This window comes from Berghia stephanieae, chromosome 4 (genome assembly GCF_034508935.2).
Source record: "Berghia stephanieae isolate SIO BIC M18660-M18661 chromosome 4, UCSD_Bste_1.3, whole genome shotgun sequence".
NCBI classification, from domain to species: Eukaryota; Metazoa; Mollusca; class Gastropoda; order Nudibranchia; family Aeolidiidae; genus Berghia; species Berghia stephanieae.
In genome coordinates this window covers 31,494,608-31,554,607 of record NC_088363.1, presented here as the reverse complement: position 1 = coordinate 31,554,607, position 60,000 = coordinate 31,494,608, and the positions used below count along the sequence as shown (strand labels likewise).

The window sequence follows — 60,000 nt, the reverse complement described above, 5'->3', positions numbered from 1 at the left end:
ATTGCCCCGGTACCGACCAGGTCACGTTCCAAAGGCGATAGCGTCCCGGGTTAGGTCCCCAGTCGGTGTCACATCGCTGATTATACCGATAACCGCTCACCTGCGGAAATCTGGGAGTCGTGATAATCAGTAATGAGGTTTTCGTACTGTAGATGCTGTGCGCTTGGCTAAGAAACTCACAACATTGACACCCGGAAATATAAAGGACCAACCCACAAAACTATGTGTAACCTTGAACGTTTATAGTCTGGTTAATACAGTTTAGTGAGAATTACTCATGAACATGGATAACAAAAAAAAAAAATAAATAAATAAAAAAAAATAAACCCCACAAAAAACAAAGATCTCAGTGAGGTCAACTTCGTTTTATCTCTAGAATCCAATAAAATTCGGTACTGGAGCTGTGGAAATGCTAGATAGAGATACTTTTTCTGTCGTTCTTTGAAAAAAAAAATATTTACAATATTGGCCAGAAAACTTGTCCTTCATGTATCGGTCGCTGGGACTTCATTAACAACTGTTGACGCGTATAAATACATATCTACTCATATTCGATACAATTTATTTATGAGGTCAAATTGCGGGATTTCCAATTCACCCAAAACATGGCGATTAACTGGAATGAACAAAATATTTTGAATCGAATAGTGTTTAACAGTCGTGACGTCACTCGTAAATGGTTCTAAACTATCGGAACAATGGATGGGGGACGACATTATCTCCATCACCGCCCTTATGAAATACTTCTCCGACGAGCATAAAAGTGTATCATGTTTTGACTTTTATACATTCTGATCACACGACATGTGAAAAAGATCTAGCCAGCATGAAGAATAATAAATGCCGATTTTCTTTGTTTAGAACCAAGCTGCTGGTTGCTGGGCGGACGTGACATCAGACTATCGAATCCTATTGCTTTCAATAAAAAAGAAAACAACAAAATAGGTGAACAGTCTTTTCAATTTTCGGCCCCCCATTTTTGGAACTCTCTCCCATCACACGTGAGATGCTCGGATTCGTTGACAACGTTCAAATCTCGCTTAAAGTTTTATCTTTTTACGTCATAATGTTGCAATATTATTTTCATATTTTGTTGTTGTTAAATTGAATTCGTATCACGTTTCCTTCACACTTGTCTCACTGTAATATGTTTTGTTTTATATCACTGTAAAGCGCTTAGAGCCTGTGACAACGGGGTAAAGCGCTATATAAATGCCATTTATTATTATTATTATTATTAAAAAACAAACAAAACAAAACTTGAGCGTGTACGTACATAGAACAATATCTACTAAGGAATTGTGCTGACTGAAAGCGCTTCAAAGAGGTCCCTGGCCGACAGCAGCAACACTTCAACACGAAAACAACGCATAACGCCTGTAAGGCGATAATATTGCAATTTGGTTTCCATAGATACAGCTGAGTACAGTGAGTGAATTTGATTAAAGAGCCTTTTCCAGAACTAAACTTTGCGATGCTCAAGAGGGGGACTCGAACCCAGGTCCGGAGGCGAGTATCAAACCAAAAGACCACAAAGCCGCGTAAAAAAGTTTTTTTAAAAAAAAGAAAAAAAAGTCAGGATAACAAAGCTACCAAATTCTTGACCACGAATGGAATATTTATGGGCCACAGTGTTTATGATTAAACCCCAGATCAAGGGACCGAAGCCTTTCTCCATATTTCCTCCAATAAACAAGACAGGGATTGAATCACCAATATTCCTGTACTCTGGAAAAACCCCACGTCTGAATATTTGGCCAGAAAACTCGTCCTTCAAATATCGATCGATTTATATGACCCTCATCTTGGCAAAAACTCTCAAACCTGGGACAACTACGTGAATGAAATCGAACTATCTCTGATCATTGTTATTGTTTTTATACCGCCATATCGGTGACTAATCACACGATTTTCTTGATCAGGTTATACACGTGTTTACTCATAGTTTTCTGTGTTGGTTCCATTAATCAAGCGGCAGAAACATTGGGTGTTTTACTTAGGAATATACCATCAACAATAAAACATGTGTATTTCGCTATGTTTACCAACTGCCATTGTTTACAGTATGACGACTGTCCGAGAGGCGTGGTTGTCTAGGCGTCTCTAACCTCTTATTGTCATGTTTATGGTTCAATCCTAGATCAAGGGAGTGAAAATCTTTGTCCGTATTTCCTACAATAAACAGGACTTGTAATAGAATTTATGGGCACAGTGTGGTGCAATGAATTTATACGCTTGTTATGCAACACGGAGCTATGGCCATCACTTTCATAATAAATATAGCTAGTCACTTTACTATAGTCCGAGGCGGAAAATGGTCACAGTGTGGTAGTTTTGGCAGCTTATAAAATTGACTTTTAAAAACAACAATACGACGGGCTGTCCAACACATTATTTTGGGTTGGTTTTTCTTGCGCTTGGCTAAGAAACTCGCATCATTGCCATCTGGAAATATAACGGACCAACACACAAAACTATGTGTAACCTTAAACGTTTATACTCTGGTTAATACAGGTTAGTGAGAATTACTCATAAACATGGATCATGGCAAAAAAACAAACAAACAAACATTATAACAAAGACCTGAGTGACGTCAACCTCGTTCTATCTAGGGATACTGATAGCTCAGTTGGTTGGGCACTCGCTTCACTGGCAAAGGGACGAGATCGATCACTGGTGGAAGTGAGATTTTTTTTTTCTGTCCACCCTGCAAGGTTTGCTGGATCTGTTAGACCTGGCGAAAGTAATTTGCGATAGACTAGCGTTCTACCCAAAGGGTAACAAGCAATTTCTATTTTCCGCTTCGCGCTATAGAAACCTGGATAAACTCTGCTCCATGGGCCCAATGGCTCTCTATTTATTTTCGTGAATCGCCCTTAAATGTAACCAATCGTGTCAAAATTGTTTTATTTACCTGATGCTTAGAAGTGAGTTATAAGCTTAGGCTTTCAAATTTGTTACGATAAATGCATACATACATTGTGGAGAGTGAGTTTTGCTTCTCATATTGATGCTAGGAGTTTAGGTAAAATACTCACAACATCCGTCAGTCAGATTGAAAATAACAATAACCTTTAACATTTATAATCTTATTGATATGAATTATTGAGAACTAATCACTATCTGGCTGTCTAAGTCTATTACTATTAACTAAGAGCTGAATGACGTCGACTTCGTTTCTTCTAAAAGACACGTCTTTGTATTCAATAGGTCAACCGATGGGATTGCTTGTTTCCTTGAGCTCTACTAACGACAACTCACTGGTCACTGCACAAACCTAAAAAATAATGTCTAAATATACATCCTAGTGGATCTCAGTGTCAGGCTATAGATAGTATGCGCTTGACTAAGAAGTTCATAACATTGCCATCCGGAAGTATAACGGACCAACACACAAAACTTTGTGTATCCATGAACGTTTGTTTATAGTCAGGTTAATACAGTTCAGTGAGCATTACTCATAAACGCGGATGGCAAAAAACAATAACAAAGACTTGAGTGACGTCTTCTTCGAACTATCTAGAGACAAAGGCGACAACTTGCAGTGATTTCCGCACAATAAGTCTGATGCCCCATGTAACTAAATTATTATTGAAGATCATCCTAGAAAGAATCAGGTCTACCATCGATAATGAAGTTGGCGATGTACAGTTTGGCTTTAGAAAAAATAATGGGACAAGAGAAGCAATTTTCTGTTTAAATAATATCACACAAAAATACCTTGACCATCAAAAAGAATCTATGCATGCTTTATCGATTACGCAAAAGCATTTGATAGGGTACAGCATGGAGAATTAATGACATGTCTGGAAAAGACAGGCATTGATGGCAAAAATATACGGCTAATCACAAATCTATATTGGCATCACAAAGCAGCCATCAGGATTCAGGGCGATCTGTCATCTTTCACGCTAATTAAAAGAGGAGTTCGTCAAGGATGTATCCTCTCCCCATATCTATTTAACCTGTACACAGAGTTTATCTTCCGTAAAACCGAGCACATTCCAGGTATTGTTATTGGAGGTAGGAGGATAAATAATCTGAGATATACAGATGATACAGTATTGTTGGCATCGAACGAGACAAATCTACAGATCCTTGCAAATCAAGTAAACCTGAACAGTACAGCAAAGGGTCTAGAGATGGATGTTCAAAAGACAAAGGTAATGGTCAGGTCAAAGAAGCCTGAAAAAATCGCAAAAGTCCAAATTAATAATCAAAACATCGAACAGGTAGATTCTTTTAAATATCTTGGACAGACAATGACAATCAACGGAAAGAATGAGCTGGAAGTGAAAAACAGGATTGCTATAGCTAAGTCGAGGTTCAGCCAACTGAATAACATTTTAACTTCGCAACAAACGCAGATGAAAACGAGAATACGAATACTCAAATGTTATGTCCACTCATCACTTCTCTACGGCTCAGAAACATGGGCCTTGAACAAACAAATAGAGAAAAGAATTGAGGCCTTTGAAATGTGGACTTTCCGTCGCCTTGGAAAAATCAGTTGGAAAGAAAAGAAAACAAATCAAGAAGTCTGTGACATCCTTGATATCAGACCAACCCTAATGAAAGTAATAAAACAAGAAAACTAAGGTATTTTGGACACCTAAGACGCCATCAAACTGTCAACAAGGACATTCTTGAGGGTAGAGTTGAGGGGAAAAGAGGAAGAGGCAGGCCAGCAAGAACTTGGATAGATGATGTGAGGACATGGACAGGATTGTCGGCAGCCGAATGCAGTCAGAAAGCCGTCAACAGGGAAGATTGGCGTGTCATTTCAAGTCGACCTCAACCCATGAGATGACACTGGAAGAAGAAGAAACGTTCATGGATACACACAGTTTTGTGTGTTGGTCCGTTATAGATAGTATGCGCTTGGCTAAGAAGCTCATAACATTGCCATCCGGAAGTATAACGGACCAACACATAAAACTGTGTGTATCCATGAACGTTTATAGTCGGGTTAATACAGTTCAGTGAGCATTACTCATAAACGCGGATGGCAAAAACAATAACAAAGACCTGATTGACGTCATCTTCGAACTATCTATACTTCCGGATGGCAATGTTATGAGCTTCTTAGCCAAGCGCAAACTATCTTATCTTTTGATAGAATACGCTTGGCCAAGGAGTTCACAACATTGCCATCCGGAAGTATAACGGACCAACACACAAAACTCTGTGTAACCATGAACTTTTATAGTCTGGTTAATACAGTTTAGTGAGAACAAATCACAAACGCAGATGGCAAAAACAATAACAAAGGCCTGAGTGACGTCATCTTCGTGCTATCTATAAGTTAACGATGGCTACGGTACGACTACCCGCCGCGCTGTGTGACTTTGAGCAAGTCACCTCTCAATAGCTTTTTTTTTTGGCGCTGCTCTGCGGCTGGGTTATTCCAGTCTTTCCTTGGAACAGATGCTAAACTTTAATAAATCCTTTGGGGATGGGTGAAGGAGATTTTTTTATATTTAAAGACTTTTTTCATTTATTTATTTATTTTTTTTTTTTGTCTTACATTTCCTGGCGCTAAAATGACCAAAATGTGTCGTTGGCAACCTTCAACTTCAACTGATCAGAATTCGGTCATATCGTAACGTGTTGGCGTGGCAAATGAGTTCACTGGTAGTTTCAGCTATTTTACTGCAAAAGAGGAGTGTTTACACCTCAGCAAATGTACAGAAAAAGCAACAGAACGAAATGCGCACTAATTGGACCAAATCCAAGCAACATACTCGTTGTTACCCCTTAAGGGCAAATTCGCCCCACTTGACAGCCCAATTATTATTATTATTATTATTATTATTATTATTATTATTATTATTATTATTACTATTCTAATTATTATTATCATTACTATTCTAATTATTATTATTATTATTATTATTATTATTATTATTATTATTATTATTATTATTATTATTATTATTATTATTATTTTTCACAAATGGACTCTCATATTATTTTAAAACGTGTGAGATAAAATCTTACCCTTGAAATAGTGACACACAATTTTGCATCTCCTTCCTTCAGAGTCCTTCAGAGCCATTCGGCCCATGGAACCGGAGTTTATCCCGGTTTCTATAGCGTGAAACGGACAAATGTAATTGCTTTCTACCCTTTAGATAGGACGCTAGTCTATCGCAAAGTAATTTCCGCCAGATCTAACAAACCCAGCTACCCATTTACTGCTGGATGGAGAGGGGGGTCGGAAAAAAAATCTTGATGCACCCGGGATCGATCTTGGTCCCTTTGCGTGTGAAGCGAATGCTTTATCAACTGAGCTATTGGGACCCTCTAAAATATGAAACGTGTGTTAATTTATGAACGTTGTTGGGTAGAAAAACTACATTTTCTTAACTTGCAAAAAAAAAAACCCCTCAGCATTATATGAGTTGAGTTAGGCATTGTGTGAAATACACAAAAGCAATGTAGAATGAATGAAGTTGACGTCACTCAGTTCTTTATTAGTGTGTTTAGTCCGCCATTTGATTGAATGATTCGTTCTCACTAATATCCCTCTAACAAGCTGTCGATGCCTTGCGTTTCGGTGAAATACTCACAACAGGGGGGCAGATCAGATGAGTATTTTATCTAAATGTATAACATCAAGGCTATTTAATATTTACGCTTTAGCGGCTTTATGGTCTTGTGTTATGACTATCGGCTTCTGGGCTTTGTTTTTGTTCTGTTCTGTTTGTTGTTTTGTTTTTTTTTGTTTGTTTTTTTTTTTGTTGTTTTTTTGTGTTTATGTTTTGTTTGGTTTTGGTTTTTGTTTGTTTGTTTGTTTGTTTTTTGTTGTTGTTGCTGCTTTCTTTGTTATAACGGCTTTAAGGCGTCATTTCTCGTCCTCTATGACACATGTTGCTGTTGGCTTGCGTCCCTTTGTAAAGCAAATTTGACCACATTTTATTCATATCGCTCTATATTATTATTCACGCTCACTTTTATTTTGAGGATTGGGTTTTGTTGATTTTCTTTCCATATCGTTGACCAAACATTCACCGATATTTTCACCAACACATCAAAGTGACCTAACTCTAATTTAGAATAACGTGTCGTAATCCCGTATCTATGCTTGTGTGTCAACCATAGGTCACTTTTTTGTACAGGCGACAGTTACAGTTCTTGATGGATGAGTAGCCTTAGGCGATGTCGTCATTTTATTGAAGGCAAAACAAAAACAAACAAAAAACGAATGACGTTATTTTTAAAAAATCATGAACACCAAATATACATTTAAAAAACGTTTTTATCTAGCCCTCAAAGTCTCAAAGCGCTTTACAAGGGGTTCCCAAGCCAACAGCAGCACTTAACATTAGGAAGAGACATGACGCCTGTTAGGCGATATTAAGCTGGGTTTTTTTTTTTCGAACAGAACAACGCTGTTAACGGCCTGATACTCATTTTACACCCGAGTACGGTGAGATAATATGATTGAAGAGCCTTTTCCAAGGGCTCAAATATGCGCCAAGTGAGGCTCGAACCCAGGACCTTCCGATCCGAAATCAAGTGTCATACAAGACCACATAGCTGCACAATATCAAATTGATGACTTTTTAAATAGTCGTATAACGTCCCGAAAAAACAATTGAACACCGAGTTGGCAGATAAGCTCCGTGTGAACTCAACTAATAAACTCAAATGACATTATTTGTGCGGCTATGTAGTCGAGTGGTATGACACTCGTTTTCGGGTCGGAAGGTCCTGGGTTCGAGCCTCGCTCGGCGCATAGTTGAGTCTACTCACATTCTCTCACCGTACTCAGGTTTTTTTAAAGGTGGGTGGGTGTGGGGATCCATTGTATATTTTAAAATCTATTATTTTGCTAGAAGGCGGGCAATAGCAATTTTCATCTCACGGACCCGCAAGCACTTTCTGAGTCTGGTTTAGGTATTAAAAAATAGAATCTATCTGGCAAAAGGCTGGGGCTGGCAATTTTTGTCTCACGGACCAGCAAGCAATTTTTCTGTGACTAGTCAACCCCCCCAAAAAAAAAAACAAAAAAAACAAAACAAAACAAAAAAAAAAAAACAAAAAAAACAACAACAACAACAAAACTTTGTATCTGGCAATTCTAACCCAATCTTTTACTTTTCTTTCTCACTTCACTCCTCGTTTCGTTTCCTCATCAACGTCCATCGTCCCGTAACCCTCCTTGTGATCGATCGCCTGGTCATCTGGTTGTGAAGTGATTCATAATGTCGTCCTGACCTTGATGTGACCAATCGTCTCAAAATGGTATTACGTTAGAATGAATCGAATGTTGATAACTGGATCTTTTAAGTTTTAATTACTGAGCTATCGGGGACCGCAATGATGATTTACAATCCTTTTTGACGCGGATTGACAAAACACTTTTTTAAAAAAACATATTGGCTGGATTTTGTTTTACTTCATATATGACCCGGGGATCCCAATAACTCAGTTGGTAGGACACTCACTTCACACGCCGAGATTGATCCTGAATGCAGTCGAGATCATTGTCTGACCCCCATGTGATTGGGTAGTTGGGTCCTGGCAGAACGCGCGCTGAGATATACTTACGTCCTGTTCAAAGGGTAGCAAGCAATTTCACGCGAGAGAAACCGATATAGATGCTGCGCGCTTGGCTAAGAAACTCACAACATTTCCATCCAGAAATATAATGGACCAACACATGGGAACTATGTGTAACCTTGAACGTTTATAGTCTGGTTAATACAGTTTAGTGAAAATTACTCAAAAACATGGATGACAAAAAAAAACAATAACAAAGACCTCAGTGACGTCAACTTCGTTCTATCTACAAACTCCTGCTCCATGGATCTTGTTGCTCTGGGGGATTATTTAACTTAATCCCCATTTACTCATAAAAGACTTTATCTAAGTTTCACATTTCCCATCCTAATATCAGTGTGCGGCTATGTGGTCTAGTGGGTTGACAATCGCTTTCGGATCGGAAGGTTCTGAGTTCGAGCCTAGCTCGGCGCATAGTTGAGTCCTTGGAAAATGCTCTATATTCACATTCTCTCGCCCTACTCAGGTGTAAAATGACTACCTGGCCATTAACAGCGTTGTCTCTGTCGGAAAAAAATCGTAATATCGCCTAACAGGCATCATGTCTCGTTCTACATGTTATATGTTGCTGTTGGTTAAGGGCTCCTTGTATAGCGCTTTGAGCACATTTGGTGGTATTGCGCTATACAAAAGCTCAAGTTTAATTAGTTTAGCATCTAAATCACATCGATTTAATACCGCTTTGAGCCGGCGGGTCACCTATTAAGAAATATCAATCCTCTGTGTAACGATGATCGGCGGATCAAACCTCTTAAGTTTCGATTTTCACGATCGGCGGATCAAACCTCTTAAGTTTCGATTTTCACGATCGGCGGATCAAACCTCTGAAGTTTTGATTTTCACGATCGGCGGATCAAACCTCTTAAGTTTCGATTTTCACGATCGGCGGATCAAACCTCTGAAGTTTCGATTTTCACGATCGGCGGATCAAACCTCTGAATCCTCGATTTTCACGATCGGCGGAGCATACCTCAGCGCACCATATAATTTTATTTTAATTTGGGCTGATCAGGTCTTAATTTGATCGTCAGCCAGGGGAGGTGTGACCAACACTGAAGCGATTGTCCTGACAAAATACAATGTGAGTGTCGTTAATTTTATACAATTATACACAACTTTCCTTCGCAAGGAATAAATAACACTTCTCAATCCTTACAAGTATGTAGTCTGACATCAACTATCACTTTCAATAAGTTTGAATGACTCCGAGATGCTCATGAAGTTCTGAAATTGGAACCAAATGTTAAGTCACTTTTCATAAAGGCAGTCAGGCCTGTCTCACCGTACTTGGGTGTAGAATGAGTACCTGGTTGATAATAGCATTGTATTTTTATAATATGTGCAGTATATATATATATATATATATATATATATATATATATATATATATATATATATATATATACACATTGAAAATGAAAGTTGATGTCAGACCACAGAAGGATTGAGAAGTGTTATTTATTCCTTGTGAAGGTGGCTTTTAAAGTCAACCTTAGCGACCTCAATTATCTCCTAAGACTTACGAATTTTTATGTTTTTAAGTAGGCTGGTTTGGGTAGGATAATTTTCCAATGACTCACATTTCCGCCGCCCAGAGTGAGACTTGAGTCAAAGACCAATAGATAGTGTGCGCTTGGCTAAGAAGCTCACAACATTGCCATCTGGAAGTATAACGGACCAACACACAAAACTATGTGTAACCTTAAACGTTTATAGTCTGGTTATTACAGTTTAGTGAGAATTACTTATAAACGTGGATGGCAAAAAACAATAACAAAGACCTGAGTGACGTCAACTTCGTTCTGTCTATATACATACAGGTCCAAAGCAGGATCTGAGTCAAAGACCACAATAAAAATACATGTCCAAAGACGAGAGTAAAATTGGGTAAAAATCTCAAACCTAAATTACCGCGGAGTTTTAATTTTCTTCATCTAAATCTCTTGTGTTAGTAATTCAATTTTGGTGATTATATTTTACAGTGAAGGACAAAATCAGTCGGATAGTGAAAAGATTTGAACTGAGATATTGCCAAGTTTAGTTAGAAGGTGAATTTTTAAAAATCGAAAATGAGTTCTTGTCATAAATGATTAAACAACCCTTTTTGTACATCTTCGGGAAATCATCATCATCTAGTCAGCTGATCCTGCGTAGGACGTTGCTTCCCGAACTTTCTTGCGAAACAGATTACGGTTTTCCGCCAGTCTACTTGCTTGAGTTGCTGTCATTCCCAGCCATTCACATATATCTTGTTCCCAGCTTCTTGTTGGTCTACCTCTTCCTCTCTTGCCGTCTACCCTTGTCTGCAGAATGTGCTTTTCTAATGATTCGTGGCGAGTCGTGTGGCCAAAATAGTTTAGTTTCAATTTCTTTACAGTTTGAAGAAGAATTGGTGATTTTATTCCGATCCTTCTCAGGACTTCTTTGTTTGTTTGTTTTTCAGTCCATGATATTCTGAGTATTTTTCTGTAGCATGCCATTTCAAAAGCTGTGATCTTTGTGCTCTCTGCTTTGCTGATAGTCCATGCTTCGCATCCATATGTTGCAGTTGGGAAAACAACACTTTTGAGGATTTTGATTTTGTTTGAATGCACTGCCCTTTCCAGATATTATTCATCTTTTCTAGCTTTGATCTTGCCATTGCTAGTCTCCTCCTGATCTCTGGGGCCGATTTCCCGTTGTACTCAATCCTGGCTCCAAGATATTCAAAATTCTTTACTCTTTCTATTTCTTCTCCATTGATTTTTATGATGGCATCTGTTTTGCATTTGTCAGTATTCATGATTTTGGTCTTCTTTATATTCAGCTTAAGGCCTTTGGTCTCGCTATGTTCCTTTACAGATGTTATTAGATTCTCTAGTCCCCCCGGTGTTGTGGACAATAGTGCAGTGTCGTCTGCGTACCTCAGATCTTTTATGGGTAGACCTTGCATTTTAGGTTCGTTGTAATTACTGCTCCTGACATCGTTTTCCACATCTCGCATTATACCTTCAGTGTAAATGCTAAACAAATGGGGTGATAGAATACATCCCTGTCTTACTCCTTTTGTAACTTTGAACCATTCTGTTGTTCCGCTTTCTAGTTGTACCGCTGATTGTTGGTTCTCATAGAGGGATCTTATCAGGTTTCTAATTCTAGGATCAAAGTTCATCTCCAGGAGAGTTTCCCATAGTTTCTCATGATTAACACAATCAAAAGCTTTCGAATTGTCTATAAAACAAGTGTGGAGGCCAGAATTTACTTCTCGATGCTTCTGAATAATTTGACGCAAATTGAATATGTGGTCTCTTGTCCCTCTGTTTTTTCTAAAACCTGCCTGGGTGTTACTGACTTCCTCTTCCAGTTTATGTTCAATCCTGTTCATGATAATTTTTAGAAGGATTTTGCTTGCATGACTGATGAGTGATATTGTTCGGGAAATAGCAAAGCTTAATTTCACTTCTAAATATGTTTACAGCTAGTCAAGTTGAAAAGGTATGATATTTGAGAAAAGTTGCTGGATACCTTTCCCATACATCTGACCATAACCATGAAAAATCAACTGATTTACTTCAAATAAAGATTAAAATGCTCTGAGGAGCATGTTCTTTCAGAAACTGCAAAAAAAAAAAAAAAAGAGAAAAATTAAAAAAAAATGCAAATCCAAAATTTTCACCTTCCGACTGATTATGACATGAATTGACACATTTTATTCGGGTCTCTTCCTTTTGTACTGATTTTAATTAAGTTCTTATTTGAACAACGCCCACATCACGAAGTTCAACAGAGAGTGTATGTCTTACTCTCCAATATCAAACACTCCAGATCTTTCAAAAATACGAATTATATTTGACCTTTGCAAAATATAATTTTGTCTTTGCTGATATTATCTTATCTGTCGTACACTTATTTTTTAAAAAAATCCAACACATTTTGAAAATTTTTGCCAGAAAATAGTCCTTTAAATATTGATCGATAAAAGTGACCATCATCTTTTCAGAATCTCTCGAACCTGTGGCTTCAAAGAAGTCCCAGGTTTTCAGATTGTTTGGTAAGGTGAGATAAATAACAATGTGAAATTGAATGTAAGCTTCAATTTAATGTACGAAAACCGATAAAATAGACATTTCGGGTGTCCCCTTTATCAACAAAACAGGATGAATGAAACGCTACAGACGAATGAGATAATGTGGTAGTGGCGTTGTTAAGATGAATAATCAAAAACAATATCCGTCTTTTTATCTATCTATCTATCTATCTATCTATCTATATATCTATCTATCAATCAATCAATCTATCTATCTATCTATCTATCTATCTATCTATCTATCTATCTATCTATCTATATATCTATCTATCTATCTCTCTCTCTCTCTCTGCCAATCTACATACCTATCTATCTGTCTATTCACACACACACACACACACACACACACATATCTATCTATCTATCTATCTATCTATTTACCTATCTGCTAGACATTTCTATCTATCTATATATTTATTTATCTATCTATCTGTCCATATCTATAATTCATCAAAGATGATCATCTACATTATCTTCACAATCATCATCGTCATCACCATCATTCACAACTTCAAACGAATTATGACATATATAGGAACGTTTTCCAGTATGTGGATGTTGAAATCAGTCTGCACACGACCCGAGTATCAATGTGTAATCATTGTAATCCAATCACAGCCTCTCTCTCTCTCTCTCTCTCTCTCTCTCTCTCTCTCTCTCTCTCTCTCTTTCTTTCTTTCTTTATTTCTTTCTTTCTTTCTTTCTTGATCTCTTGGTCTTTAGTAGCTGGTTTACCTTGGCATAACAAAGTTTTGAGATGGTGGATTACATGTCACCATTTACCGCCCTTATTATTTACTCATCACCAAGGATTAATCCTTATAGAACTTTTATGTAAGCTTGTTTCACACGGAACAAAGTACAAAACGTAACGAATAACCTTCATCCTTGAAACTTTTACCCTTGATATTTTAAGCCAAAGTTACAGAGGGCGTTGTCTGGCTTTCTTTTATATTATTTCCTTCTTACAAAATGCTATTATGCTCTGACAAAATACATTATTCTCATTTTTTTTGGCTAGAAATTATTTCATTTTCTTTAAATATGATCGACTAAATGCGATTTCTCCCTTAAAAACGACGTGCACATATTTACAGGTCTGATAACAGAGGACAATTTTGAGCTTCATTATGTTGGTTCTATGATCAAAAATGAAAAGAAAGTGTTTTGTGAGAGTGTGGCTAATTTTCTATCGTACTCCCCCATTTTTTCCATCACTCACCTTACGAAATACATATTATCTGCTAACAATATACACCCCTATTTCATCATAAATGTAACCTTCTACCGTTAGGCGTGGAAAAAGGCCCAAACCAGTCACATCTGGAAAATGGAAAGTTACTCACTAAGCCAACAATAAATATGCCGTACTCTGACAAAAATACGTTTTTACAATTTTGGCCAGAAAACTTGTCCTTCAGATATCGATCAATTAAAATGACGCTCGTCTTGTAAATAACTCTCAAAAATTGAGACTTCATGGAATCTTCAGGTTTGAGAGTTTTTGACAAGTCGAAGGTCATTTTAATCGATGGATAAAATTAATTTGGAGGACAAGGTTTCTGTCCAAAATTTTAAATACATGTTTGTTTAGAGGACTGCAGAAATCTATTATTGTGGATAACCAAATAACTATTAATAACTGGGAAAAATTTCCTCCATCTTTTGCATCTCTCGTATCACTGTCCTTCCCTCCTCCACCTCTTTCTCTTCTCCTCCCTTCTCCCTCTTACTCTTTCTTATTCTTATAATATCACCATGCCAACTGTTTATTGTTATTGCTATTACGTATTAATAAAACACAGTAAGATAGTATATTTACCGTCCCCTCCCCCTTGAAAAAACTCAAACATTTTCCCCCCTCCACCCCCCCCTTCTCTCTCTCTCATTACATCCTTTCCTATTTCTCCTCCTCCTCCTCTTCTCTTCTTCTCTTTCTTTCCTCTTTTGCACGCTCTCTCTTCTTGCCCCCCCCCCCCCCACCCCTTCCCCGTCCTCCTTCTTTCTCTTTGTTTCTCCTTTCTCTCTCTTCCCCCTCCCTCTCCTCTCTCTCACTTGCACGGCCTTCTGTAAAACGCCCCAACACCCCCCCCCCCTTCTCTCTCTCTCTCTCTCTCTCTCTCTCTCTCTCTCTCTCTCTCCTCTCTCGCATATCGCACCCCCCCTCTTTATCTCTAGCATTTCTTATTATCCTTGCACACTCGTCTCTCATTTTCCTTCTCCTCCTCCTCCTTGGCTCTCTCTCTCTCTCTCTCTCTCTCTCTCTCTCTCTCTCTCTTTCTCCTCCTCTTCCTCTCCCCCTCTCCCCCTCTCCCTCCCTTACCCTGTCACGTGTGAGTGATACAATAATACCTACGTGCACAGTCTATTATTGAAACGCCCCAAATACTTCGAGCGGTTACCTATCTATGTCGACATCCAGCCAGTCAGCATTGGGCCTCCACCGTAGATTTATACACAAGAGGTTGAAAGGCGGGCGTTTTTTTTTTTTTGTACACAACTGAACATCATAAATTCCTCTTTTAAGTCAAGATAGTTGAGATGCTAAAGTTGTGTCTGTGCGATACATTTCTTTTTCCCTTCTTCTTCTTATAAGAAAAATGGCCGCTCTTACGTCGACGAATAATATACCAAAGGTAGCGTTCAAATGACAAAATAATGTTTAATGAACATCTTGTATTCTAAATCTATGAGCTCTATCAAATCCAACGAGATCGGTCCTACGATCGTCTCAAACCCAATCGTCTCTGCTCAGGGAAGGTGTGGAGCGAATCGAGTGGATAGTGTGTGGTTTTCAATATTATTTAAAAGCAAAAAAAAACTTGGATTTTTAACTTTATCTTCAACAATTGTAGAAAAAAAAAAACAACAAAAAAACATTGTGATAAGCTTTTGAAGTTTGTTTCGTTAGTGTTGATGTCTGCAAGGTGAGCGTTCTCTCTTTGATATATAACAATAATGATGATGGTGATGGTGGTGGTGATGATGATGAGGATGATGATGATGATGATGATGATGATGATGATGATGATGGTGATGATGATGATCATGATGATGATAATGATGATGATGATGGTTGTGGTGGTGGTGGTGTATTTATAATTATTATTATTATCATCATCATCATCATCATCATCATCGTCGTCGTCGTCATTATTATATATTATTATTATTATTATTATTATTATTATATTATTATTATTATTATTATTATTATTATTATTATTATTATTTTATTATTATTATTATTATTATATTATTATTATTATTATTATTATTATTATTATTATTATTATTATTATTATTATTATTATTATTATTATTATTATTATTATTATTATATTTATTATTATTATTATTATTATTATTATTATTATTATATTATTATTATTATTATTATTATTATTATTATATTATTATCATTATTACTATTATTATTATTATTGTTATCATTATTATGATGATAATGATGATGATGATTATTATTATTATTATTATATTATTATTATTATTATTATTATTATTATTATTATTATTATTATTATTATTATTATATTATTATTATTATTATTATTATATTATTATTATTATTATTATTATCATTATATATTATTATTATCATTCTTCCTCTTCTTCTTCTTTTTCTTCTTCTTCTTCTTCTTCTTCTTCTTCTTCTTCTTCTTCTTCTTCTTCTTCTTTTTTATATTATTATTATATTATTATTATTATTATTATTATTATTATTATAATCATTATTATTAGTAGTATCATCATCATCATCATCATCAATCATCATCATCATTATCGCCATTGTTACACATACGTAAAGGCTAATGATCCAATATAGTGGCTTTATTTAACTTTTTTTTTTTAATGCAACTCACATATTCGATACAATTTCAAATAAAAATACTGTCCAGAAAAAATAATTATGCAGTCAAGGGTGGTGAGTACCAACGTTAAAATGTGCAGCTCATAGTGAAGTCGAATAGAACACCGTTTTCATGATAAACATTCTATTTTATCCCCTATTGAAACCATTCCCACAATTCGTTCTGATCAACTCCTCCTACTGATTTTGACATCCCACATAAATATTCAAAACCAAACGCTCTTGAGAACTTCTGCCTTGGCATTATGTTATTGCGCCGCGGAGTATTGCGCTCCAGTGTGGGGGTAAAAGCAAGAACGTTGAGGAGGTAGATGTGAAACGTCACAAGTCGATGCACACAGTGTCAGGAACGCTGGCAACAACGCCTAGAGAACAGGTCCCGATAATGGCAGCAATCCAACCCCCCGATGTCTGGAGGGATACGATTACAAAGAGCTGGCTTAATAAGATCAAAGAGAGAGGGAATGGGGATACCGCTCTCAAGCGCATAATGGACGGTGCCCCAGTTTCGAGCCGAAATAAATCCTGGCAAGCTTGTACGCAAATTCCCTGACTGCGACATGGATCGGTTTGGACGAATTCAATCCCTCGCGGGGGCGGGGGACATACACTCCTCAAAAATAGGTGAGAAGTTGCCAGGCTTCTCCACCAGTAAGAGTAGACACTGGGTGGTAGCGAATCGGCTTCGGTCGAGAACCTGCCTAACGGCAAAATCGCAACATCAGTACTTTCCACCTGTCCAACATGTACCCGATGTGGGAACGAACCCGAAACTGCAGAGCATCTAGTTGAACGGTGTGTTGTGACGGAGCTTCCGGGCGGGTTTGCGACGGTGCACTAATGCGGTGAAGAATGTGCGGGATTGGGTCTATCGTCATAACATAGTAGTGTGAGCACCATTAGAAGTAGCTGCTGCATCGTAGGTAGGTCTTTGGTTCCCGTCTAGTTCAGCACGGCGTAAAGTTGACTCCTTGGAAACGGCTCTTTACTCACATCCTTTCATCTTACTCAGATGTAAAATGAGTACCTGACCGGAAACAGCATTGTCTTTGTGTCATGTCTCATCCTATATTATGTTAAGTGTTGCTGTTGTTTTGGAAGCCCTTTGTATAGCGCATCGAGCACGTTTTGTGAATATTGCTCTAAACAGAAGCTCATATCAGAGAATTTATTGTTTACGCAACCCCTCTGACATACTTTGATATTTATTGTGCCAAGCTGTTCATTATTTGAATGCACCACTGCTGGCCATGTAAAAATGAGGCCCATGTCCGTGGGATTGGAGGCCGTTCGATGTTTATTTTCCCCGCCTTGGAATGTTTGGAAGAAACAATGGCTGTCTTTAATCTTGTTAAACAATGTTTTAAAGGTTAAAGAGAAATAGAGAAAACGTGCCAAGTTAATGATATGTCGAACTTGTGGTTGACTGTCTCAGTTTAATGAAGAAATCGAGACGCTTTTTTGGTGAAGAATTCATTAGCTAACGTGCTGCGTTAAAACTTTTCTATAAACATTTCGTTTGCCTGTCCTTTTATGATTTTTTCCCCTTTTTTTTGTTTGTGTTTGTTTGTCTATTGGTTTGTTGTTTTTTGTTTATCTTCTTTTTTATTATTTCCTTGGGTGTTTTTAAAAAAATACTACCGTTCTCCTAATAACACGGACTTATGTTTTGAAACGTTCTCTTCTCTGAGTGTCTTTCTTGGTAAGGGTCAAAGGTAGTCTGAGACCTTAAGTACCTTACCTTGACGTATTTCTATATGTCTTACATTTTTTAATCTAAGATGTCTGTGGCTTTCAAGTCTGACTGATCTGTGTGTCATGTACCATCATTTCTGAGTTGCTAATGTGATCTAGAATAGTACTGCCGTACTCTAAAATGCGTTTTTAGAATGGAAATTGCCGTTTAATTCTAGTTTGAATGTAAAGAGCATCCACCGCCCGCTGCCTAATTTAAAAAATCAAAATTTTAAAGGAATCATACATAAAGAAAAACGACTTGCATCTAAAATAATATATATATAAAATAAGAAAACATGAACATTTATATAACGCATTCAACAATTAAACATGGCCAATGCGCTTCACAATGTTCCATTCTATAAAAGACAAATATGAATAAGTGCGAGTTTTATTTTGGTTTCAACCTCCCCCCTCCGCCCATCTATTCTCGTTGCCCTGAATAACATTCCATGTGTTTGGTATAAATTTCCAGATACTTGCACATCGTTTAACCCGATATTATTCCAGTTTGATGTTGAAGGTTACACAATATTATGTGTTATTCAATTCCATCATCGACGTTTTGTATTCCTTCCAGAAAGCCTTAGTTACGTTCATTGACTAATATATTGCTGATTTTTTCCCCAATACTAAGAGATTAATTTTTAAAAATTTTAATATGAAAAGAAGACTTTGATTGAAGGCCTCTCAATAACCTTGATTGATGTTAACACAGATGTTACAGGACAACCAACCTCTGTGTATTGGGTTAATATGGCGGACGTGGCGACAGATGCACTATCGTTGTTTCTATTACTACTCCTGCTCCTGCTGCTGCTGCTGCTACTACTACTACTACTACTTCTTCTACCACTACTACTACTACTACTACTACTACTACTACTACTACTACTACTACTACTACTACTACTACTACTACTACTACTACTACTACTACTACTACTACTACTACTACTACTACTACTATTGCTACTGCTACTACTACTACTACTACTACTACTACTACTACTACTACTACTACTACTACTACTACTACTACTACTACTACAAAGACGACGACGACGACGACGAATACAACAGCTTTTGCCCCTTTAATAAATATGCACATATTATAATGAAACAATAGAATGTCCCCATAAGAAAATTCAAGTCACAAAGACAGGACAGTCAGGACTGGTAAAATCATCTTGATCAATATTTCGCCTTTTCCAATCTCTTTCAACATAACCTTTAAGTTCCAATTGGTGGTTCCGTTGTTACCTCTTGTTGCTATGCCTGGCATGGAAAGCGACTGACATTGATATTTCTCTGCCGTCCACCAGGTTTTTAAAAATAATGTATGTATGTATGTTTTTATTGTTTACGTTGTTGGCTGAGGAAGGTGAGCCGAAAACGTTCCGTGTTTGGTAAATTGCCCTTTTTTTTTTTGGAAGCTGTTATATTCAATTTTTGTTTATTACTTTATATTACAAAAACTGATCACTCTTTATGATGTAGATAATTTTGAGCACATTTCGCAATGTGACCAAATTCTCCAGCTCATGTAAACGTACAATAGGTCGAACTAATTTGACGTCATTCAGCTCTTTTTTATTGTTTTAGGCCATCCATTTTTGTTGTTGAATAGCTCTAACTAAATTCTATCAATCAAGACTAAAACGTTCAAGGTTGCAAATAGATTTGTGTGTTGGTACGTTATATCCGGCTGGAGAATGTTGTATGTTTCTTTGGTTAAGTGTACAGCATCAATAACGTTGTTTTAAAGAACACAGTAGTATGCAATGTTAACTAAATAGCACATACTGTGTTCTTAAAAAAAAAAACGGCTCAGAATACACTGGCAACCGCTCACTGTTTACAAATTTTGGAGCCCACGCTGGCCACGTGGCGTTATTACAAGAGCTAACGCGAAAATGTTTAGACCAAACTCAATAGGAATTACAGCCTGAAAAGATAACATTCCACGATCATAGCCTAACTTACAGGTGAGAACGGTATGCTTGGCGGATACGTCCAATTATTCTCTCAATTACCTGATCTGAAGAGTTTTCCTTACGCATTTTAAAGTGATTAATAAATCATTCTCAAAGTTAAATAGCTTTACATTAATTGAAAAAAAAACGTGTACTTATACACATGTCTGATGACTCGGATTGTTTCAAGAACAAAAAAAAACAAAAACACGGAATAGTTTGAATTACAATACAAAAATTGCAGGAACTACAAATGCTTTAAACAATGCCATAGATAGGGAACTGCACTCTTTAAAATATGATTTTGATTGCTAAAGACATTTTGTTAAGATGGTTAATATGTCTGTGTCATCATGATCGATGAAATGTTTTCTTTCTGTTTTATTTTCTTTTTCTTAATAATTTAGATTTTTCTCCATTTCTAATCATATAATTTCATGCATCTTTTTCTCATTCAACATTATGCTTCCGACTCATGTTTGTTAACATGTCGATTTGATGTATCTTTACAGGGTGTTTAAAGTCCAATTGGTCTATTTAATCGTTAATTGTTATGTTAATTGGTGTAATGGAAGTGGTCTCAAAACAAGGCAAATATAGTCCAATACAACAATGAAATAAATAACATTATTCCACCTCTCTCCCGAAATAGTAACGCGTAATGATATCAAGTTTACAATAATAATTTCTAGCTTTGCCTGGCATTGTTTTATATAAACTTTTTCAAATCTTTATCTTACACCAGTGCCTGCTCCCTACTTTGTGACTTTGTGGCAAAGAAGTTACTTTCCAGTCGCCCAGGCCAACCCGACCTATTACCGCTTTGAAAGGGTGAGAGATAAATAATCTCTCCAAAATGCATAAATGCGTTTTATCAGTGTAGGACAGAGGTAGATAGATGTGAGATATTCGTGTAAGATGTAATTATTCTAGTCTATCGCATTCATCGCCATGAACAATTTAATTACTGACCACACTCAACCTAGCTTAACTTATCGCAATGTACTTAGGCGTGACTAAACATAGACCCAGCTAACATGACCAGAGTTAGTTATGGATATCGTACTGGGCATGACCGTGACTGTAAACATCGCCTCGCCCATTCAAATCGTTCCCAGAGAGAGACCCAACGACCCAAGTCCCCGCAGATCAGTCTAGCAAACTCTGAAAAATGTCTCGGTTGCTTCATGAGTTTAAAATTGATATAATAAAATTGTGAAATATTATTTAGGGCATTTCCAAGGATTTACGATGTTCAATTCGCTTTACATTGTTTCATTTTCCCCCAACTACATTCAATCCTTTACATCTCCATACCCCCCCCCCAAGTAAGCCATACTACTACTACTACTACTACTACTACACTACTACTACTATACTATAATACTATACTAATACTACTACTATAATAATAATAATAATAATAATAATAATAATAATAATAATAATATATAAATATAATAATAATAATAATAATAATAATAATAATAATAATAATATAATAATAATAATAATAATAATAATAATAATAATAATAATAATAATAATAATAATAATAATAATAATAATAATAATAATAATAATAATAATAATAATAATAATAATAATAATAATAATATAATAATAAAATAATAATAAATAAAATAATATAATAATAATAATAATAATAAAATAAATAATAATACTTATTGTCCATAAATATGGCAATTTGTCATTTAGTTACACTTGTTATATCGGTATATGATAACTATAACATTGAACAGATTTTTCACTCCTACTTATTCTCTCTCTCTCTCTCTATCTCTCTCTCTCTCTCTCTCTCTCTCTCTCCATATCCCTCTCTCTCTCTCACACACACACACACACACTCACACACACACTCACACTCTCTCTCTCTCTCTCTCTCTCTCTCTCTCTCTCTCTCTCTCTCTCTCTCACACACACACAGTTTTTTGTTATTGGCTGAAGAAAGGATTTGCAGATCTGCCTACTTTAAGAAAAAATTCGTAGAATTACGAAATTTTGGCTTCGAGTTCAGAACTTCATGAACTTAATGACACTGAAAGTTGATGTCAGACTATATAATCTTAAGTGTTTTGCTATTAAATCAATGTGAGGGTAAATTGTTGATTTTTAAAGTTAAATGTAGCAACTTCAATTTCTATTCCCTAAAAATTACGAATTTTTAGATTTTCAGGTAGGCAAATTGAGCCGAAACGTTACGTGTTTGGTATTTTTTCTTGTTTTTTTTTCTTTTTCGAAACCGGGTTTCATTACTAGGCATATAGATAGTATGCGCTTGGCTAAGAAGCTCATAACATTGCCATCCGGAAGTATAACGGACCAACACACAAAACTCTGTGTATCCATGAACGTTTATAGGCGGGTTAATACAGTTCAGTGAGCATTACTCATAAACGCGGATGGCAAAAAACAATAACAAAGACCTGAGTGACGTCATCTTAGAACTATCTATAATGTGAATGACTACATCTTAACTTAATCCCTGAATAACAACAGCAACAAACAACAACAATGACTGAGTGAGTGAGTGACGAGACGTGCGGTTGGGGGTGTGGTTGGGATTTTAGTGGCTGATTTTCGATAATCGATCATCGGCTTGAAATATTAGTGACACCAGCCCACGTTTTAATCGTTTCGTGTTCACTCGGCGTTTATAATCGAACACACATTCGTACTTCGTCGTAAATTATAATAGTAATGATATTAATATCACGATTACTAAAAGTTTTGAATCCGTTGGGTGAAAGCGTTTGTTGTCCAGTGCAGTTCCTTGATCATTGACGGAGTGATAAATACACGGATTCACTCACATTATGGGACAACAGGTATCCAACTGGGTTGGCATCGAGTTTTCTAAGTATTTTGTTGTGTGATTTGTGAGTTTTATTCACTCGGAGATATAATAAAACCCTTTATAATCGGACGGAGACAACGATATAATTATAGAGACCGGAAACTTCTGGAATGGCAATAGGGTTTTTTTTTAATAGCAGGCGATGCGTATCCGTCAACAGGGTTGTCTCTGTCGGAATAAAAATGTAATATTATCGCCTAACAGGCGTCATGTCTTGTTCTACATGTTACGTGTCAGGGACAACTTGTAAATCGCTTTGAGCACTTTAGTGGATATTGCGCTATATAAAAGCTCAAGTACATGTTTCTATGTATATATATATTTAGGTCGTGTCAAGTCAGTACGAATCTTCTCACTCATAATGTTTATATGTAATGCAATTGAAATTTGCAAGGGGTTTTCGTAGCTTTCTATATTCATTAAATTCTCTCAGACTTTCAACTTTTGGTGCATCTGTACGATTGATATAGCGGGAATAAATGGTGTGTATTATATTTAAACACATACCATCAAAACACAAACGCCTTGTTTACCGACTTGACATTGAACATCCACATACGGAAGGAGCTCCTCAGTTTCATGTCTCTATATCTTCATTTTAGTCTCCGGCTTTATTCTATTGTACACTGAATATTAAAATAAGAACAGACCAACTCAATTCGTATATATAGATAGTTCGAAGATGACGTCATTCAGGTCTTTGTTATTGTTTTTTGCCATCCGCGTTTATGAGTAATTCTCACTGAACTGTATTAACCCGACTATAAACGTTTATGGATACACACTATCTATAGATAGAATGCGCTTGGCCAAGGAGTTCACAACATTGCCATCCGGGAGTATAACGGACCAACACACAAACTCTGTGTAACCATGAACGTTTATAGTCTGGTTAATACAGTTTAGTGAGAACAACTCACAAACGCGGATGGCAAAAACAATAACAACGGCCTGAGTGACGTCATCTGCATACTATCTATAGTCAAGTTAATACAGTTTAGTCAGAAGTCCTCATAAACGCGGATGGAAAAAAACAATAACAAAGTGTTACGTCAACTTCGAACTGTCTATAGCTTTAATCAGAAAATGCTTCTTTCAAATATAGATCGATTAAAATGGTCCTATCTAGTCATAATCTCCCACATTTGGGATTTCACTGAAGACTTCATTGAAGTCTGAGAGTTTGTTTTTTGTTTGTTTGATATTTTTGTTTGTTTGTTTTTGTTTTGTTTTGTTTTTTTTTTGTTGTTTTTTTTGTTTGAGGGTAATCTTAATCGATCGATATTTGGACACGTTTTCTGACCAAAATATTAATACGTATTTTTATTTTAGACTGATACCCTAGAAAGAACGAAATTGACGTCACTCAGCTCTTTGGTATTGCTTTTAGCCAGCCATTTTAATGATGATTATTATTATTATTCACGAACTGCTATCAATCAGACGATAAACGTTCGAGGTTACACATGGTTTTGTGTGTGTCGGTACGCTTTTTTTATCCGGCTGGCGGATATTGTGAGCACGTTACCCAAACACAACACATCAATGCTGCCATTGTTTTGTTTTTTTTTAAAACACAGTATATGCAATGTTAACCAAATAGCACGTACTGTGTTCTTTAATAAAACGGCAGAATGTGTGTCCGAGGTTTGAGGGTGTGTCACAAATCCAGCGTTCTGATTTGTAAAAAAAAATGATAATATTATACTTACTGGTTAAATGTAACAACGATTGTAAGTACTTATATTATTTATAACAGTGAATCACGGATAAATGAGTTTAATCTTATTTCCATCTATTTCACTTTTTTGATTACTCACAGTTGAAAATAGGCTACACACAACACAGCGAGGTGTGTGAGCACAGACGACGCATTAAATAAACTCACCTCCATAATATTATATTTATTGTGTATGGTAACAGTAAGTAGACAATATACTGCTACTAACAACGTATCTAATTAAATACAGCAGTTTGTTCTGTGTAGAAGTGTTTATAAAAATTAATTCTACACACTTAACCAGGGTTGCCAGATTATTTTTCAACAAAATGCCAGGGAAGACTCAAAAAATGCCAAAACACTCAAAAAAATGCCAAAGTCTGTTGACTCCCACCCCCACTAAGAAAACTACTCACTTTTGATAGACAATTTATTATCATATCCTGGTGGCTTGCGTGTTTTCTTTTCTTTTTCTTTTTTTTTTTGAATCATACTAAATTTCCTGTTGGGTAATTATTTACCTACTGACTACTAAGTGGAGTGCTAAACCATTACACCACGGTTGGATTTTAAGAATGAAAAAGAAATGTGAAGATGTTTGTTTTTACGCGTTTAGAAATAATTAAGAAAAGGTGTCATTTGAAGTATAATATACAAGAAAAAAAAATGCCAAATGAAAATGCCAAATGCCAAATGATTTTTCGAATGCCAAACGGTTTAAAAAATGCCAGATTTTTGGAATCTGGCATTTAAAATGCCAAACTGGCAACCCTGCATTTAACCAGCAATTGATTTGTGTGCACACTCTATGGTATCATAATGTGCATAGATAGTTTTGCTGCGAGTAAACTGGCATACAAGGTGATTTTACATTCCTTGTTGGATACACGTGTGTTATTTTAGAGATACATTACGATTGTGACTGATTTGGTTGAAAGGAATTCTATATACGAGTTATGTTTATACAGGATTCCGTGAGCAACAAATGTCCCCCACCACCACTATCACCAACTGCTCCCCTCCTCCTTCTCCTCTTCCTCGCCGTCCTCTTCCTCCAACAACAACAATAACAACACCAACAATAACAACAGCAATATCCCCAAATCCACCAGCATCAGCGACAACAACAACAATAACAACAAAAACAACCACAATAACATCAACAACAGCAGCAGAAACCACAAAAACAACAACAACAACAACAATAGTAACATCGCTAAATCCAACAACTTGTCTTAAATGTCTTTAACAATGGACTACTCTCTTATTTCGGTCATACACTTTATTTTTATTCCAACTTGTCTGAAGAATTAAACCTGAGAACATTTATAGAACAGAAAACAATCCTTCTTTGAAAAGAAATGAGAATGGGGAGGGGGTGTGCCTTAGTTGGAGATAGGCGGCAGCGTGGCTCAGCGGTACGGTCTTTCCGTCGTACCCGAAAGTACCGAGTTCGATCACCCGCCGCTGCGCTTTGCGGCCTTAAGCAAGTCACCTCGCCCTAGCTAAATTTGCGGCACTGCTCTGCGGCTAACGCCTGGGATATTCCAGTCTTTCCTTGGAATATACCCTTGAGACAAAATTGCCTTATGGGATGAATAAATGGAATTTTAATATGTATTTTTTTATTTATTTACCTTTTACTTGTCACAAATATGTGCTTCCATAATCAGATAATACGGTTACCTATTCATAATAATTCTATTATTGTATCCGTCGCGATCAACGTGACCCTAATAGTGATGTAACACTGTTGTTTGAGACTAGGTGGACATATTTGCATGTCTGGTAACCGAATGCAGTAATCATGGGCTTGATCTAAAATTGTTGTAATGGGCCTAATTGTTTTGGGCTCATTGTTAATTATGAAAATACTCTCAAACCAACGCAAAATATTGTCCATAAAAACAACAACGTTAAATCAAGCCCATATTATTTGCGTTTGGACGTCGGACCTGCAAATGTGCGAATGTCCGTCACAGCTACGGCCCATGCCGTCAAAAAATGTTTATTTTGATTTATTTATTAATTTATTTATCAATTTGTTTTACTTATTGCATGCTTTATTAATTGATTGCTTTATTTATTTATTTATTTATTTATTTATTTATTTATTTATTTATTTATGTATTTAGCTTATTCATCTATTTATATATTTTCAAATTGAAAAAAAAATCAGCGTTTATATATTTCTCAAGGCGTTCAAATAATTTTAGGATAAATGATCTAAGTCGACGTGTACACCTATATGCAGGTCTGATATCCGAACCCACTTATGGATCTTATTTAACTTTGTTGTAATGAACAATATTTTGCGTCATTTCTTAAGATTTTCATTACAAAAATGAGCCCCTAAGGACTTGGGTTATCTTGACTTGCCTGATCTGTCCATATGAAAACATTCCAAATTTCAATGCGTGTGCTGTGTTGAGTGTTGATATAAGTTTTCAATTTTATGTTTATGTCTTTTTAAATATCATATTTTAATGCTTCATAGCCCTATCGATATTGTTATACGTTCACATCTGTAGTATATCATCTGTCCTGTGCGTTTGTGTGTGTGTGTGTGTGCGCGCGCGTGTGTGTGTGTGTCGTGTGTGTTAAGTCAAAGGCACGTAGGCTTGGAGCGTGTGAACACACACTATAAAATTACCTGCGCATTTTATTATTACCTGTGAGGCAACACCTTGCCTCATCGTCTGAACTTTCTCTTTATTTTATTTGTCATACTTTCTGCAACAGGTAATACTCATGAGCAATCACACACAAACATATGGACACACACTCACACGTAAACACAGAGGCACATGTAAACATGTTCTCACGCACAACTCCACCTCTCTCTCTCTCTCTCTCTCTCTCTCTCTCTCTCTCTCTCTCTCTCTCTCTCGTTCTTTATTTTCTTTCTCCCCCCCCCCTCCTCTCTCTCTCTCTCTCTCTCTCTCTCTCTCTCTCTGCCTGTCTCTCTTTCTTACACACATACACGCAGACAACGCACACACACACGTGCGCACACACATGCACACACATACACACACACACACAGAGAGAGAGAGAGAGAGAGAGAGAGAGAGAGAGAGAGAGAGAGAGAGTGGCCATTCAAGTCGATCCATCATCTCACATTGAACAGAGAACAGACCCATTCTGTCATATATTGACAAAACATTTTCTATTCAATTTACCCATAAATTTTCTACTTCAAATTCTATCACGGAATAGAGAGGACCATCGACTTGTGAACGATTCTTAATTTCCTTTTGAAGTCTCAAGTTTTAGAATTTGTTAACAAGTTGAGGACACTCATAATTCATGGATATTTTAAGTTGAAAAAAAAAAGTAAATGTTAGCTCAGATGAAATTAAATCGTTTTGTTATTTTAATGTCCTCTCAAACAACGTAACGGAACAGTTCGTGTTTCGAAAGGTTGGCTAGCAAAAACAGGTCGGCTATTTTAACCCTATAATGTTGAGGTCGCACTATTGCATCTCTTACAAAACTATTTCTCCCCTTAATTTTTTAAAAATCAAGTATTCAACGAATGAAATTGACGTCACTCAGCCTCATTATGTGCGGCTATGTGATCTAGTGGTATCACTCGCTTTCGGATAGGAAGGTCCTGGGTTCGTGCCTCGCTCGGCGCATAGTTCAGTCCTTGGAAAAAGCTCTTTACAGACATTGTCTCACCGTACTCAGGTGTAAAATGAATATCTGGCCGTTAACAGCGTTGTAGTCTGTCAGAAAAAAATTGCAATATTGTCTACATGTTACGTGTTGCTGTGGATCAGGCGCAGGGACCCCTTGTAAAGCGCGTTGAGCACGTTTGGTGGATATCGCGCTATATAAAAAGCTCAATTAAAAAAATTATATCATTGTGAGAGAACGCGAGTAAAGACCCCTTCCGAATGACTTTACTAATCCGCCGCTCAGAGCGTAGTTCGAATTCTGGACCTGTCGGTCCGGAACAGAGTGCCATACAACAAGACCGCATAGCAAGACCTCATAATATAGCAGCGAGACCACATTTATACTCGTACCGAGGTGATCTAAGTACCCAGTATACGTCGACTCGTTTACTGAGGGCTAACCCACACCGGAGACTGACTCATACGACCCGGCCCCAAGCACGTCGGGTGCTTGGTATGGGTAGGTCTAGCGGCTCTTCTCGTTACTCTTAGTATTTTGTCCGTGCCCGACGTCTTTATCCGGAAGATGGCAGAGGACGACAGTGCCGGGTCGTCGGAATCAGTCTCCGATGTGGGTTAGCCCTAAGGGATATGATCTCCCTCTTGTATCCGAGACTCTCGACACGTCTCGAAATCAGGAATGTTTGGCATGGCGAGGGTCATTTTAATCCGTTGACAATAATATATTATAAAGTATGCGTTTTCTCACCAAAGTAATTAACCAGTAGATTTTTGACCAATCAAAACACGGAATTTGTGACAAACCTTTACATATGCTCGGACAAACATGGTTGTTTATATACAATGACGTGAATGAAATCGACCTCTGATCATTGTTATTGTTTTTATACCGCCAAATGGGTGAATAGTTATCACACGATTTTCTCGATCAGATTTTAACGTTTAAGTTTAAACATAATTTTCTGTGATGGTTCTATTGATTAAGTGGTAGACAGTGGTTATTTTACTTGGACACAGACCATCGATAGTAAAACCTGTGTAGTTTGCCATGTTTACCAATCACTGCCATTGTTTACATTATGACGACTGTCCGAGAGGCATGGTTATCTAAGTGTCTATCGAAACGTGTTTCATCAGTGCATGGACGTACTGACTTGTTCATCAATTATTATCATAATATGTAGCAGCGAATGAAATTATGAGTTGCTTGATTGATTTTGATACCCTCTGATCTTGCCTCTTAGCTAAAATTTATTGTATGGTAGGGTTAAAGCAAGACCGTAGCCGGCTTACAGTGGTTTAATAGTCAGGATTGATGATTCTCCTTCCAACTTCCATCCCTCTCACTTTTCGTTCGTTCACCTGAGGCGCTATCGGTTCATTTCAATAATAATAACACATCATATTGATGAACTTAGCTCGGTAAAACTTTGTTTTGTTGGACAAATTACGATTGGAAAGAAAAAACAAATTCAATTTCCGTGTTTTTATATTTGTTTGCACTGGAGGAGAAATAGAAATTATGGTTTGTGTATTGTGGACTCCATGGAAAACAAACGAATGAGCGTTACAGTGAGTGAATTAGTTTATATCATGTGTTTGTTTACATTGAAGTATATCACGTGATATGGAGTGAACTGATTGATAAACGATAATGCGTGATTCACCGCCTCTAATCCGTATTATGTGGAGATGAACACGATTTCGAAATCGAATCTAAGTTAAAATGGTCACCATTTCAAAAGCTCAGACTATAATATTAGATTAAGAAACTACATCCACTCTTCTCAGCGGGACAAATTACTTCCAATAAATGATCATAATTTAGAGACCTAGAATTCAATTTTTCGTATCTGTTTAATCTTGAATTGACACGAAATCGAAACGATGGGTCACATTTAATAATTTTGATTAAAGTGCCTTGTGAATAGCAGCAGGTATCGTTCTGGCATCGCTGTGAATCAATATGTCGATATTTGTTTTTACAAGTATTAATTGATATAACATCGGTGTGAGATTTATTTTCACTAGGGCTTAACTGTTATGTTTCCGTTGAATACAGATTTTTCATCTCAGCAAAAACAACATCAGCAGTGATGAAAGAAATAACAAGAACAACTACAGAACAACAATGAATATTGTAATACACTACTGCTAGTAGTAGTAGTAGTTGTTGTTGTTGTAGTAGTAGTAGTAGTAGTAGTAGTAGTAGTAGTAGTAGAAGTAGTAGTAGTAGTAGTAGTAGTAGTAGTAGTTGTAGTAGTAGTAGTAATAATAATAGTATTGGTAGTAGTAGTTGTAGCAGCAGCAGCAGCAGTAGTAATATTAGTAGTAGTAGTAGTTGCAGCAGCAGCAGCAGTAGTAATATTAGTAGTAGTAGTAGCAGTAGTAGTAGTAGTAGTAGTAGTAGTAGTAGTAGTAGTAGTAGTAGTAGAAGTAGTAGTAGTAGTAGTAGTAGTAGTAGTAGTAGTAGTAGTAGTAGTAGTAGTAGTAGTTGTTGTTGTTGTTGTTGTTGTTGTAGCGTAGTATTTTTGTAGTACTACTGCTTCTGCTACAATAAACAATATCATATCATCACCATCATCATCAATAACATCAACAATAATTACTACAACAGCAACAACACCAACAACAACTACCACTGCTACTAGAACTACTACTACTACTACTACTACTACTACTACTACTACTACTACTACTACTACTACTACTACCACGACTACTACCACTACCACTACTTTTACTACTACTTATACAAACCACCACCGCCACCGCCACCAGTAATCAATTAACCCATTTACGACCCAAACCGACAAAATACGGCAATCGCAAGTCGCAAACACCACACACGACATACACAAAGTCATTGAAAAGGTGTGAAACACCATTAATTTAGCTGCGATTCTAAGTGTCTGGTGAAATCCAACCACACCAATTGTTTGCCTCTTTCTTCTATTGATAAAGATGTCCCTCAGAGAAGAGCAATAAGGTCCGTGGATCCGGAGTTGATCTTTTCCTATAGCTTCAAACGGAGAGAAAATCTTGTTTGCTACGCTTTGGGTAGGGCGTTTGTCAATATCAGAATACTTTCCGCTAGATTTTGCAGATTCAGCTTTCCAATAAAAGAAACTCTTTGACGGCACCCTGAGCCAGTACCATTGCTGCAGTGCTCTCTCTCTCTCTCTCTCTCTCTCTCTCTCTCTCTCTCTCTCTCACTCTCTCTCTATCTATCTATCTATCTATCTATCTGTCCTATCTCTCTCTCTCTCTCTCTCTCTCTCTCTCTCTCTCTCTCTCTCTATCTATCTATCTATCTATCTATCTATCTATCTATCTCTCCCTCTTGGTCTCCGGACCGCTTCCATTGATATCTACTAATAATAGTCAATCTCATTGTGTGTAACTGTTTATATAGTGCGGCATAAAATGTATCTATGTGCCCACTGCCCAAATCTTATTCGGGATGTTTCTTTTATTTATTTTAATGACTTTTTGAAGGGTCTACTAATAGATAAAAATCAATATATTATTTTCATACCTGGCGTTTCTGAATGATGTGTTCCATTGGAAGAAATTAGACTGTTTTAATTAAGGACAAGCTGACAATCTCATATGTATTATTTTCTCTAAACTTTGCAAAACAAAAATAATCAAATAAATAAATAAAAAATGGCCAAGCCAAATTTCGCTTCAGTACACATTATCAGTATTCCATGTCAACTATTTTCATTTTTGTTTTTAAGTGAATGATCTCCGATTAAAAGGGGTCTAATATGATGATAAACATGGCATCCAACTAACTTATTCAAATCTTCTAATAATGAAGGAATGGCCCACTTATTTTGAGGTTTTATATAGCGTAATATCCACTAACGTGCTCAAAGCGCTTTACAAAGGGTCCCTGACCGACAGTTAGCATTTAGAACGAGACTTGACCCCTTACTTACTTACTTACTTACTTAGGCCGCCCCTTGGGGCGCCCAACCTGAGCCACACGTCTTCGCCATTCTGTCCTGTCCTCCATTAGCGTACGCAGCTCCCGGGTGTTGTCCATTCCTGTGTCATCTAGCAGACATTCAATGTAGGTTTTATTCTGCCTGCCTCTGCTTCTGGTTCGCTCAGATGGTTCCCATAGAACAAGACTGCTTGCAAGACTCCTTGTGTCTCCAGCGGTGCCCCGCAAGTCCCAGTCTTCTCTTTTGAATCTTCGAGGTCACTGGGCGAAGGTCACTGTCGAGCTCTTCATTTGTTATGTGCTCTTTCCATCTTACATTGAGGGCCATCCGCAGCATACGGGTGTAGCAGCCGTCCAGTTGCTTCTCAAGGGCTTTAGTAAGAGTCAATGTCGCTGCTCCATATAGAAGCACTGACTCTACCGTTGCCAGGAACAGTCTCTTCTTTATTTCCCTCTGTAGATTTGAACTCCAGATTTTCCTGAGTTTGTGACAGGCACTCCAAGCCAATGCTTTTCTGACAGAAATATCAGAGGAACTGCTTTGGGTCCAACCTTCTAGATACTTGAAGTTGTCAACGTCCTTCAGCCATTCTCCATTCTTTGCCTGTATGCTAATTGGCCTTTCTTGGTTGTAGGTTTGGAATACTGTCTTCTTAGCATTACAGCATAGTCCTACTCGCTCAGTCTCAGTTTCGAGTCTGTTGAGGACTTCTTGTGCCTGGTCCATCTCCTCGTTCACTAGAGCTAGACCCCTGTTAGGTGATATTACATTTGATCCCCGACAGAGACAACGGTTTTAACGGCCGGGTACTCATTTTGCACCTGAGTACGGTGAGAGAATGTGAGTAATGAGCCTTTTCCAAGGACTCAACTAATCGTTGAGCGAGGCTCGAATCCAGGACCTTCCGATCCGAAAGCGGGTGTCATACCACAATACCTTATTATAGCAGCACTTATTGTCCTTCATACTGATTAATTGTAAAATAAAGGAATTGTCTACACATCCCTACTAAAGGATTAAGTTTGGTGATCGATATTATGGGTAAATGTGTGAAATCACCCGACATCGATATTATGTTTATAAGGTAATCCATATTCACACTCTAACACACATACACACGTGTTAGCACACACGTGTCCAAATCAGCATGCATAAGTATTATAGATAGTATGAAGATGACGTCAGTCAGGTCTTTTGTTATTGCTTTTTTGCAATCCGCGTTTATGAGAAATTCTCACTAAACTGCATTAACCAGAATATAAACGTTCAAGGTTACTCATAGTCTTGTGTATTGATCCGTTATACTTCCGGATGGTAATGTTGTGAGCTTCTTAGCCAAGCGCATACTATCTATAGATAGATCAAAGTTGACGTCACTCACCTGTTGACTGTTGTTTTTAGCCAGCCTTTTTTATGAGTAGTTCTCATTAAATTGTATCAATCAGACTATAAACGTTTATCGTCACACATACTTTTGTGTGTTGGTACGCAAGAGATAGTATGAGCTTGGCTAAGAAACTCACAACATTGCCATCCGGAAGTACAACGGAGCAACACAAAACTATTTATAACCTTGAACGTTAATAGTCTGGTTGATACAGTTCAGTGAGAATTACTCATAAAAGCGTATGACAAAAAGCAATATCAAAGACCTGAGTGACGTCAACTTCATACTATCTATAAAATCATTTATTTCCTTGAGCATTTCTAACAAAACTCACTTTTTACGTTTTACTGTCATAATTTGTAATCGTCTTCTTTTGTGACATAATGTTTTGGTCAGTATCAGGCCTTTAGTTTACGAAGGCCACGAAAGAGCTGAGTGACGTCAATGTCATTCCTTCTATATGTCTATCATTTATTTATTATGGGACGCAAAGTCTCAGGGTTGAGAGGGTTTTTTTTCTCCAAGATCAGAGGCATTTTAATTGATGGATATTGGAAGGACGAGTTCTTTGGCTAAAATTTTAAATACGTGTTTTTTTAAATCATGGTACGGCAGTGGTGTTGATGTAATTGTATTGTTGTTGTTGTTGTGTTTTCTCCTTTTCTTTTCTTTTTTTCTTTTTACACGTCAGTATCATGCATTTGTACCTGCCATTGCATTTTTCGTTTGACAAATATTTGATAAGAGCTTGTGAAAACAATCGCATGATTTCACTCGGTTATCACATTTACTTGCAAATAACAAGTATTCACTTGTGCACGTGGGGGTCTCAATAGCTCAGTTGGTAGAGCACTCGCCTCACATGCAGAGGGACCAAGATCGATCCCGGGTGCAGTCGAGAGGAAGCTGGGTCTGCTAGTTCTGGCGGAAAGTACCCTGCGATAGACTAGCGTCCTATCAAAAGGATAGCAAGCAATTGCTATTGTCCGTTTCACGCTAAGGAAAACCGGGGATAAAATCCGGCTGCCTGGTCCAAATGGCTCTGAAGGACTACTACACTGTGCATGTAGTGGCATTCATGAACATCTAATTTAAATAAAATCAAGAAATGAAATAAAATGAAAAGGTGGGTAACACCGATTCATGCCCTTTCCGCCAATATACAATTCTTTGGCCGAATTTTTTAAACAAGTATTTAAACCTCAAAGTTTGTAATGGATTCGTTCCTTGATTTATTATGCGCACGAAGTAAAAATGTCTTAAGAATCGTTAAAAAGTTAAATCGGATAATGTTAACTTCAAAGGCCAAAAACACGAACATCAAATACAGATTAACACCTTGTCTTTAAAAAAAAAAATTAATCAGAAGATCAATACACCACTTTCAGTGTCGAAGCGCGCGCTTAGCCAACCTATGCATATTGTTGCTTAATGTTGTAATATAATAATATTAGTTATTGATTACAAAACTTTTAAGAATTGATCCTCTCATAGTAAAACAAAACCAACACCTACCAGGGCTGCCAGATGGCCAAAGTTCTTTGTGGCCAATTTCGACCTAAAATGGCAAAATTGTAACTCACGTGGCCAAGCACTACATACACTTTGACCCCCTTGAAATCATCCGTTTGATTAGAAAATCTACTAAACGAGGAAAACAATTTTATTCTAAAAAATGATTTTATTTTAATAAAAAATTAATTAAGTAATAATAGAAACACGATTCTCCCTGTGGCCAATCATTTGGCGTCGCACTTGGCCATGTGGCAACCCTGCAACACCCTGATTTGGTTGTCAAGTTGGCTAGTCATTATCATTGCATGCACATTAGACTGATTAAAATTTAACTGCTTTCTTGTTTAATGAATGCATTATCTTTACTTTTTTTTAGTGGATAACGCAATGTATGAAATCACACTGTAACACAATTAATTATCTATATGCATTTTAAACTCACTTGTGCCAAATCAATCTGAGTAAAGTTTGTGATATAGAAGGCCGAATATTTCAATCTGCAGATATTGATTAAAGAAAGATACATTCGGTAGCCAATAACTACAGTTTTTATAATACAAGCTATCAATATGTATGTTCATTAATATACTACGAGTATAATTAATTGAAATGTTATGGCTTTCAGATAATAAATAATTACAAAGTAAAAATATGTAATCTAATATCAACACGGCAGAAGCTATTTGTAACCCATCACCTGAAACCCGTGTTTTGTTGGGGATTGACGTGACTCCGAAAATTGCATTTAAAATGAAAACGGTCATAATTACAATATTTTAGACTTTAAAAGATTGAAAAACTACATTTATTATTCTCAATGGGTCATACCAATTCAAAGAAGAAATCCTAATTTAGACCTAACAGCCATCTTTTAGTGTGTATTCAATCCCGACATAATACCGTTTTGTGGCGATGGGTCACATTTCGTATGGACCTTTTACGGTTAAGCTTCTTTTAGAAACATCAGACATTTTGTAAAAATATAAATAGTGATAGGCAGGCACCCTAATATGCCCGATATTGATGAGGCTTTTATTTTTCGAAAAAGATATGAATTTGTCCAATAAGCATCATATTGTCATTAAAGGTTACCAAAGATCCTAAGATTGAAAATAAAAATCCATAACAAAAAAACAAAAAAAATTATTTAAAAAAAATAACTATTCAATATTTGAAGCCAAAATGCATAATCACTGCAGGTAATTTGTATTTTTAAAAGCAGATTCTCCTTTTAATGTTTTCAACACAAAATGTTTTTGTATTTTAAAAGTCGTTAAATTTTATGATGATATATGCTGAACGAAAGGTTTTCAGGAGAAACATTACAATAACATTTGCTTACTCGTAAATTCACCTTCACTGGATGTATTTTAATGGCAATGCACACTGGACGAATCAAATCAAAATGACTGCCGTCTAAAAGTACCACCGGAGACTAAAATGAAGCTATAGAGATATGAAACTTAGGGGCTCCTTCTGTATGCGGGTGTTCAATGTCAAGTCGATAAACATGGCATTTGTGGATTGATGGTACGTGTTTAGATAATATACACACCATTTATTCCGTAATTTGTGAGCTTCTTAGCCAAGCGCATACTAAGTATAGAAAGTTCCGAAAACCCTTGCTAAATTTCAATTGTATTACATATAAACATGACCTAGAGGATGTTTACTGACTTGACACGACCTGACATAGATGCACATCGTCTGCTATTTTTAAAACCCTATTGCCATTTCAGAAGTTTCGATTCTCTATCTAATCTGTGCTCTGACAAAACATATTTTATGTTCATTTTGGTCAGACAAATTATATTCCAAATACCTCGACTTATTGAGATGGTCACCAATTTGTCAAAAAGTAAAAAGTCTTATACCTGATATAAAATAAAAATGACCACAATTTTACATTGTATCAATAGGCTTCAACAGTCTTGACGTCACATCCCTCGGAATGACGCATAGTAACTTAGTAACTGGTTCTAAACTATCAGAACAGTGGCGGACGCCCTTATGAAATACTTATCCGACGAGCATAAAAGTGTATCCAGAGGAGTAAAGCATAAATCTGATCATGTTTTGACTTTTATACATTCTGATCACATGACATGTGAAAACGTTCTAGCCAGCATGAAGAATAAACAGTACCTATTTTTTTTTTTAATTTGAGCCAAGCTGCTCGTTGCTGGGCGGACGTGACACCAGACTATTGAATCCTATTGTGGAAGCTATATATATATATATATATATATATATATATATATTTAATATTATAGTATGCGCTTGGCTAAGAAGCTCATAACATTGCCATCCGGAAGTATAAAGAACCAACACACAAAACTGTGTGTATACATGAACGTTTATAGTCGGGTTAATACAGTCCAGTGAGCATTACTCATAAACGCGGATGGCAAAAAACAATAACAAAGACCTGTGTGATGTCCATCTTCGAACTATATATATATATATGTATATATATATATATATATATGTGTGTGTGTGTATGTGTGTTTGTGTTTGTGTGTGTGTGTGTGTGTGTGTGTGTTATTTTGTCACAAAAAAACAATACGAGAGTTGGAAGGTATTAAATTTTTCCTTTTCTATCATCGTCCCTCTTTCCAAGCCTTCAATTTGAATTTCAAATGAGTCAAGCAGGGAGCGAATGCTTTGTTTATTGGAGAAAAAAAATACAACCCACCAAGGCTTTTGAGACTTGAACAACGAGTGTCTAGATAGCCTTTTTAAAATGCATAGAAATTATTGTTTAATGTCCAATGGTATAATATTATGCCGGTACCTACTTCATTAATTTCAACGAAGGGCGAGTAGTTTAAAATCGACATGTCTGTCTCCTCGTTTTTATTCTAGTCGTTTTGCTGGGACTTTAAAACAGAATTGGAATTGTGTTATTTGTTGTGTGGCAAGTGTGCAGTGATTAGGACATAGAAGGAACGATATGGACGTCACACAGCTCTTTGTTATTGTTTTCAGACAGCCATTTTAAAGATTAGTTCTCAATAAAATATACCAGACTATAAATGATCAAGGTAACGCATAGTTTTGTGTGTTGTTACGTTATATCCGGCTGGCAGATGTTGTGAGTATTTTACGTAAACGTATATCATCAATACTGCGGTGGTAATGACTAAAATGAAATAATATAGTAAAGTATTGAGAGGTGAAATTCGATGTATTCTCTCACTTGCTAATTCATGTTGTGTTTTATCCCATTTGCTCCTCTGACCTCTTTCGCTCTACGCACTCTTTCCTGGCTAAATGGCAAAAAATAAAGCACCAATTTACATTGATTATAAAAATGCAATCCATTTTCTGTTTCCTTTTCTGTTCACGAATAGAATAATATTAGCCATTAAAAGTAACGAGTAGTTGTTTTGCAATATTTTGTAAGGACGTTTTTGGATTCGTAGCGTGACCAAATTTGGGCCCGAAGACACGAGCTGTCGAACGGGCATCATTAAATCTATGTCCTAAAGAATGCATTCTATACACATATTGTAACTCCTTATTTGTGCGGCCTACGAGTGCATGCCTCATCGTATGTTTTATATTACGTTGTTCATTCATCAAGGAATGAAAACACACAAATATCAAATTAAGAAATTAAGGAGCAGGCACGGGTGGAAGATAAAGATCTGAACAAGTGTGTATGAAAGGTGTCAGACAAAGAACTTTGAGCATAGTGGTTGAAATCGACAAGTCCTATATATTATATTATGTATAACATTTCTATTTATTTTTCTTATATTTATTTCTTTTTCAGGATCAAGGCCTGAAGAACAACATGAGGTTTTAACCCAAAACAAGGATATTTTACAGAATTGAACATTTGTTTTGATCGAGACAGATAAACATTGGCTAACATTATATATTGACACTTATTTGTGAACTTTTTTTGTGTCACTATGAATTCTCGGAATAACGCATCAAACCACGTGATTCTATATGTTAGAGCCGGCTGGCAAGGTCAAGGATACGGGGCGTGTCCACTGTGTCAGCGGTTCTACATGGTCCTTGACCTCAAATCAAAAGGGAAGGCCTTGACCTATGACATAATAACAGTCAGCACTGCCAGGCCTCCAGAGGAATTCAGGAAATTTGCCAACAAGTTACCTGTTTTAAAACACGGTGATGAGGTAAGATTAATGTTTAAGTCATACCCTCTGAATATTTATAATATAATGATTTAAAAAGTGGGGTTTTTATATAGCATAATTTCCACTAAATGTGCTCAAAGCGTTTTACAAGGGGTCAAAAACCAACAGCAACAAATATCACGTAGAACAAGACATGTCGCCTGTAATGCGCTCATACATTTCTTTTTTTTTTTTTACAGAAACAATGCTGTTATCGGCTCGATACTCATTTTACACATTGAGTGCGGTAATAGAATATGATTTTATATCGTTTTCCTAGGACTCAACTATGACACTGTCCTTCTAATGCTCGTTGCAAATTTACTACAATTGTTGAAAATTAAGAAACTTGGGAGCAGGCACCGGGAAATGCTAAAATCTGAACAAGTGTGCATGAAAAAAAAACACCTTCTTCTCCCCTAAAGGCCAAAGCTTCAGGCTGAAGATTGCATGGCAGTCTTTTCAGTATCAGTTATTTTAGAGTTCCAAATCGGATGGTGGAGGAGAGGAAAAAGTAAAGATAATGGTTTATTCTTGAGTGGCAAATTTCACAATTAAATGCCGTGTTTCTTGTTTTGTTGTTGTTCAGTTAAAAATGGCTAGTTGGAATTTCGAGTTTTCCGTTTTGTGCTTTGTGGAATACTATGAGTTTGTTGATGGATCGTCTTTCATGTCGCGGTTTCCATTGGAGATCATTTATGAGTTGAGTTACGCTCCTATCCCGCTCATAGATCCATTGTCAAATCTGACGTTGGACTTTTTCTAGCTCATTGATTTCTTGTGATGTGTGTGGGTCCCATACGGAACTACTATAATTCAGTATGGGCCTAACCTATGCTTCATAGCATTTCTTTTTCACAGATTGGTGGCAGTGACGGATTTGTCTGGTGAGGAAGGCCATGGCTCTATTTGCCTTAGTAGCTGTGTTGGCAATATGCTTCTTCCACTTCATACTACTGTCCAGGGTCACACCATCCCATCGACTGGGGTAGACTGATTTTTTGGGATGGATTTTTTCTTGTATTTTTCTTTCTTGGTTTGTCTGGCGCCATTCATAAACACTTATTCAGTTCTTTACTACAATTGTACTAAGTTCAAGTAAAGGCCAAGACATTTTAAAAAATCCTCTCAATATCTAAAGCCAAGCAGTAATTTATTTTAGAAATTTTTACATTAAAAAAACAAGGATCAAAGTTGTCAAACAAGATTTAGTTTTCTTAATCATGACATCTCTTTCGTTTACTGGTCTTGGTGATGATTTATTGGCTTAATATTCTACGGATCCGCGTGTTTTCCTGCAAGCTCCACGGGCAGGATTCCTCACAATAACTGATGGGGTTGTTTTAACACTGTTCGGGAACAGGAATCGAGCGTGGAGATCCGAGAATCTATAATGCCAATGGCTCAAGCCCGCTAATAATATTCAGGAGTGGTTGCTACGTGGATATCCCAGCATCTGTATGACAGTAACCTTCGTTAACTTATAGATAGTGTGCGCTTGGCGAAGAACCTCACAACATTGCCATCCGGAAGAATAACGGAATAACACACAAAACCCTGTGCAACCTTAAACGTTTATTGTCTGGTTAATACAGCTTGGTGAGAATTACTCATAAACGCGGATGGCAAAAACAATAACAAAGACCTACGCGACATCAGTTTCATTCTATCTAATTTTAGGGAAGTTACGGGCTATAAACTTAATGAATGTTGCAGTGACGCCTACCGCAAATTTTATATATTTCTTGATATTTTGGTATTGGAACATTATTAATATTGGTCGTTGTAATTATTATCCACTCTAAAATAAAGTAGGAACTGAAAAAGAGGTGAAGGTATTCACCCGCTACATTTAAGATATCTTGATTTTTTAAATCAGCATTATCTCTAATTTTTATATTATTCCTTATCACCAGGTCATACTGGATACAGAAGAAATTCTACAATATCTAGATGCAAACTTCCCACATCCAGACCTAACCTACCAGAACCGCGAAGCGCACACCGCTTCTCTGGACATTTTCTCCAAGTTCTCCTTTTTCATCAAAAACGTGTCTCACACAGCCGATCCTCTCCTCAAAGAACTCTTATACCTTGACCACTACTTAGAGCGGTCTGGTCATCGCTTCATGTGCGGCAATGAAATGACCCACCTCGACTGCAACGTCCTCCCAAAACTGCAGCACATCCGGGTCGCTTCGGAAGCCTTCAAAGATTTCATCATCCCACCGGTTCTGGCGTCATTATGGCGTTACCTTGGCAACGCGTATCAGGATGACACCTTCAAGAAAACGTGTCCATCTGATCAGGAAATCGTCCATCATTGGAGCGAGAAGAAAGAGACAACGCCTCTTCCAACGAATAAACAGAAACTGTACGTCATAGACCAGCAGGCACCAAAGTTTTCACTCAGCTTACCGAAATATGTCAATGGAAATTGATAGTTCGACACATCATATTCTTCATTTTCTTTCTATTGCTTTGAGCTACTTAAAGATATAAAAATCTGTGATTATAAAATCGAGTCTCTAGCATGCTATGTAGTGAATAGGATTTACGCCATTCACAGTGAATACTAAGAGGCTGTGGACTGTAAAAAGTAACGTGAAAAATTAATATAAAGATTAAAAATAAATAGATAAAATTTTAAAAAACCAACAACCCCCCCCCTCTCCAAAAAAAAAAAACATGCAAAAAAAAATCCAAACAAACAAGACAAAAAACAAATAAACAACCAAATATGGAACGTTTGGGGCTCAAATCCCTCCTTAGCCAATAACAAAAAAAAAAGTTAAAATGTTTATACATCAATTTAAAATCCAGACAGAACGTTACAAACGTTTTTATGGATATTATGTATTTTGAGCCCGAAACGTTCCGTGTTTGGCTATTTGTTTTGTTTTGCTTTTACGGTTTTTTAAAGCTGCTATATTCATTGTTGTACATTTGGATATTCGCCAAACATTTCCACAGAGTGGCTCTACAATGCTTAAATGAAGGGTTACCATCGAAACTGTCAAGAGATAATGCTAATGTTGCCTTCGCTGAAAAAAAAAGTATAAAATAAAGCCTCTTATTTACTTTTTGACTAGTTTATTTCATAAATTGACAAATTAAAATCACCCCAAAACTGCCAAAAAACTCAAAAAGTCTTTTAAGTTTATGAGCTCATAAAAAATTGTGGTACAGTCTAATAATTGGTGGGTCGATAAGTAGATTAAAATTTTCTGACAAACATGTAAAAATGCTTTTTGTCATCATTAGGCAAGTGGTTAAATCATTGGGACGGAGCCACATTGACGATGCGTCCACTACAATGATTTCATTAGAAAGGCAGCAAATGAAAGTTGTGACAAATTAACATATTATGCCGGTTGAGCAGCAGGAGTCAGGTATCTGCTTAATTTTATAGAATCTTTTTGGTCCAGATTTCAGGTTTGGCTTCGTTTGTATTATATTTTCCAATGAATCTTAACAATAACAAATTATTTTCTAATGACTTGGACAAATTTGCTTTACTCCAACAAAATGTATTTTTCTCTCCTATTTTGGAAAGAAAGCATAACTCTATCATTATAATATATATCATATAGACAGTTAAGATATTCCCCAACTTGCCAAAAAGCTTCTAAGCCTTGGACCGCTTTGCAGCGAAGTGACGCAATCGCAGTATGACACGGAGTTACAATCAGAAAAAAACAAAAACTTTCTTATTTCCCCAAAATGAAAATGAATGTGGTGCCTGACACTGACTGAAGTCTCGGCTTGAAGACTTATTGACAAGTTGGGAGTTGTCTTACTTTATCGATAGTTTGAATAATTTTTTTCCAACAAAAACTAAAAAAAATGTATTATGTATCTTGGAAAACTGCTGATTTTCTTTCGTGTTTTTTTCTTCTCAAAGGCGCTTTGTTTCCATAATTACAAAGTAGGCTTCGTAAGGCTAACCAGCCAGACAGCCTTGTGCGGACAGCGAGCAAGTTCGCATCTTTTACGCTTTATGAACGTAATGAATGCTTAGCTAGAATTGCTATGGCCTGAATAATGATAATAATACTATAATAGATCAGTGAATGTGTGTTACTATATATATATATATAATGATGTGTAGATCTTGTTATAAAAACGCGTGGCCCATCGTCTGAAATCGGTATTATGGCGGGATAAATCAGCTCACAAAAAAAGTGAATTTAGAATTTCAACTATACGAAATACAGGCTTTGATGGGTTATTACTATTTTTGTTTGTTTTTTTTTGTTTGTTTTTGTAAATTAAGAAATTGTGTTTATTCTCGGTGAAAACGAAAAGAAGTTTTAACCTCAAGTTTCATATATTATGTGGCTTTAAATTCAGTTTCCAGCACTAAGTTTATCCTGACATAATATCGCAATGACACTATGGATGACATTTGACAAACAAGTAGGAGGAGTGTCACTCTTGTGTTCCGAAGTCATCATTACCATCGTCCAAAAGATTGTCCAAACTCTTTACGGTTGCTAGGTTACCAGATTTTAATGACTTCGTTTATACTAGGCTTTGAATTTATGCAGGATTAACATATATATATATATATATAATTATATATATATATATATATATATATATATATATATTAGAATGAGAGAGAGAGAGAGAGAGAGAGAGAGAGAGAGAGAGAGAGAGGTTGGCTTAGGCAGGTCTTTTAGACTACACCAAAGTGACAAGTTAAGGAGCAGGTACCTACAAGGGGTAAAATAATAATCTGAAACAGTTTGTATGAAAAAATGCCAGACAGGCTCGTATTTTTTGGGTTGATCGTTTTCTTGTATTTTTCTTTAAGCTTTGTCTATACACACTTGTTCAGTCTTTCTTTTGTTGATACCAAGGGATAGAACTTGATAGCTTAATGACCAGCATGTTGTCATTTAAATGGATAGTAAGGGGATTATATGGGCATCCCAATCGACTTTACGACTGACTTCAGTGTTCTCTTTTTGTTTTTTGAGACAAACCTCCGAACAGGTTTAGAGACAAAAAGTGACGTAAATAGATACATAAATAAAAAAAATAAAAATTGAATTAAGATGCTTCCTTTCTCGCGACCAATGTTTCAGTCCTTAGATTAAAGTTTTGATTTATCTTTTTCCTAACACTAAGAGTTGATTTTCAAGTATACTCAAGGCTTAATTCAATCTATCCCTCGACAATTAGGACAATGCGATTGTCACGAGTTTTGTCTCTTTATTGTGCCCAACACAGTGAGCACTACAATAAGGGTTACCCTCATGTAAACAGTATTTTAAAGGGATTACGGATTTCAACGAGTGAATTAAACTCAGAACAAATCACGCAACAAATATTATAAAATGATTTGCTACAACGCAGAGATATCAGTCCTATTTGTTGACTCTTGTAATAGAGAACAACAGTATGATGTCAAAATACTGGTTCCAATCTGATTGAAAGTGTAAAGCCAGTCTTCCAGAGGACTAGATACTTACATTTTGTAACTTAGCTTCTCGTTTCTGAGTGATCGCCTAAACACATGCTGGTAGTCAATAAAGATCATCCATCCCTGTTCTGTTAGGAATTTGTCAATATGTAATCTTATCATCGTTTATACATTGTCCGGAGTGCTGGTTTTGAACTTGAAAAGAGAAAGTTGTGGCGTTACGACTTCTCTGCCCTATTATTACTCAATCACTGATCAGAGGACTGAAGAAGATAGCAAACGCATTCACTCAATATGAGACCAATCGTCTCATAACGGTGTTGTGCCGGGTCAAATTTGATGCATACAATTTTAACTTTAAACTTAACCTGTAAAATTGCAGTTAAAACGAATGCCTCAAATGTATCAAAGTGACAAATTAAGGAGCAGGCACTGCTGTAAGATGAAAATCTGAAAAAAGTGTGTATAAAATATGTAGTCCCTGACATAGCAAGAACGAAAAGTACAAGAAAAAAAAACATCCCAAATATCAGTCTTCCTCCACTGGGGAATATTATTCTAATTATCAAATTAAATGAATAATATTAAATAATTATTGAAGTCTTGAATCGGTCAGACTGAACATTATAGTTGATGGATATTACGAGTAGTATGGACTAATTTATTTCATGCAGAAAAGACTGGATCAGAGTGTTGGAAGATCACAGAAAGTATCATCCAGAAACTTGAAGTATTCCAAAACAAATGTTTACGACGAATCTTTGAGATATTCTGGCCGAACAGAATCTCAAATGAGGACCAGAAAGCCAGAGCGGAGGTGGAGTCTCTGGAGAGTCTCATGAAAGGGAGAATATGGCAATGGTTGGTGAAAAAACACTGACAAGGAAGGCTCTGCGATGGACACCCAAAGGAAAGAGGAAACGACTCCGCCCCATGGAGACATGGAGACTAATGAGTGAGATAGATAAAGACTAAACCTACGAGGATATATTTGAAGGTCTGATGTCTGAACGCAATAGGGAAGAAAAGTTGCGGTGACGCCAATCCTTATAGTTTCCGGTTCTAAACTCATTGGAAGTGTGTATGTAACAAGTCCTTCATTGACTAATGATGGATAGGTTACATATTAAATCATGAGGCGGCATAACTATTTTAGTAGCATGAATTAATAGGCATAGTCTTAGGATTACGGGACGTAAAAGAGCGAGGATGGATGATCTTCATTGACAACAAGCATATGTTTAGATTAGAAAATAAGATGCCACCACTCTGAAACCAGAAGATCATATTTACACTTCCAAAGAGATTGGAACCTGTGTTTTGACATCACACTTTTGTTCCCTGTTACAGGCTTGTTTTAACATTGTTATAATGAACAACATTTTACGTTGGTTTGAGAGTATGTACTTCGTCACATCTTTGATCCCGTAACCATTTGGATAATCAGACGTGCATAAAGGTACAGTCGGACTCAATTGATTTTTAACAATTTAATCCCAGCCTGTTTTTAATTAACCCTATGCCAAAAAAAAAGTATAATAAAACAAACTTTTAAGAAAATCGTTTATCATAGATTAGCAAAAATAATCATTATCCATTGACAATGTTGGATTTTATTATGTTTATATATTACCATGCCTATACTGCGTAATATGAAAATAACACGTATTTCAAATTTTGCCCAGAAAACTCATCCTTCAAATATCGGTCGATTTAAATGTCCCTCATCTTGGCAAAAACTCTATAATCTGGGAATTCGAGAACCGACAGGTTTGAGAGTTTTACTTAGATGAGGGTAATCGATCGATGTTAGAAGGACGAGTTTTCTGGCCAAATTTTTGAATTAATGGTTCTCAAAAGTACGGCAGTTAATTGGCTAATACATTTCATATTTCATGAAACATATCATTTATAAATTGAGTTGTGCTTTGTCTAGTCGTATAATATAAAAGAATACAATTTGATATAGTATAAGTACTGAAATAAAGAAAAGAGTATATATGATTTGCTACCATTCAACAATGGCCGATCAATTGTTTATTTCTTTTTATTGAGACCAAATTAACCCTGTTCTTACCAACTAGGAAAATTGTCACATTTGTGACGATACAGTGAATATTTTTCATATTCATTCGCCAGCCAGTCTTGTCCTCTGCTTTACTTGACAGGGTTGCCTATCTAAACGTGACCATTACTTGATGTTTTCCATTCAGCGTTTTGGTTGTCTCCCACCTCGCTGCCCCCTCCCCCCCCCCCCTCCCCGCCCCTCTTCCCTTTTTCAGGCCAAATGGGGGAAAATGGTGCTTTGATTGATCTCCTTCCATATCTGGTTGCCATGGTTTCACAACAACGTTACAGCCTGGAAACAACCACAATGGTGATAGCAATTGTTATAAATATTGTGTCATCAGTGGCTTAGTTTTGTAAGGAAAACAAGCAATATTGAACGCGTGCAGTTACCAGATGGGCTACAAAATTCTAGCCCTGAATCTATGTCCTTGGTTAATGCACTTTACACTAATTATCCTACTCAATTAATTTATAAATGAGCTATAGGCAAAGAGGAATATTATACGAGTGATGTTACAAAAGGACGCTTATTCTCCTTCAAACTTTGATGGGGAAATAACTCAGGTAAAAGGTTCATTGGCGGTCATAGTAATGAATTGTTTCCCTTGGATTACAATTTTCACTGGATTTAGTTGAAATGGTTATGGTTCTCAATAGTCTTCACCAGTCATAACGTCACTTCCTTCCTAATGACGCATGGTAACTTAGTAACACTGGCTCTAAACTATCGGAACAATGGCGGACGCCGGTATGAAATATTTCTCCGGCGAGTATAAAGCGTATCCAGAAGAAAAAAAAAACACATACATTTGATCATGTTTTGACTTTTACACATTCTGATCACAACACATATGAAAAGTTCTAACCAGCATGAAAAATAAAAAGTACAGATTTTCTTTGTTTAGAACCAAGATGGCCGCCGTTGCCAGGCGGCGTGACATCAGACTATTGAATCGTATTAGAAAACGAACTACTGTTTTTTTTTTTAATATTTAAAAAAAAAGAATTCGTTGTCTTACTTTGATTTTGCTTTATTTGCCATTTGTTATACACTCACAAGTACTCCAATGTTAAAGTAAGTATGGTTGGTGGGAAAATCCTGTACAGTTTCAACTTTCTTATAAAAGAATAAAGTTGTCCTTAACCTCAGAGGAATTTCTTCTCTCACTCGAGGGAAGAACGAGATGACCCAGCCGTCAGCCGCAGTGCAACAAAGTAAAGTGAGGACAAGGGATAACGTTTTATTTTTGAACAAGGGAAACTAACGAAATGCCGAAGCAAACCTCGAACTCGAATCTCCCAGGTGGAAGTGCAGCGCTTTATCGACTCGGCCTTCCATCCTGAGTATCAATCCCGGAAGCTGTTGTTGATCTTATTTCTGACCAGTTGTCGACCTATGAGGTCGGGGGGGGGGGGGGGGGGGGGGGGGCGTGCTTTGAAACTAAGCAGCGTCCTATAGAACGCAACTACTTTTGTCTGTTTAACGCCATAAAGACATGAATAATCTTCGGCTCCATAAACGCATGACTCCTAATAATTACAAAAACAAAAACTCTTAAAATTGTGTTTTTCTATCGATAGTATGCGCTTGGCTAAGAAACTCACAACATTGCCACCCCGAAGTGTGGCCAACAAACAAAGCACCATGGACTATTATAGTCTGGTTTATGCAGTTTAGTGAGAATTACTCATAAACCTGGATGGCAAAATAGAATAACAAAGACCTTCGTTTTATCTTTTCGGTAGTTTGCAACTGTAGGAGCCATGACTGCTTATGCAAGACGTTATCAAAGGTCAACAGAGAAGAGGAATTGATAGAACGAAATTGACGTCCCTCTTCGTTATTGTTTTTAACCATCCATTTTAATGAGTATTTCTCACTAAACATATCAATCAGACTATAAACCTTTAAGGTTACACATAGTTCTGTTTGTTGGTATGTTATAGATAGAACGAAATTGACGTCTCTCAGCTCATTATTATTCTTTTTAGCCAGCGATTTTTATGAGAAGTTGGCACTAAATCCGACTACACACATTAAAGGTAAATCATAGTTTTCTGAACAAGTATGTATGAAAGGTGCCAGACAAAGCAAGAAAGAAAAAAAAAACATCCTAAAAATCAGTCTACCTCGACTCGGAATCGAATCTCAGGGTAGACTGATCTTTTGGGATTTTTTTTCTTGTATTTTTCTTTCTTGATTTGTCTGGCACCCTTCATAACACTAATTCAGATCTTTATCTTACACAGCAGGTGCCTGCTCCGAAGTTTCTTAGTTTTGTGTCCTGGTACGTTATATCCAGGTGTCGAAATGTCATGAGCTTTTTGGCTGAACGCAAAGCATCAATATATCCGACTGGCGGTATGTTGTGAAGTCTTTATTGTTCTTCTTATTTTTTTTTTGACTAGGTGCACAGCATCAATAGGAAGGAAGCTGTGGCAGGATAACATCAAGGAATGGACAGGGTGCGGCTATGTGGTCTTGTGGTCTGACACTCGCTTTCGGATCGGAAGGTCCTGGGTTCGAGGCTCGCGCTCGGCGCATAGTTGAGTCCTTGGAAGAAGGCTCTTTACTCACATTCTCTCACCGTACTCAGGTGTAAAATGAGTACCTGCCCGTTAAAAGCGTTGTCTTAGTCCGAAAAAATTGTAATATCGCATAACAGGCGGCATGTCCCGTCCTAAATGTTAAATGTTGCTGTTGACCAGGTAGCCCTTGTAAAGCGCTTTGAGCACATTTAGTGGATATTTATTGCGGTAAAAAAAAGCTCAATTTTTTAAAGCCCAATGGACAGGGTTTGACGTACGAATTATAGGGAAGGCCAATGATCGAAATGTATGGCACCGGATTGTAAAGTTACCCCTCCCCCGCCCACCCCCGCCCCTCCCTCACGACGACCATTCGGTCATAGGAATTGGAATGAGTGATTGGGTTTGTCTACAAAATGAATAATCTGAACAAAGTTTATTATTCAGTGCTAGGTAAAGCTGGAAAATACACGAACTAAAAATCAATCTTTTCAACTGGGGATGAAATGTCAGACGAGCTTCGATCACACAACAGACGCTGTGCCAGCTGAGTGTTTACATGTTTAACAAATTTATTATGCTGCATCATGAATCCTTTTGGAGGTCTGAGCGTAGCCATCGTTATGGTATAGATAGTATGCAGATGACGTCACTCAGGCCTTTGTTATTGTTTTTGCCATCCGCGTTTGTGAGTTGTTCTCACTAAACTGTATTAACCAGACTATAAAAGTTCATGGTTACACAGAATTTGTGTGTTGGTCCGTTATACTTCCGGATGGCAATGTTGTGAACTCCTTGGCCAAGCGCATTCTATCTATAGATAGTATGCAGTTGGCTAATAAGTTCAAAACATTGCCATCCGGAAGTATAGATAGAATGCGCTTGGCCAAGGAGTTCACAACATTGCCATCCGGAAGTATAACGGACCAACACACAAACTCTGTGTAACCATGAACTTTTATAGTCTGGTTAATACAGTTTAGTGAGAACAACTCACAAACGCGGATGGCAAAAACAATAACAAAGGCCTGAGTGACGTCATCTGCATACTATCTATAGCGGACCAACACACAAAACTGTGTGAATCCATGAACGTTTATAGTCGGGTTAAAACATTTCAGTGAGCATTACTCATTAACGCGGATGGCAAAAAACAATAACAAAGACCTGAGTGACGTAATCTTCGAACTATCTATAGCCTGCCACTGAAATCCAAAAGGACTGGCAGTTTGACGTCATTATTTGGTTTTTGCACCGTCTAGTGAGTTGCCGTAAGTAGAGCTCATAGAAACAAGTTATTTCACTGGTTGAACTCATGAATACAACTCACGATTTGTTTTCTTTTGTGGCAAAAGACTGGCATTTTGACGTCATTTTTTGGTCAGTGTCAGGCCATAACTTTGCAAAGGCCAAGGTCTGAGGTTTGATGCACAGTCGGGGAAGGCGGTTTCACAGCGGGTGGGTTGGCAACACACACACACAGAGAGAGAGAGAGAGAGAGAGAGAGACAGAGAGAGAGAGAGAGAGAGAGAGAGAGAGAGAGAGAGAGAGAGAGAGAGAGAGAGAGAGAGAGAGAGAGAGAGAGAGAGATTCAAAATTTGCAAAAGATTATTCAGTCCTCACACTCAGTTCCAAACCAATAACAGTTACTAAACTGGTGACATAATAATTGCTAATGTTTACCGCCCCCCCCCCCCCCCCCCCAACCCATTCCCTCGCCCATCCAGCCCTTTCTATGATAGTGAGATGTCACGTCGCTCTGTCACCTCTACTGAGAACTCACCAACTCAGCTTGTTGGTGGATGCATAGCATGGGTGTCAGGGATAAATTCTAACGTAACATTTTACATAATTACAATAGAATGAAGCTGCACTCTGGTAAAACAACTAATTTCTGTTTTGGCACCAAAAAAAAAAAAACAACAAAAAACAAACAAACAAAACAAATCAAAACAAAACAAAACAAAAACAAATAAACAGACAAAAGGAAACAAACAAACAAACAAAACAACAATAACAACAACAAATCATCAACATTATATAAAATCGATACATTGAGATCAAAATATTTAAGTCAGAATACAAAAATGTGTTTTGTTTCAAAGCAGAGCTAGTGGAGTGAGAGTGGCACCGACGTGTCTATGACAATGAGTACTTAATGTCATTTGATATCTACAGGATGAGTCGAATCTGTCTGGAGACGACACAACGTGAACGTGTGGTTTTGTCACCCATATTTAAAACAAGCCCTGAAAAATCTGATGCACATTCGTATGCAATCAAATACGATACAAATGACTAGCCTACTCATTCACTCACTCACTCACTCATTCTCCGGACCGAAGTGGTCTTAGACAAGACATAGGAGATGATCTCCATTGAGATCTTCGGCCGTCTTAAGACAAAGGGTTGCGAAGTCCCAGATTTGATAGTTTTTGCAAAGATGAGGATCATTTAAATCGATCGAAATATTTGAAGGACGAGTTTTCTGGCCAATTTGTAAAATACGTGTTTTTACAAAGTAGTGAACTGGTTAATAATCGGGAGGCAACGTGGCTCAGCGGTACGGTCTTTGCTTCATACCCGGAAGGTACCGAGTTCGCTCACCCGCACTGCGTTGTGTGGCCTTGAGCAAGTCACCTCGCCCTAGCTCAATTTGCGGCGCTGTACTGCGGCTCCAGCCTCCCCTTGGAATAGACCCTAGAGAAAGATTTCCCCTATGGGATGAATAAAGGGAATTATATTTTCTAAAATTTATATATATATATATATATATATATATATATATATATATATATATATATATATATATATATATATATATAATTATATATATTTATGAGTGTTGGTGGGTACTTGTAGGTACGAAAGTGCTCGATAATGGTGGTTAGAGCTAATATATAATGTAAATTTTCACTCACATTTTGTGCCAAGACGACTCGTTTCTGTGTTTTTCACACTTCTTCAGTCGGCATAATCCATTTTGTCATGTCCGTAGAAAACTCCAAACTAAAGTTGTTTCGCTGTGTAGTGGTGATTAGTTTTGATGTGTATTGTGATGTGCTCTCATGTTTATATTATGAGTGTGTGTGTGTGTGTGTGTGTGTGTGTGTTTGTATGTGTGTGTGCGTGTAGGTGTGTTGTGTGTTGTGTGTACATGTGTGTGTGATATTGTAGTGGAATGTGGTTGCGGCGGGGGGGGGGGGGAGGGAAGAGGGGGAGGGGGTATAATGGGGTCGGGAGGGGGGGGGGAGGGGGGGGAGGAAAGGGGGGGGGGTATTTGGCCTTTTGCGTTTTGAGCTTGAATTTGTTAGAGTGTCTGCACATTGTCATCAGTTCAGATCTTTTGTTTAAGGTGCTATTGTTTCTGTGGTTGTGTAGTAAAATCTCCAGTTTCTCTGTCAGGCATAAATTGCATTTTCTAGGACCGCATTTGTTGGGGCTGCTTTGCTTGACGACCTCCCAGGTTATTGTTGGTGTTTTTTGTGTGTTTATTTGTTCCCAATAGTGCATTGCTAATTTGGTGCTTTTTGCTTTGCTTTCATGTGTTATGGAGGCTTTGTGGTTGTTGTATCGTGTTTTGAATGGGGGTTCTGTGCTGCCGATGTATTGTGCTGCGGTGTTATCAGTGGTTATGGTGGCTTTGTAGACTATGGCGCTTTTTTTGGCAGTTTCCTTTAAGAGGGCAACTGTCTTTCTTTCTGCAGTTACAGTTGTCTTTATTTGTATTGGTGTTGTTGGGTTCGGATATGATTTGTCTGTTGTGGTTGGTAATGATCTGTTTCATGTTTTGTGCACAGCTGTAGCTTATCTTGACGTTGTTTCTGTTGATTATTTTGTGCAGACGGTGGTTCTTCGGGAAGTGCTTATCGATGAGTGCAAGGAACTGCTTGCCGATATTTGAAGTGATTGCGTTGTTGAACGGCGGGTTGAACCATATTATATTCCTTTTTCTGTTTTGTTTTGGTGTTGTGGCGTGTGTTAAATTTTTGTATTTCAGTGTTGAGTTGTGTCCGCTCTGTTTGAGTGCCATTTCGTAGTCTTGACTTGTTTCGTTGAATCTTCTTTTTTTTTTCTTCTTCGTCTTGTGGAAACCTCCAATATTGTCGAGGATCACTCCACAGTGATTTACATTTTAAACTTGCTAAAACTCTGCACATAATACTAATTTAAAAAAAAAAACAAACAAAAAAAAAAACATAGATTAAAAAGTCACGTTGTGAACTCTAGCAATCGCGTGAAGGCATGTTGGCAACCGTTTTCAGCCACTTCAGCTGGGAGGCCATTCCATAGTCGGGCAGTGGAAGGGAAAAACGAATACATGTGGGCGTCTGTTTTTGATGTTGGGATGGTTACTCTTGCTGTGTGTCCCTCGTATTTCTTGTGCCGATATCTGTGATGTCGTTTGGAAGTTTAAGGCACGAATTTTTGTAGTAGATCTTGTGGAACAATTTAAGTTTATCTATCTTTCTTCTCTTTTCCAGAGGTTCAAGGCCAATCCGTTGTGATATTTCAGACGCACTTGAGAAAGGATCGAATGTGTTTGTGATGCGTCTTGCTGTTTTTCTTTGGATGTTTTCTAAGGTGTCGATGTTTTTCTTTGTATATGGGTCCCAAATTGAGCTGCCATACTCCAAAATTGGTCTAACAATAGTTTTAAAAGCAAGGGTTTGAGTTGTGATTGGGCATCTTTTTAAATTGCGGGTGATGTAAGCGCTTGTTTGATTTGCCTTTGAAGCCAGGTGACATATGTGGTCATTCCATTTGAGGTTTTTAGCAAACTCAATGCCAAGGTATTTTGCTGTCTTTACATGTTCCAGGTTTTGACCATGAAGTTGGTATTCAAATGTAATAGGTGTTTTCTTATTTGTGATGGTTAGAACATTGCACTTTGATAGGTTAAATTCCATTTGATTTATTGTTTCCCATTCTTGTAATTTAGCTAGATCGTCATTTAGTGTTTTGCAGTCGTCTGTTGTTCTTATCTGATTATATAATGCTGTGTCGTCAGCAAAGAGGCGCATTTTTGACCTTATACCTAGTGGAAGATCATTTATGTACACTAAAAATAGGACGGGCCCAAGGACTGAGCCTGAGGTACGCCCGATGTCACCATCCCGATAGTGGAAGTCTCGCCGTCGACAAGAACTTGTTGGGTGCGATTGTCCAGAAAAGTTGCAATCCATTGTAAGGTTTTGTTCCTGATACCAACGTCATACAATTTCTGGATTAACCGATGGTGAGGAACCTTGTCGAAGGCCTTGGCAAAGTCCAGTAGTACTAGATCCATTTGACCACCTTTATCAATAGCAGCTGACAGATCATGTGTTAATGATAGAAGTTGAGTTTGACATGAGTGGTGCTTCCTAAATCCGTGCTGTTCATCACAAAAAATACTGTTAGTTTCGAGATATTCAGTTATACTCAATTATTCAGAATATGTTTTCATTTGAAGAGAGGTTGTTTAGCCGTTGTTCTATCATGGTGGGTATTTGTTTTATTATCGTAGGTGGGTGGTTGGAGTGTTTGTGGACGTACAATGGGGCGCTGTTGGGTTTCTTGTATGGTCTATACGTGTTAGTTTTGAGGCAGAGGGTTGTGTCCAGGAAATCGACTTGGTGTAGGTTACTTTCTAGTGTGATTTTGGGGTCGAGATCCTTGAATAATTTTATGAGTTTTTTCTTCATTCTTTCAATGTTGGATATTGATGTTGTGGTGTGTGTTCCTAGTCCGTCGTCCCTGTAGAGGCCGAAGTTTATGTTAGGCAGTTGGTCCTTGATCTGGTGTGTGATGTAGAGGCCCACTAGTTCGCACACTTCTGCTCCGTCGTATGCACCCATGGTGACGTCAAATTGGCCTTTTTTCTTGGTCCAGATTTCTCCATTGTGGAAGAGGAGCGACCGTCTTGCGTGTTTGATTATGTTTATGGTGTTTTGGTCGATGTCGGTGTGCTCTGTTGCGAATGTGATAGTTCTGGTGAATGTTTTTTCTGTTATACTGGCGTAAAAATCAGAGATATCAAGCTGTATGAATTGTAGGTTGCGTTTGTTGGTGAGGGTTTTAAACCATTTGATGACTGCTTGTGTGTTTGTCCATTGTTGTATGTTTGTGTTTTTTCTGATTGTGTTGTTGATTTCTTGGAGGTAGTGCTTGCTTATAATACCTATTTCTGATTTGGCTGGGTTTATTAATCTGCATGATGGGTTGTTGTTGAAGTCTGTTTTGTGGTCTTTTAGTGTTATAAAAGCCTCGTTGGGTGCGATACATTCTATCCTCTCCTCCAAGTCGAGCTTGGTTGCAATCTGTTTTGCTTCCAAGTCGATGTTGTGTTTGGCGTTTGCGGGGACTTTTTTGTAGTGTTGAGTGATGCTGTTTCGGATGAGTTTGTTGTAGGTGTTGGTGTCGAGCTCGTAGATGTTGTTTGTCTTGTCTGCTGGTATGAACAGGTTTTTTGATCTCTTGATTTCTTTCACGTCTTTGGCGAGGGTGCTTTGGAATTTGGAGTTGGTTTTTTGAAGTTAATGGTAGGAATTAGGTCGAATAAGTCATATTCGAAAGCATTTAGGTCTTTGTGGGGAGGTGGGTAGTTTGCTGTGTTGAATCCGAAATTTTCTTTTGTTGTTGGGTCGTCATTTTCCTCGTGTTTTTCGAAGTGGAACACCTTCCATCTTAGGCGTCTCAGGAAGTGTTCCATTTTATTTAATATCTCTTTAAGGTAAGTGTATTTGTTTGGGTTCGGGACGTTTTTCATGGGGTAGTCTACGGTTTTTTTCTTCAATGTTGTCATGTTGAGAGTGGTGTGTTTGCTACTGGTACCGAGAGTGCTCAACTGTTTGAGTGTTTGGAGCTTGGTATTTATGAGTGTTGGTGGGTACTTGTAGGTACGAAAGTGCTCGATAATGGTGGTTAGAGCTAATATATAATGTAAATTTTCACTCACATTTTTTGCCGAGACGACTCGTTTCTGTGTTTTTCACACTTCTTCAGTCGGCATAATCCATTTTGTCATGTCCGTAGAAAACTCCAAACTAAAGTTGTTTCGCTGTGTAGTGGTGATTAGTTTTGATGTGTATTGTGATGTGCTCTCATTGCTAATTTGGTGCTTTTTGCACTATTGGGAACAAATAAACACACAAAAAACACCAACAATAACCTGGGAGGTCGTCAAGCAAAGCAGCCCCTACAGATGCGGTGCTAGAAAATGCAATTTATGCCTGACAGAGAAACTGGAGATTTTACTACGCAACCACAGAAACAATAGCACCTTAAACAAAAGATCTGAACTGATGACAATGTGCAGACACTCTAACAAATTCAAGCTCAAAACGCAAAAGGCCAAATAACCCCCCCCCCCCTTTCCTCCCCCCCTTCCCGACCCCATTATACCCTCCTCCCCCTCTTCCCCCCCCCCCCCCGCCGCAACCACATTCCACTACAATATCACACACACATGTACACACAACACACAACACACCTACACGCACACACTCATACAAACACACACACACACACACACACACACACTCATAATATAAACATGAGAGCACATCACAATACACATCAAAACTAATCACCACTACACAGCGAAACAACTTTAGTTTGGAGTTTTCTACGGACATGACAAAATGGATTATGCCGACTGAAGAAGTGTGAAAAACACAGAAACGAGTCGTCTCGGCAAAAAATGTGTGAAAATTTACATTATATATATATATATATATATATATATATATATATATATATATATATATATATATATATATATATAATAGATGTCATGCTTTGAACGTTTAATGTTTTTTTTTCTTTTCTTTCTGTTGTTATTTGATTTTTTAAATTGAATAATTTGAAAATACAAATCACCATTGTATTGTTCTTAATGATTTTACCTTTGATCAAAAGGCAAAAGTCGAATTTTGTTACTTCATTTATTTTAAAACAGTTGAGCACACAGATTACCAGCTGATATGTCTAAAAATGAATACGATTGTTCCGATCGTAATAGTAACATTTTGCTCGTTGAGCTGATGGTTCCTATGGTATTTTGTTAACCAATTAACTTTCTACCTCTCGTAAAACATGCTCTTAAAAATTTGGCCAGAAACCTCTTCCTTCACATATTCATAGATTTAAAGGACCCATGTGAGGTCCCAGGTTTGAGAGTTTTTGCCAAAAGAATTCATTTAAATCGATCGATATTTGAAGGACCAAGGCCAAATTTTTGAATTCATGTTTTTTTCAGTGTTTTAACATAATGAATATTAAAGGGGAAAAAGATGTCTTATGCAAATTATCAGTAGATGTATACACCATCATATCGTGTCCCTATCATAACATGTTACTATACACATGCTACTCACAAGATTAATGCATAGCATGGAACGAAATCCACCAAGACATTCCTGGGGTCGACAAAATAAAATTACTTCTGACCACTATATTATTATACTATAACAGCGCAGTATCCACTAAGCACGCTCTAATCGTTTTATAATGGGTCCCTTGCCAACAGCAACAAGTAGGACGATATAAAACGCCGGTTAGGCATTAATACAATTATCTCGGACAGAAACAACGTTGTTAAGAGCCATGTACTCATTGTACACCTGAGTACGGTGAGAGAATGTGAGTAGAGAGCTTTTCTAAGGATTCAACTAGACGCCGCTCAGAGTAGGAATCGAGCTCTGTGCCTTCCAATCTGAAGACCACCTAGCCAACCATCCAAAACTAATAATGATAGGACCACACAACAATAACAGTGAGATGATTAACAATGGAATAAAATATCTCTTTAAAAGGGTACTATACATTTGACAGTCTCCCTCCCAGCTAAAGATTTCGGACATAACCAGGGAAAAACACCAAGCAATCTCAATCCAGAAAAAGGGTTTCATGGCGCTTGCAAAACATTTAGGTTATATCAGCGCCAGTAATTAAAAAAAAAAAGGAAAGAAATGGGATAGTGAAAAAATTAAAGTATCCAAGAAATTCCAAAAGCATACCATCAATGTACCTAAAAGTCTCATTCAAATGTTTAAAAGATATTTTCAACACAAAAATGTAACGATCAGTCCATAAAAGAGAGAGGATTTACAATGAAAATCCTTGCATACTTTTGACTATTTCCCTCTCAGCCAAGGATTCCGGAAAGGATCAGGACAGAACCAAGTAAACCCATTCCAAGACAAAGGCAAGGACAGAAAGCAACTCATAAAACATATATGTATAGGGGGATAAAAGACACAGCAAGTGACCTGTTCACCATGAGAGAGCAACATGGAAAGGGAAAGAGATAAGAGATAAAAGACACAGTGAGTGACCTCTCTTTCCACCATGGGAGGTCAGAAGACCCCATCCGGGGAAAAATAAAGAAATAGGAAAGATGAGAACGGACGTGGAACACCACAGTCAGCTGGAGAAGCACAATCCCCCCCCCCCCTTTTTCCCCATCCTAAAGAATTCAAGAATGAAAAATTGAACACGTGAATCTTTAAATTCAAATCTAAGAAAACAATGTTGAGTTCTCAAATTTAATACAGCATCCATACTCATGTACATCAATAGTATGAAAAAATGGCAACAATAAACGAAGGCAATTTAAAAAGTTGACAAAGGTTCCTCAAGACGACTTTTAAAATGTCAACGCTGGTATGGGGAAATGTATTAAGATCAAATATAGGATCCCTTTGAATCCATAAAATCTCAATAGAGAGTGGTTTGTAATAAGATTGACATATCAAAATATTGGAAACCAGTACTTAGTTTGATTTCCTCTCTTTTTAATTTTGTCTTCAGAGGTTAGGTGAGAAATACATATTCAATTTTAGTTGAATAAAAATGTATTTTATACCCCAGTGCTTCAGCCAAGAAAATATTCAACTTTTAATTCATACAACATGTTTGGTAATAATTGATTTTTGTTCATTTATTATTTACGGCATCACCATTTTTATATCTATTAATGTTTTGAGTTGACAAGTCACCGATTTGTGTCATAACATGAACAAACAAAAAAAAGAATATAAATACAGATATAATGTTGAAAAGTCATAACATATTCATAGTCGACAACTCAGAGTCCAGTAGCTGCATTTAGCTAGAGCTTCAGATTCAATAATTGTTTTTTGATTTTAAGGGTTTTACGGCGCTTGCAACAGATTCAATAAAGATCCGGATAAGAATCCTCATTTTGCTATTATTTAAAAAGCCATACCTATGTTTATCAAGCCATAAGTGGGTAGCTAAGTCATATTTAAATTAGCAAAAAGTACATTGTAATATGATCCACACATAGCAAGCAAACTATTCTCACCAAAATACAGGAAAACCTGCAGAAAGGGAATTAATTTGGATTCCAAAGGCGATTCACGTTTCAAATTAGGGAATAAATTAAAATTGAGTTCTTTTACTTCAGGAAGTGATGTTGAATTTGATTTAAACTGATTTATGTAACAATCTGATAACTGAATTTATTCACAAG

The 60,000-nt window shown here is 37.1% G+C and overlaps 1 protein-coding gene across 4 annotated transcripts; it reads left to right on the top strand.

Moving 5' to 3' along the window:
- The first annotated feature begins 15,379 nt into the window (after nt 1–15,379).
- Nucleotides 15,380–44,042, top strand: LOC144970416 (chloride intracellular channel protein 1-like). 4 transcript variants are annotated; one of them, XM_078910036.1, is made up of 4 exons: nt 15,380–15,561; nt 20,985–21,070; nt 39,118–39,490; nt 41,407–44,042. In XM_078910036.1, the coding sequence occupies exons 3-4, from the start codon at nt 39,260–39,262 to the stop codon at nt 41,929–41,931; spliced, it is 756 nt and encodes a 251-aa protein (XP_078766162.1). In that variant the 5' UTR covers nt 15,380–15,561; nt 20,985–21,070; nt 39,118–39,259; the 3' UTR covers nt 41,932–44,042. The 4 variants fall into 4 exon arrangements, with proteins under 4 accessions (XP_078766162.1, XP_078766161.1, XP_078766164.1 ...); XM_078910035.1 differs by lacking the exon at nt 20,985–21,070; XM_078910038.1 differs by lacking the exons at nt 15,380–15,561; nt 20,985–21,070 and adding an exon at nt 27,968–28,278.
- The last annotated feature ends 15,958 nt before the right edge of the window (nt 44,043–60,000 follow it).

Coding starts and splice junctions, on each gene's coding strand:
- LOC144970416 (XM_078910035.1), top strand. CDS start 39,260: ATGAATTCTCGGAATAACGCATCAAACCACGTGATTCTATATGTTAGA. Junction 39,491..41,406: donor TTTTAAAACACGGTGATGAG/GTAAGATTAATG, acceptor CCTTATCACCAG/GTCATACTGGATACAGAAGA.